The sequence below is a fragment of the Nicotiana tabacum genome, chromosome 11, assembly GCF_000715075.1.
Source record: "Nicotiana tabacum cultivar K326 chromosome 11, ASM71507v2, whole genome shotgun sequence".
NCBI lineage: Eukaryota > Viridiplantae > Streptophyta > Magnoliopsida > Solanales > Solanaceae > Nicotiana > Nicotiana tabacum.
In genome coordinates, this window is record NC_134090.1 from 150,509,923 (window position 1) to 150,582,011 (window position 72,089).

At 39.2% G+C, this 72,089-nt stretch overlaps 1 protein-coding gene and 1 long non-coding RNA gene across 2 annotated transcripts; both read left to right on the forward strand.

Annotated features, from left to right (window-relative positions):
- Positions 1-21,629: 21,629 nt before the first annotated feature.
- LOC107787290 (NAC domain containing protein 50) lies at positions 21,630-25,682 on the forward strand. Its single transcript, XM_016608837.2, has 4 exons — positions 21,630-22,095; positions 22,888-23,165; positions 23,259-23,441; positions 24,971-25,682. Exons 1-4 carry the CDS (start codon positions 21,870-21,872, stop codon positions 25,481-25,483), a joined length of 1,200 nt encoding a protein of 399 aa, XP_016464323.1. The 5' UTR covers positions 21,630-21,869; the 3' UTR covers positions 25,484-25,682.
- Positions 25,683-31,392: 5,710 nt separating this feature from the next.
- LOC107787288 (uncharacterized) lies at positions 31,393-33,908 on the forward strand. The gene is made up of 3 exons (XR_001648362.2): positions 31,393-31,626; positions 32,372-32,553; positions 33,382-33,908. It is a non-coding gene; the product is annotated as an uncharacterized LOC107787288 (long non-coding RNA).
- Positions 33,909-72,089: the final 38,181 nt, after the last annotated feature.

Below are 72,089 nucleotides of genomic sequence, written 5' to 3' on the forward strand. Positions count from 1 at the left end.
GTCATGCTGAAAAAGTTTGGGGAATCTCTGTTAAAGGGAGCTACGATATGGTATCACTACCTACCTCCTAATTCTATTGACTCATTTGCTATGCTTGCAAACTCTTTCTTGAAAGAACACGCCAGGGCTATCAAGGTCGAGACCAGGAAGTCAGACCTTTTCAAAGTAAAACAGAGGGACAATCAGATGCTCAGAGAATTCGTATCCCGGTTTCAAATGGAACGAATGGACCTGCCTCCTATCGCAGACGATTGGGCCATTAAGGCCTTCACCCAGGGACTCAATGTTCAAAGCTCGTTGGCTTCACAGTAGTTGAAACAAAATCTGGTAGAATATCCAGTTGTTACTTGTGTCGATGTACATAGCCAGTATCAATCAAAAACCAGGGTTGAAGATGATCAACTTAGGCCCCCTTTCGGGTTCGTCTATCCCATCCGAGCCGTCGATAGAGTCAAGAGAGACATCAATCTTGAACCAAGATCGAGGATGGATCATTATCAACCATACAACAGGGACAGAAGAGTTAACGAATCTGGGCGAAACCCTGTGAGGAATGAAAGGAGGAGTGATTGAGGTCAGAACAACCGGGGACTCATGAGCAAAAACAGTTTTGACATGCCAATCAGGCCTAAGGAAGTACCAAGGATTTCAGAATACAACTTTAACTTTAACATCGACGTCGCCGCCATCATATCTGCCATCGGACGCATCAAAGACACCAAATGGCCTCGACCTCTACAGTTCAATCCAGCCCAAAGGGATCCTAACCTAATATGCAAATATCATGGCACTCACGGCCACAGAATAGAGGATTGCCGCCAATTAAGAGAGGAAGTAGCTCGGCTATTCAATGACGGGCATCTCTGAGAGTTCCTGAGTGAACGAGCCAAGAAGCATTTCCGGAATAGAGATGCTAATAAACAGGTTGAGCAGGAAGAACCTCAGCACGTCATTAACATGATTATTGGTGGGGTCGATATTCCCCAAGGGTCGATGTTAAAATGAACCAAAGTATCCATCACAATGGAAAAATAGACTCGAGATTATATGCCCGAAGGAACCTTATCTTTCTATGACGAAGACACAAAAGGGATTGTGAAACCCCACAATGATGCACTGGTAATAGTTGTACTCATAAATAAATCACGAGTTAAGCGTGTGGTAATTGATCCAGGTAGCTCGGCCAACATCATCATATCGAGGGTCGTGGAATAGCTCGTTCTAGAAGATCGAATCGTGCCTGCAGTTCGAGTTCTAAACGGATTCCACATGGCATGTGAAACTACCAAAGGGGAGATAAAATTATCGGTAAATGCCGCCGAGACCATCCAGGAAGCAAAGTTCTATGTAATTGAAGGCGATATGAGGTACAACGCTCTGTTCGGGAGGCCATGGATTCACAACATAAGGGCAGTACCCTCGACTCTGCACCAAGTGCCAAAATTCCCAACGCCATGAGGGATTAAAACAATCTACGGAGAACAACTAGCTGCAAAGGAAATATTTGCAATCGAAGAGGTGATCCCAATATCCACACTTACAACGACAACAAGTCTAGGTTCGGTCGCCAAGGAAGAAACCAAATAGTAATTACCGACACCGGTCCTCGACCCAACTAGAGAAGCAGGGGACCGATGAAGACGACGACTACAGGGTCCTAGGCCATTCGTAATCCCCAATGATACCGACGCCACCAAGTCAACGGTCGAGGAAATGGAGCAAGTCATACTAACGTAGATTTTCCCGATCATAAGGTATACCTGGGCATGGGGCTAAGTCCCGAGCTCAGGAAAAACTCATTCAATTCCTTATAGCTAACGTGGATTGTTCCGCTTAGTCCCACCTTGATATGACAAGGATCCCTCCAGGAATAACCACTCACAAGCTGAGCCTAGACCCAAAGTTTAATCCAATCAAATAGAAAAGGAGACCTCAGTCTAATATCAAACATGCAATCATCAAAGACAAGGTATCTAAACTCCTTAAAATAGGGTCGATTCTGGAGGTTAAATACCCGGATTAGTTAGCTAACGTAGTGGTAGTCCCTAAAAAAAGAATAAACTAAGAATGTGCATAGACTACAAAGATTTGAATAAGGCATACCCTAAGGACTTTTTCCCTTTGCCCAACATCGATCGCATGATCGATGTAACGGTTGCCCATGAGATCCTCAATTTTCTCGATGTCTATTCCAACCAAATTCGTATGGACCCGGGGGACTAGGAAAAAACGTCCTTCATCACTAAGTACGGTACCTATTGCTATAACATAATGCCATTCGGACTAAAACATATCAGCGCAACTTACCAACGCCTAGCAAATCGGATATTTGAAGAACAAATAGAAAAATCAATGGAGGTTTATATTGACAAAATGTTAGTTAAGTCCCTAGGAGCATAGGACCATTTAAAACATTTGTAGAAAACCATCAACATATTGAAAAAGTACAACATAATGCTGAATCCGGAGAAATGTGCGTTCGAAGTTGGGACCGGGAAATTTATCGGATTCATGGTATCCAACCGGGGGATCGATATTAACCTTGATAAGATTAAGGCCATTGAAGACATCATTGTTGTGGACAACGTCAAAGCCGTTCAAAGATTAACAGGTCGCATAGCTGCCTTGGGTCAATTCATCTCGAGATCCTCCGACAAGAGCCATTGGTTCTTCTCATTATTGAAGAAAAAGACTAACTTCTCATGGAATACGGAATGCCAACAAGCCTTGGAAGAACTCAAATAGTATCTCTCAAGCCCACGTTTTCTTCACACTCCGAAGGCAGACGAACAGTTGTACCTATACTTAGCGGTATCCGAGGTGGCGGTAAGTAGAGTCCTGGTCCGGGAAGAAGAAGGTATGCAGTTTCATATCTATTATGTTAGCAGAACTCTAGGCGAGGCCGAGACTAGGTATCCTAACCTAGAAAAATTAGCGCTCGCTTTGCTAAGCGCCTCTAGAAAGCTAAAACCATACTTTCAATGTCACCCTATATGTGTTGTAACTACTTACCCATTAAGGAACATAATGTGTAAACCCGAGCTCTCAGGACTACTGGCCAAATGGGTCGTGGAAATCAGCGGTAACAATATTGAATATCATCCCCGGACCACCATCAAATCTCAAATTTTGGAAGATTTCGTGGTAGACTTTGCACCGGCCCTAATACCCGAGGTCAAAAGAGAATTTTTGTTGAACTCGGGGACTTCCTCGAGAATCTAGACCTTTTTTACGGACGGTGCCTTGAACGCAAAGGGGTCCGGACTTGGCATCGTATTGAAACCATCATCGGGAAATATAGTTAGACAATTTATTAGGACTATAAAATTGACTGACAACGAGGCTGAGTATGAGGCCATGATTGCAAGTCTCGAACTAGCTAAAAGTTTGGGGGCGGAGGTGATCGAAGCTAAGTGCGATTCACTACTCGTGGTAAACCAAGTTAATAGGACTTTCGAGGTAAGAAAAGAACGAATGCAGAGATACCTGGATAAATTACAGGCAACACTACACCGGTTCAAGGAATGGACTCTACAACACGTTCCTCGAGATAAAAATAACGAGGCCGATGCCCTCGCTAATTTGGGGTCGTCGGTGGAAGACAATGAGCTCAATTCAGGGGAAGTCGTACAACTAATGAAATCGGTAGGTGGAAGAAGGTCACACCGAGATAAACTCAACAAACCTAACTAGGGACTAGAGAAACAAGTATGTAGAGTATTTGAAGACCGGAAAATCGCCCTCGAATCCTAAGGAGTCGAGGGCTCTGCGTACGAAGGCGTCCCGGTTCAGCTTGTCCAAAAACGGTACCTCGGATCTCGACACGTATCGATAAGGAGCTAACAATCAGTTAATCAGAAGATTTTTTACCTTTTATAGAGTTGTACCTAAGGTAAGACTCTCCTACTATATAAAGGGGGTGTGATAATTCATGAAGTACATTATAACACGTGTTCCAAGGCAATATATTATCATTTTCTCTATTATATAGCTTTTTTTACCTGTTCATCAGTGTTGATGATAGCGAGCCCGGATCGAGGGTGAACAATTTCACTAAGGCTGAACTGTCTTTTTCGTGTGGTTTGAATTCATTTTGTCTCTACTTGTTCATTCTAATCCAATTTATAACTTTGTGTCAAATTAATCCGTGTAACTTTAAATCACTTACAAATTTATTTATTTTTTGATTTTGAGGGTAAACATAGAGCAATGCAGGAATCAAACTATTTAAAGATAAAATTGCTCTTTTTAATTAGAATAGGTAATTCTTGTCTAAAATCTTTTAATTATAAATTGTTTCCATATAATAATCTCTTCATTATTAATTTTCGCATAGATAAGTGTTACAATCCCCGCATAACTAACATGTTGACCAAATGACCCTAAACTGCTTCACGTATAACAAAAATATTTAGATGAAGTAGGAGTTCATGGACCTTAACTCCTCATAAGGTATTGGAGCATGGACATAAACATTCTTGTATGAAGATATTAAAATACCTAATTAATTGGCCCGTAGATCTCTTCTAGTCCTTAGGTCATCCAAATTTATATAGCAACTAAAAAATGTAATAATTTTACGGGATTTTATTTGGTCGTCCTTATTTAACTTGTACCTATTTTTTTTAAAAAAAAAATTAGCTAGTACCCGAAGTACAGAAAACTTCAGGTTTTTTCTTCCTCCTCTTTTTTTTTTTCTTCTTCTTCTTCTTCTTCTTCTTAGTTGCTGTGAAAATAAAGGTGACAATAAATTTATATGGTCTTTGTGAACATGTTTTAAGGAGGTTCATGGTGTTTTACAGTAGTAAGCTATTGTGACGCTCCTTTCTTTGCTACTGCTTAGGTTTTTTTCTTTTTTCTTCTTATTAATTGCAAAATGGATTTGCTAAATTTGTCATTGTTTTGACAAATTGATGATTGGGGTTTATCTTTATGATACTTGGAGGTTATGTTTCAAATTTGAGCTCATTTGGAATAGATTCAGGTGTTGAATCATGTGTTTGAGAGTTGAAATTCGAAAAACAAGTCTCTATTTCTGGGCAATTTGCACTTCAGGCCTATTTGGCCCTAAGTGCATGAAAATATTGGTTGCACTGCAGACCTATTTGGCTTTAAGTACAATTTTTACTTCAGGCCTATTTGGCCTTAGGTATATGAAAACATTTGTTGCACTTCAGACCTATCTGATTTTAAGTGCATCTTAAGTGCAATTTTTGCAATATAGACATAATTAGCCTTAAGCGCATTGTACTTTCGATAAAAAAATTTCTTCAACTTCAGACCCGATAAATTTGAGTTGGTTTGCAATTTTTTGTACAAATTGCATATAAGTTTAATGGTGACCTCAAAACTAAGTATAGATGCAAAAGCCCTCGAAAAAATCATTTCATGTAACTTATTAATAGTCATTTTGTGATGATATAGCCATATATGAAAGATTTGGATAGATTTTGGACCCGTTTTGGCCATAGATTATGCCAAAATTTATTTGATTTTTTTTTTTTTTTTGCAAATACATGATTGTTCATAAATTTTATTCCTATTTTGGTAAATTCCCAAAACCCAAATCCTACAACCAGCGCCCAAAACATTACTATTACATTTTTTAAAAATGGCCACAAACTTTTATATTTTATAAAAGAGCCCATCATTTATATGATGTTTCGTCTTCTCGGTCATCTGATAGTGTATTATATTGTTCAGTATAAAAATGATAATTTTGTACTTAACTTATTTATGTTCAGGACTATGGTTTGCGATAATATAATGAATGTTATTGATGAACGTACTTTAGTTATTTGTGATAGTTTTTAGAACTTGTGGGTATAAGTCATATTTTATGATTTTAAAAAAAAAAGTGAAATATGTTTTGAAAACTGATGTCCAAACGCATTTTCATCTTTAAACCAAACTTCATCCAAATCAAATTTTTCAAAACAAATTTAGAAATCTATGGCCAAATGCTAGCTTAATATTGTGAGTTACATGGCTAAATAATTATGGAATTTTTACCTCCTATAGCAAAGGTTGATATCTTATTTATTTTAAATAAATACTCTTCTAAAAATTATATTCCATAGCTACTTTTTGATTTTTATAGCCAAATATCTATTTATGGTCACCTCCTACCCTTAAGCCATAAATACTCTTTCTATTATTTTTCTCTCTCATTCTTTCAGATTTTTCTCCACCCTCTCTCTCTCAACGCCAGTCTTTCTCCATGAATACAACCACGATTCTCCACTGATTAATCTCCATTGTCTCACAAAATTGTCAACAGAAATAACTTCAGGTCAAATCCCATCGACGGGGAGAAGAGTGATGTTGTAGCTTTTGGTGGGTGAGGCCGCAGAACAACGAATAATACCCCATTTAGCGGTGTGTTTGGGCAGCATTTTTGAATGAAATTGGAGTTGGTTGAGAGGTGTTGCAGTGAATGTTAAGACTCTGAAGCAGAAAGCTTTCGAAATGAGGATTTTGGGTGGAAGTCGAATCGGTCCAGATATTTAGAGAAATTTTATCGCGGCCCTCTTGACGAGACGACATTAGGGTTGTTCTTGAACAAAGGCGGCGGAGTTTGGGGCTGAGCAACTTGAAGATTCTGTTACTATATCTTCAATGTATTTCAATGTATCTCGTTATATTCTATATATTTCATTGTATTCATTGCCTTCTTTTTTCATTGTATTTCAATATATCTCGATGTATTCCATGTATTTCATTGTATTCACTGTTTCGCTATATTCCATCAATGTATTCATATATTTTTTTAATTAATATAATTTATGTATTTTATGTATTTAGATTTATAATTATGTTTGTTGAGTTATATTAGGAGTTTTGTGTTCATTGATTCACTTTCCATTTAAAAACAGCTGAATAGACCATAAATTACGCTATTTATGTTACTGTATTCACAAATACATATCGTGAATACAGTCAAATACAATAATCTGTCTAGCTGTAATTTCCTGTTTCATGTCATGAATACAGTCAAATACAATAATCTGTCTAGCTGTAATTTTTTGTTTCACGTCGTGAATACAGTCGAATACAATAATTTGTCTAGCTGTACTCCCCTGTTTCACGCTGAGAAATGCTACGGTATTCATGAAAATAATATCTTAAATACATCGGATACACTCTAAAAAACCTGAAAACATAACTATAAGAAGTAATATAATAAATGGTTGCTACAACTAGCTAATAACCACTAAAATATAGTGATTTCTGAAAGTTTCTCATTAATTATCTACCGTGAGCAGAGGTGTGGCCCTTGTTCCAACTATATTAATAGTAGTATCCTTTTGTCTTCTGTAATATACCCTGAAGTTTGTAGCACCAACCCCCCAGGTCCGGAACCTTTTTGTTGTCTTTTTGGACAAAAGATACACAAATAGGTGTTAAAAAAAGTTACATTTATATATATATAACGCCAAGTTACACCACGCTATACCTTAACGGTAACTTTTGTCGTTAAGGTATAGCGTGGTATAATTTGGCGTTATATATATTGACATTTACTGACATAGGTATAGCGTGTTGTATTTTCACGCTATATATAACGTACAAATACAACACACTATACCCCTAATTATGGGCCCACCAATAATTGATATATGTATAGCGTATATTCAAAGAACGCTATACATCAAAAATTTCAACCCCCGGGCTCGCACATTTCCTATATAAAGGGCGTTAGGATTTTAGGAAAATCCATTCACAAAAGATTCATCCCATTCAATCTTTTCTTGTTGTTAAATTCTCAAGCATTTTTTCGTAATGTCTGAAGAGCGTAGAATAAGAGTTTCATTATATTGGGGGAGGGGGGGTGATGTTGTGATGGAGAATAACTCAGTGAGGTATAGTTTAGCTCCACGGGGTCATGTTAAATTACCACTTACAATGGAGTACGATAAATTAATATCATTGTTATGCAAAATATGAGTGTGAGGAAACACTGAGTGATACTTAAAGTAACCGGAAGATACCCGTATTCTGTCACTCCGCAAGGGTATGCTTTTTACTCGGAGTTAAACATCTACGATGATGAAACTTTGAGGGATTTTCTGAGGACTCCGGATGAATACCAGAAATTTCTTGTAATCAAAATGTTGGATATATACGTCAAGGTCGAAGATGTTCTCAATAATAAGGTTGTCGGACAGGTTCCGAATAACCCCCAATCATCGGGTGGTTATTCTGGAGCAGTTTTTGCCAGACAGGTTCAGGATGAAAGAATTTTCCTTGATTTAAACTTATCACCCCCTGCTTTTCCTAATTCACAAGACGAGTGGTAAACTTTAATTTTCCTTTGTGTTACGATTCTACAATTTTGTTGTATTGAATTTGTATTAACGTTCATACATTGAACAAGGGATACCGACCGGATATGAATTTTACAAATTATGAACCCAAGCATAGTTTTGGTGTGTTGGATCATGGTGGTCCATCCGGTAGTCATCACCTAAATGAAAATGTCCATCATGGAATTTTATCACATTACGACTTGTAAGTGAAGTGATACAACTATATGGAAAGTATTTATTAATTTTAGTAGCTTATTATTTTGTTGATTGTGCAGTGAAAACGAGCAAGCTGAACCACATGTACTCACTCAATTGCCCGAAGACGACGTATTAAATTGGGATCTGGTAGATGCATAGAGTGACGAAGAGAACAGTGATTACGACAACAATACTGATGAATCTGGAGATGATACACCCTTACCTCGTGAGGATGGTGATAAGGAGGATGAGAAGGAAGGATCTGATTCGACCAGAGAGTATGCTCCACCCCCCTAGACGAAGTGTGTACGAGTCCCAAGTGCCTTTTCATTCAAGGGAGATTCCTTACCTTGATAACTTGCCAAGCATGCCGAATGTGGAAGCTCTCACAAGGGATTTTGATGAAATTCGGACAACAATGTGGGATGAGTCTAGACCAACGGTGCTAGCAAAAGGCATGCTTTTTCCTGATAAAGCGTACGTAAGTAGGGCTTGTAAAATGCACAATGTAAAAAAGTGTCGTGAGATGACGGTATGGGAGTCAAGTCCGGTTGTATACAAGGTTATTTATCGCAGGTGATTTTGGCCATGTCATTGGATGTTGCGTTCCAGCAAGAAGAAGACATGTCTGTGGAAAGTGGGTAAATACATTCCTACCCACACATGTGAAATGGACACATTCAACGGGAATCACTTCAACTTGGATATTGACTTGATTTCTCTTTTCCTTATTCCACACATCGAAGCGTCCATAAGGTATAAAATCAAAGAGTGCATTACATCAGTCCACCAGAAATATGGCCATACCATTACCAAAAGAAAGGCATATCTCGGGCGCAAACGAGCATTTGAAATAGTCTATGGCAACTGGGATAAGTCATTTGCACCTCTGCCCAGGTACATGGCCGCACTGCAGCACTTTAACCCCGGGACGGTTGTTGAATGGAAGCTTGAGCGGAGTCCGGGTAAACCAGAATATATATTCAATTACGTGTTCTGGGCGTTTAAACTAGCAATTGATGGTTTTTTGCATTGTTAGCCCATAATATCCATAGACGGCACTCATGTCTATGGAAAGTACAATATCAAGCTATTGATAGCCATGGCAGTAGATGCTAATGGATAGATATTTCCTCTAGCTTTTGCTATTTCTGCCAATGAAAGCCAAGAGATGTGGACGCTATTTTTGAACCACTTGAAAGAGCACGTTGTCAAACAGCATTCCGGTATTTGTCTAATATCTTATCGGCACGGTGGTATCTTAAATTTTGTGGAAAACTTCTCTGCATGGCAAGAACCTTATGCCTACCACCGTTACTGTGTGAGGAACTTTAAAGCCAATGTCCAGAAGGCATATCCCAACAAGGATCTGAATGATTTGATGTGCATGGCAGCAACAGACCACCAACAGCATAAATTCCGGAGGCACATGGAATCTATCAGGCAAGAAGACGAGGCAGCCTATCGTTGGTTAATGCGACATGACCCTGAAAAGTGGACTTTGCATGCAGATGGTGGGAGACGTTGGGAAATCTGACTACAAATGTGTCAGAGTCGTTCAATGGGTTATTGAAGTCGGCAAGAGGATTGCATGTCACGGCCATGGTGCGGATGTCGTTCAAGAAGATGGCAGAGAGGTTTGTTGGGAGGTCTGCAGCTGCAACGTCATTGATGGAAAGGGGTATTGATTTTATGCCAGTGTCGATGAAGAGATTTGAGAGATACAGACGGCGAGCACATTGGCATTCCTTTTTGCAGTATGATAACAAAAGAAATATTTTTGAAGTTTACACCACTATCCATCGAAATCGGGGGAATAATGTACATACTGTAAATGAATCTACAAGGTTATGCTCTTGTGGGAAATGGTCCATCTACCACATGCCTTGCTCAAATGTCATTAAGTGCTTTCAAAAAATTGGTTTAGGTAAAACCAACTATGTTAATCAACAACATAGTATTGCGAAGTACCTAAACACATATAGTGGCAGTTGCAGCCAGTGGGGGCTGAGCATTATTAGCCGCCTGATCCATTTAAAATGGTATATAACAAGTCCTATTTGCTTCGAATACAGGTGCAGAAGAGAACACGTATATAGAACTAAATGGATGTTAGTGATACCGTTTATGCGCGCAGATGTGGTATATGCTCGCAAACAGGACACGACCATCGAAAATGTCCTTTGGGTGGCAATAGTAATCAAGCTCGTGGTGGGTATTCTTCTATTATGCCTAACTATCATTGAGTTTATGTTGTAATATTTAGTTATTTTGTTTATGTTACAAGATTTATAAAATAAAATTATGTTTGTTAATTAATTTAATGTTAATTATGTTTGTTATTTTCTTTATATGTGTTGTCTTGTCGAACTGAAAAAGCTGCCCAACTGACATAAAGTTGATTCGTACCTGTCAGAACCTTTAACACGCAAAGCATAACGTCAAATACTACGTTATGTGTATATATATAGAACGGTGAAATAATACATTATATGTGTTGTCTTGTCAAACTGAAAAAGCCGCCCAACTAACATAAAGTTGATTCGTACCCGTCAGAACCTTTAACAAGCAAAGCATAGTGCGGTCAAACACTACGTTATGTTTATATATAGAGCGGTGAAATACTACGTTATGTGTGTTGTCTTGCCTATAAATAACGGGCTCATTCTAGTTATTTTCTGCGCTCAACAATAACTTAAAGCAAGTTTTTTTTAACGCACAAATGTCTCAACCTCTTTATGTACCAATGTGCAAGTGTGGAAAAAAAATGCATAATGCAAAGTTGTTGGGATAATGGTGAAGCTGAACGCTGCTACTGGGAATGTTTGAACAAGTTTTATAAGGTTGTCGGTGAGCCTATTTGCAATTTTGAGGTATGGATTGATGAACCATGTTATCAGGAATACTACAAAGAATTATTGAACGATCTTAATGATTTGTGTTTAAAACAGTGGGAATGTGAAAAAAAACATAAAAGAGAGGTTGTGGAGTTGAAAGCGAAACTTAAAGAGGTAGAAGAAGAAACAAAGAAGCTGGAAGAACAATTTAAGTGGTTGGAACAGAAAATAATGGGCGACAGTGACTAAACTTTGACATGTGTGTGTTTAGTGTATCGCTTTATCTTTATGTTTCCTGTATCGTGTATTTTTATTAGTTGTATTGACTTTTAATTATGTTAAGTTGTTATGTTTGTGTTTGTGTTTGTGTTGTAGTATTAAACTAAATTAGTTGTAATGAACTTTATTTTTATTAATTGGAGTGGAATTTAAGTGTTTGTGTTGTAGTATGAAACTAACTAATGAACGGAGAATTTAAAAAGTAATGCGCATATTATATAAAAATTGTTGTTAATGTATATACAAAGATATTATTTACATCAAAAAGATAAAACAAGAAAATCAATGTGTCCTGCATCCAGTGTGCTTCAACGCAGCCGCTGGCCTGAGGTGCATCCCATCCCGCTTGGGTACACTATCGGGATCGTCATCCTCAAGTCGCCTCCTAATAGCCGGATGCGCCGCATCATGAACATCAGTGGTGCTGACAGGATCAGTAAAAAGGGCCGCTTGTCTAGTAGAAACCTACATAAGAATAGATAGCTCAATATAGCAAAGTATATAATAAGTCAGAACAATTTATATTGTCTTACTATGACATCGTCGGGCTCCTGAATGTAATCATCTGTCGCAGCCATGTCAGCATCGCATTCAACCTTAAAAAGGAAATTAATAAAGGAAACTAATAAAGTTATGGAAAATAAAGACAAATTGTAATTCAATACCAATAAAACCATACATGCGCCTGTGATGATGAACCATAACTCAACCGCTGCCCACTATGTAAATCTTGGGTCGGCCAGTCCTCAACAACAGTACACGGGCCTGGAAAGTATGTATCCCAATCGACTCTAGAAAGGTCTGTGCCCGTGATGAATAATTGACCTGATGGGGTCACCTACGAAGTCCCTAGAGTGAGATCCATCCCAAGGCTGTATGACAGCATGTCCATCTCATGTAGGCTGCCGGGAAAATCAGTAGCAACATCATCAGCAGGGGCCTCAACGCCCCCTTGCTAGGGACCACCTCCTCTTCGCCCACCGCTACGTCGTCCGGCACTCCCAGCTCGTCGGGCACCACCACCTCGTGCCACACCAAGGCCTCACTCGTACTCCTCTGGCTCCACATAATCAGGCATATGTGCCAAACGCTGATCCTCCCGGGATCGCTGCAGTGTCCGGGCAGCCAACTCTACAAATCCACGGTTGTAATCGTGCAAGGCGGCGTCAGGATTGCCGACATAATCCTGCATCTGCAGTCCCATTTGACAGACTATATGTAGTCCAATAGCCTGCACAACGTATAAAATATAAACTACATGCATTGCACTAAGTTACAGTTATATAATTAATAATAACAGAAAACATACTAGGGCTTCGTGTCGCTCGGCGTATGGAATATACCGACCGTCAGCCTGACGAATAGGGTTCCCGATAAAAAGTCGGGTAACGTGGCGATACCAGGACAGATACCCCTCAATAGCCACCTCCTGGGTCTGTGTAGGTGGGGGCGAATCATCTGATCTCACTGGTCCCAAATATGGATCTGCCCCGCTAACCGTGCCATAAATGTGTCGTCCGCCCTACAATGATTATTCCTCTGATAATGTCTTGGGTCCCATATAGGCCCCCTCGGTATATAATGTGGGTGGCCAAACTGGCAAAGTACCCGCTCTGAGGCATGATGCTCCACAATATCGAAGCATATGAGCGGGGCAGAAGTGCTCCAAATCCATCGGTCGACCCAACAATAAGTTGGCAGGCAAGCTATCAAATCATCGTTGTACGGCGTCCAGATGAACTATCAAATAAGAACACAAAATGTGAGTATGCGCAACACTAAGTTAATCTATACCAGGTAAGTTTAGGTACATATTTACCTGTGCACCCTCCAACAGATCCAACACATCCCTGCAGAGGGGGAGATTATGATGAGAATCATACTCTCGTGAAAGTGTACGGTGGATAACCCACCTCCTGGCTAGAGGGAGATCCGGAAGTGCTACATTATGAGGTAATTGTGGTAGAGGTGGCTGAAACTGCAAGAACCGATCCCAGGCCCAAACCTAACATAGAAAGTTGACGTCAGGTTTAAGATAAATTCTAACTAGGTAGAGTTGGAACTGATGAACAGATTATTCGAATATGTTGTCACATGTAGAAGCGGTAGAAAACCACAAACATCTCTCTGAGTGCCCATGCTCGCCCGACACATACTCTTGTACATGTAGGCGAGAATAGCAGCACCCCAGCTGTAATAGTGTAACTCATCTAGCAGCTGAACATGATGAAGAAATCTCAGGCTGACTAGGTTCCCCGAAGTGTTCGGGAACAAGACACCTCCAAATAGAAGAAGCAACAACAACCTCGTATACCGGGTAATATGTACCTCCTCTGTATCGACGGTGATAATGGGGTGGAGTACCTCTAGGTACTATCTAATAGGGGTCAAAGACAATCGACTAGCACCCGATGAAAATGTCTCATCCTGTGGCCTGAAACCCGTGAGCTCCTGCAGCATGTCCCAATAACCATCGCGCGACATAGATCTCATAGCAATAGGCAGTGAAATGGGCATGCCATCAAAAGTCAGGCCATATAAAACCTCCACGTCCTATAGCGTGATAGTGGCCCCGCCAATGGGTAGGTGAAAGGTGTGCGTCTCCGATCGCCACCGCTCAATCAATTCTGTGATCAATGCCCAGTCGAGTTGCATCCTCCCGATCTCAATAATCCTATAAAATCTCATATCCTGTAGGCTCTGGACTACACGCTCGTGGAGATCTCTGGGCCTCAAAAAATCCCACAGGTCGTCCACTCTCCAAGCGCGAAGAATCTGGGATAGTAACTCCCTTTCCCATAGATGGGCGGACCTATGATCACCCTGTAGCACTAATATCTCACGAGAGTAAGGGCCGGGATGTATATATACCTATTGGGTTCCATGATCGGTATTTGAGGCCCAGTAGAACAAACTATCATTAATAATTATTTGTGTCAAATTCAATATTTTGATAATTTTGTGTGTGTTTGTTTTAAAAATTTAAATTATTAATTTTTAATTATTTAATTGTACAAAGTATATATACCTATTGGGTTCCAGGCTTGATATTTGAGGCTCAATAGCACCAAACTATAATTAATAATTATGTGTGTCAAATTCAATATTTTGATAATTTTGTGTGTGTTTGTTTTAAAAATTTAAATTCTTATTTTTTAATTATTTATTGTACAAAGTATATATACCTATTGGGTTCCAGGCACAATATTTGAGGCCCAGTAGCACCAAACTATCATTAATAATTATGTGTGTTAAATTCAATATTTTGATAATTTTGTGTGTGTTTGTTTTAAAAATTTAAATTCTTATTTTTTAATTATTTATTGTACAAAGTATATATTTTCATCTACCAATATAAGTGTCACACCTTCTTTTTTCATTACACCCTCGAGAGAGGTATAAATACAAGGGAGTTTTTCCAATTAAAGGACAATCGAAACGGGATTATTTCATTTAAAGATTCAGAGTCGCCACTTGGGAGATTTATGGTGTCCCAAGTCACCGGTTCGAATCCCGAGTCGAGGAAAAGATTGACTCTGCAATACAGTCTGCGAACCAGAAATCCGGGTAATGAATTCTGTTAACCCGGGATAAGGTGTTAGGCATTCCCGAGTTCCGTGGTTCTAGCACGATCGCTCAACTGTTATATTCAGCTTAATTATCTGATTTTAATACATGTTCAAACATATGTGCATTTTAATACTTTAACCGCTTTGTTTATTTAGGAATATTGCAACACTGTTAAACATGTCTCGAACCACGTCACATAAATGCACCCGCGGTCTTCGACATATTTTGACATTGTTAAGATTTAGATTTGGGTCGGATAAATGCGCACCCGAATTTAGGAAGATAATTTTATTAAAATGACGCGCCTAAAGTAATTACGCGTTAGAAACTTCGCGAGGGCCATGAAAATTCACTAAATGGCACGCCTCGAATTCTAAAGATTAAATCAAAATTAATTAAATGATGGCCGTACATTTAAGATTTTTGTTTGGCACGGTACGCATCGAATTATTTTAACCAAGAGGTTGCTAAACTAAAATAGGAGGGCCATAATTATATATTACTTAGCATGGCTCACCTCGAGTTTACCTTTTAAGAGCCCGATTGACTAAAACAAGACTTGATATGATTTGGATATTTGTCAAGGTTCGATCCTGCCCAACAACAAATGGGCCTTGGTTAACTCGTACTCTTAGCCAGAGAACGCGCCAATGGAGGCAAGAACGATCCAAGTCCAATTCACAAGTATTTGGGCCCAAGGTGTACCCAATTTTAGAACCCCAGAGTTACCTTAACAGGGCTCAGCGTTGAGCTTTCACAACGTATAAGCAGTGATCGAAACAGTAGAAGATTGTGATAACTACAAATGGCTAAACAAAGAATTACCATACACACGATAGTTTTAAGATCATCCTTTAATTTGACCAATGGATAACTACATGAAAGTTTTAACGATGCCATGATTTTGAAAACAATTAGAAGTCCAACTCTTGGGCCACGACACAGCAGATGACTCTGAAATTTTGAAACCTTAGATTAACTAGAAGTGCTGACATGGAATAGATCTCTAGTTGATATGACCTATAGGATTAAATAGCCAATTCCTACAATAAACGAACATGCTCAATTGAATACTGATAGCATCCAACCCAGCAATTAAAATCCCACTTTACTTGAATTTCATCAATCAGACTGAAGATCTCAGCATGGCTCAGGCATTTCACAGTGAGTAAACAACAAATGCGAAACACAAAGCATGCCTGCGATCGTAGCTAACACTTTAATCAGCAGAACAATAACTGTGAAATATCATATACATTTGATCCCAAGTAGGAACCTCAGCCTATATGCATATTCAAATATCTATACAAAACTTGTTCACACCACTTCTGAACATGCTATTCACCCTGAGACTGAACATTTAACTGTAACCCCAAACCAGATTTATAATGTGCAAATGTTGGCTTATATAACACTTATCATTACAGTTTTACTACATAATTCTAAAGTAGTAAGGACAAGGAAACATTAAATTAGGCACATCTTGTATTCCATCAAATTTCTACTCGATTTACACAGTCAATCATGAGCCAAAGAGATACCTGGAAAGCAAAACAACAGAAAGATGAGAAGGTCAGCAACAGGCAATAGCAGTCAGCCCCAGATTCGACCACTCAGCAGATGAAATCAACTCAGGAATGCCAATGGAACAGTAGAAACTTTCAAACCGAATTTTAACCAATTCAACTACTCAAGCCATTTCCTAATTTCAGCAGTAAGATCATAAAATTTCCAAGAAAAGTACACCACCAAAGAATCAAAACTCTGAACCAGAAGTAGAAATTTTAATCTTCAACCAAAATGTAGAAGTTCCGGATTTTCTAAGAAAACTCAGCTGTTTTTATTTTCAGTATTTTTTCCTCTCTATCTCTTGGGTCTGTATTTTTAAATTCTTCCAATCCTTGCCTTGAAAGGCAAGATAGAGATGCCTTTATAGGCAAGGCATTAGGGCAGGCCTTAAGAGTTCATTTTTGCCCTTTGGTCCCTTTTAAATTTTTATTTTAGCTGAAACACCCCTAATTTAAATTCTGTTTTTGCAAAACAGTCCCCTCCCCAGCTTCCTAGAAGCCTCCTCAATCAGTTATAGAGAAATTCTCTACTTACAATTCCCAGATCACCCTTAAACCCCCCTGTTATTTACCCCTCAATTATTAACTAGGGTTAAGCTAAACCACAGTCCAAATAAATTAGCCTCTTAACTGGGTCAGTGGTGACCATAGTTACTATGTGAGGCTTGAGTACTCGGAAATGATTAAACGAAACCATAGAAAAAGAACAAATCCAAAACTGGAGGGCAAACTCAAACGCTTCTGATTTTAGGTATGCATTAAATTTAACTAATCACACTCAGAATTGCACTTGACTACTAAAGATCATCAAAAAAGAAACAAATAAAAACTAAGCACATGAAAGCAGGAAATACTACAACGTATAAAATTAGTGAGAAAAAGGAGGGGGAAAATCAGAAACTTAAACCTAAAACTAAACAAAAATGGGACAAACAAAATCAGGCACAATTATTAGAAATTTAGAAGAAAGAAAACTAAAAATGAAGGGAAATAAATACAAACAAACAGATTAACCCAAAGGGGAGAAACTAGGTTCGAAACTAATTTCAGTTAGAAGAACGCCCAAATACACGGAGAAGAAAAAGAAGAAGAAGAATAAAAGGTGAAATAACAAGAACGAACAAAAGACTAAGAAAACTCACCGATTATATTCAAAATCCATTGGAGACAAAAGCCCTAACAAAGCTAAGATCGATCGTTTGAACTTCAAAACTCGAAGAACGGTGCCTTCTGACCATGCATGTACCAGGATTGACGAAAAAGTGGTTTTGAACTCTTGGGGTTGACCTCAGATTCAAGATTCGCGGAGCTCCGGGCAGATTCGAAGGAGAGTAGTTATGGATTTGGTATGAGGGGATCCTGGGGCTTATGGGGTGTAATTTTGGGGCCAATCGGATGAGTTAGGTTTTCAGTCATTCCTTTCGACTCAAGATTCGAGAGGCTGGGTTAGGATTCGAGAGTGGGGATTTGTAGATTCGGAAAGAGGAGAAGGGGGGGGGGAGTGTTTGGTGTAAGTTTGATGGCGATTGGACGTCGGCGCCGCCATCAATGGTGGTGGGAAATCCCGGCGGATTCTAGGGTTTCTCGGAGGGGATTTGAGAGAGACGAAAGCTGGGGGGAGGGTAATGTTTGGACATTAATATATTAAATGACCCAGGCTTCTCGTTCGTTCGATCAAGAGACCTCGACGGTCCTGATCTACTGCCCCTGAAACGACGTCATTTCGTTTTTTTTTTGGGGGGGGGGGAACCGGACCGGGTTAAGGTGGTTTGGCCCGGGTATTGGGGCGATTTGTTTTGGGCTGGGGACAATTAATCGGGTTTTAGCCCAGATTTTCCTTTTCATTATTTCCTTCTTTTTTTTTTCTTTTTTTTTAATTCATTTTTCTCTTAAAAATTCTTTTTTTCCAAAATTAAAATTAAAACCTAAATTAAATCCTAAACCAAATTATCCTACCAAATTAAATTAATTAACCCCAATAATTATTACTGCAAATAATTAAAAACCAAATTAAAGGAAAAACTACCAAAATTCAAAAATAAAAATTAAAAGTGCAAAATAAACTATTTTTATGATTTTTCCCATTTTTATAAAATAACTAACTTGTCAATTAATCCTAAAATGTAAAATTAAATCCTAAATGCAAATGCAACATAATTTTTGCAATTTTCATTAATTAAATAAAATAAAAATGCATAGACAAATGCAAACAATTACCAGAAAATGCCACGAAAATCCCCAAAATTGCAAACACTGACAGAAATTATTTTGTTTTGAATTTGTTGGAGTAATACATATAGGGCAAAAATCACGTGCTCACAATAAGCAACACTTAAACTACAAGGATTCTACGCTAAAATATTCTACAGTTTACTACGCTAACAGGTTCTACAATTTACTATGCTAATAAATAATCTAAACTAAATATAAACAACAAATACATTTTAATCACATAAAATTCACAAAAATACATATAACATACTAGTTTCGCAAAAATAAAACAAAAACCGGCATGGAAACAGTAATATCTAAATCTTGATATTACTAGAAAAAATTATTTCTCAATTTTACATTTTTTTTAGAACACTAATATCTAAGTCCGGATAAATATAACATACTAGTTTCGCAAATAAAACACAAAACGACATGGAAACACATTCAATCAACTAATAAATATGCATTATTATATAAGTTTCGACATAAAATAAATCGAAATACCTCGATGTAGTATTTTGTGTGAAAAGTTGAATCCGAAAGAGTGAAACCACAATAATACAGTGCTCTACTACGATGTGGGACCTACGTTCTTAATGTTTTGTGTGACGGGTGGGGCCCACATTTTTTTTTACAGAAGACGCTGGGGGGACCAGAAATGGCTTGAAAGTAAAAAAATGGGGGAGGCTCGTTTCTGATCGCGGAAGAAGACGAAGGGCATTATTTAATTAGGGGTATAGTGTGTTGTATTTGTACGCTATATATAGAGTGAAAATACCGCATGCTATACTTGTGTCAGTAAATGTCAGTATATATAACGCCAAATTACACCACGCTATACCTTAACTGCAAAAGTTATCGTTAAGAATTTGAACACACAAAAATATCTTCCATTCGGTGGGGACTAGGCTGCAAACTTTCAAAAACAAGTTTGCATGAGCAAGAAGAGAATACGGAGAAAAACCTTGTCCTCACATAATAGTGTTTGGTAAAAACAAAAATTAAATTAGGCAACTTTCCTACAATAAAAATATTGTTAGGTGTGCGAGCAAAGTCCCGTATTAATAGCTGGAGAGATTGAGAGCCTACATATAAGTATAGAGATCTCTTAATAATGTGAGATTTTTTAAGAAAAATTATGCGAGCTTGACTCAAAACGGACAATATCACACCGTATAAAAGCATCATTGGTCGTTTTAGCCCTATACTATTATAATCTTTTGGCTTTTTTCAAGGTCAAGAAAATATTAAATATCTGTATGATAAAAGAAAAAAGAAAAACCACATTAATAAGTAAAGCCAAACTAATGAATCGAATAATAAGATTGCGAGATTACTTGTTACATGTCTTATTTTCATATCTTTTGTTCATGTAGTATTCTACCATGAACAGAAAAACATTCTATTTCGTCGAAAAAAGAATATTTCAAGTTTATTGGAAAATTGTATTTGTAATCATTTTCAATTGATTGTAAAAACTGAAAAATTCAAAAATAGATTTAGGTTTTTAGTTGAAGTGTAAAGATCTTACAATGCCAGAATAATTTAACATGTCATAGTTAATTATAAAAAATATATTTATAGTTACCCTTATAAATGATATGATTATATATATTTTATAAGGGGTGGCGAGCCAAAAAAGAAAAGAAAAAGTCATGAATAAAAGAGGATTAAAGGTTTCTTAAGGAACGGGCAATAAGAGATTGCTTTGCTTGTACTTCTTTACTTTGAATACCTCATTCACACTCACTTCTTTAACTACTCACATTAGGTTGCATTTATTTTATTCCTATCCTCAAAAAAATATGAAATATAAACTTGTATTTAACATTTTTTGCATTTTCGTCAACTTGTGATCCAAACCATGGACCAAATAAAGAAATATAAAGGAAAAAGACGACGTAAAAGAAAAGAAACTTGCAAATTAATGTCATTTTCAGTCACGATACAAAAATAAAAATAAAAATAAAAAATCTAGCTTTAAAGAGATTTTTATTGTTGTCCTATGACCAAAGATATCATGACGTTAGTTTCCATTAAATAATATATTTTCAAATTTGTATTAATTATTCATCTTACTTATTTCAGAAATTTTATTATTCTACTCCACCCTATACTCAAAGTAGTTTATGTTTCAAATTCTTTAATTGTTTTCAAGTTATCTCCACGAGATATTTATCTATTTTAAAAAAAATTACGACAAAATTGAAATTGGGTGAAACTAAACAAGATCCGACAAACGAAAACAATTTTGCAATCCATTATACAAAAATTACTTACCTTAGATGTAGTGTGGACTAAGATTTCTTTACAAAAAGGAAAAATATTTACACATATGTTAAAATTATGTCTAAATTCGTCGAACTTATATTATTATATAACATAATTTCTAGGATATTTTAGAATATTTTGTATTTGATTTTGTAGGAAATAACTTACTTCATTTGTATGCAGATTAAGATTTCTTTACAAAAATAAAAAAAAAATACGTCAACACGAATTTAAATTAGTCGGAATAATAGAATACCGAATAACTAAAATTTCAATTAATATCCTTAAAGTAAATTTTACAAAAATAAAAAAAATTAAGGTGGTCATTAGTTTTGACAGGAAACGCCACCTAAGTACATATCCACAAGTCACTTTTGTCCCCATGAATGGCTTATCTTTCTTAGATTTTCGATTTCCGTGTTAAACAAGTCTCTACTCTCTTCCCTTTCCTTCACCCACAGGCTATCTCTATTTTCACTTTACTTCACTTCCAATCTTCTCAATTCTAATATCTATCTATCTTTTTGTTTATGTATTTGGGTATTCTTAAAAAATCTCATTTTTACATTCTTGCCTTTCTGGGTGTGTCTAGTTTTTTTCCTTTTTAATTTTGAGGGCAAGAAATGGAGCAAGAAGGGTCACTGGTGGTGGTGGTGGCAGCGGCAGGGGCTGTAACGGTGGCGGCTCCGGCACGGGCGCCGACGTCTTTGGCGCCGGGGTTTAGGTTCCATCCGACCGACGAGGAATTAGTTAGGTACTATCTGAGGCGAAAGGCATGCGGGAAACCATTCAGGTTTCAGGCTGTTACTGAAATTGATGTTTACAAATCTGAACCTTGGGAGCTCGCAGGTTCAATTCAATTCCTTTTTCGTTGATTTCTGTCGTTATTTTGTGTCCAGTTTTCTTGTATGTTATGATTTCTTTGTTTATAACGCTTTTTTATCTGTTTGAATTTCGTGACTTCTTTTTAATATATACATATTTTTTTTTTTGGTTTGGTTTGATTGAGTTTTCAGGTTTAATTATTTCATTCGGAAAATTAGTGTGTTTCTGACATTTCCTCAGGTTTATTGGAAACTGCAATGCTCCTCTTCTATATGAATAACATCTCTTGTTATTAGCAGTGTTGGAGCCAGGATTTTGCACTAAGGGGATTAACTCTTTGGTTGTGTCAAGGGATTCAATATCTACTGTATATATATATATATATAAAGTTAAATTGACCTTGTATATAATGTGTTATTTTCCGACGAAGGGAGTTCAGATCGCCCCCTAGCTTCGCCCCTGGTTGTTGGGCTGTTGTATTAGTCATTTTTCTGTATTTCTTTGGCCTACTAATAGTGGCGGAGCCAGGAATTCTAACGAGGGGGTTAAAAAATGCAAATTTTCATACTGAGTATTGAGTAAGCATTTAAATGTCAAGGGGATTCAATAATTTTTATCCATATGCAAGAAAATTGTTTACCTTATTTATACTGTGTAATTTCCAGACGAAGGAATTCAATTTTGAACCTCCTTTTAACACACTTAGCCACGTCACATGCTAGTAATTAGTTTGTAGTGTTATGAATCTACATCCCCTTTTTTCCTGAATTTGGTAGCCATTATTTTAATGAATGGCCTTGTATTGATGACGTGCAGAATATTCATCGCTCAAGAGCAGAGATCTAGAATGGTACTTTTTCAGCCCTGTGGATAAGAAGTATGGTAACGGTTCTCGACTTAACCGAGCCACTGGCCAAGGCTACTGGAAAGCTACTGGGAAGGATCGTTTTGTTCGCCATAAATCTCAGACCATTGGAATGAAGAAAACACTTGTTTTCCATAGTGGTCGGGCACCTGATGGCCAGAGAACAAATTGGGTAATGCATGAGTACAGGCTTGCGGATGAAGAATTGGAGAAGGCTGGAATTGTGCAGGTGTGAACTAGCTTTTTTTGTGAACTTAGCTACTTTCCATATTTGGTTTTGAATCTCAAAAGAATCTCTTTCTGTTGGTTTGCGAGGACATAGGATTCCTTTGTGCTTTGTAGAATCTTTCAAAAAAGTGGTTTAGGACCGCCAAATGGTGACAGATATGCACCATTCGTTGAGGAGGAATGGGATGATGATGTAGCCATGATTCCTGGAGGAGAGGCAGAGGATGATATGGCGAATGGTGATGAAGCACGAGTTGAGGGCAATGACCTTGACCAGGTTCTGTTTCCTTTTCAGTACGGCCCTTTTAGATTGCTGAAACTTTGCACTTAAATGAATGAATCTCTATTGCCACTTGTTTTACCGTTGCTATTGATAAGGATCAGAAGAACAAACACAGGTAAGTATGAATGCCAATGTTGTCGGTGTAGATATAATGCTATTAATTGCATACTTTGTTATTTTGTCGTTACTCTTCTTTCTTAATTGGAAACTCTTTTCTAATTTTGTCTTTGCTCTCTTTCTCCTTGTATTGCAAACTTTTTGCTATATTTTTTAGTTGTAGATAACGGTTGAGAATCTTGTTTTACCATTAATGTCGATAAGGAATCAAGAGAACAATACAGTACAGGAAAGTATAAATGTCTATTTCGTTACTTGTAGATATAATGCTCTGAATTGCAATGCTTTGGTATTTTGTCGTTGCTCTTCTTTCTCCTAATATTGATCTTTCTATGTATTATTATTGGAATTGTTATGGGAAAATTGGAAAAAGAAAATGAAAAATGATTTTTGTTAATGTGGTGGTTAGGTAGTGCACCTAACGGTTTAGCATCTTGTTCCACCTTCCTCCTTCTTAATCCATGTTCACGTTGACACGTCATTATATTCCTATCGATAAGCTACATCCTTTTAGCCTTTTAATTGAATTTGAATATCACAAGAAGTAATTTATGTTTTTGTCAATAACTGCTCCATACCCACAACCATCACTACTCCAAGACACAAAGTTCAAATCTTAACTCTAGTGTGTTTTATAAAGGTGGACCTCCAGCTGTCTTGGGCATCAGTTTATCGGGTGAGATTTTGGGAATTGTAGGTGCAATGTTGCTTGTAGTGTCGGTCGTGAAGCTACAGAAATAAGTTCTTGAAAGCTCTTGAAGACACTGCTGATTATTATCAGAGGGGAGGGGAAACTCCTTGGTGATAGTATTGTTCATGATTCTCGGAAGTAACTAGCAAGCTAACTTGAAATGGTGAAAGTTTTATGTGACGCTTGAAAGCTCTTGAAGACACTGCTGATTATTATCAGAGGGGAGGGGAAACTCCTTGGTGATAGTATTGTTCATGATTCTCGGAAGTAACTAGCAAGCTAACTTGAAATGGTGAAAGTTTTATGTGACGCTTGAAAGCTCTTGAAGACACTGCTGATTATTATTCTTTGGATTTCAATCTTGTTGAATGCTCGAATTCTCTCCTAGAATGTGAAACATATTATTCTTGAGCAATATAACTGATCATTTTCTAGTGCACTCACATAGCTTTCTCTTTATTGGGATTTCACCTCAACAGTCTTTTATAAGTAAAAAGAAGTTTATGTATTTAGATGCAAAACTTCAAGCCCTTTTCTTCCTTTTAGTTTTGGGGCCCTCTTCACATCCATTAGCATGTGTACATTTATAAACTTGAGTTTCATATGTCCCGTATAGTTTTGAGCATTTCTCATTCGATAAACCCTGGGGTATGCTTAACTTTTTCCAGTTTGAGATTTACTTTGCTCGCCGCTAACTGTTAACTTTTGACAACAGGATGCTCTACGCAAGGCTCCTCGCTATATTGAAAACCTGATTGAACCCCAAAGTCTTCCGTTTGTTTGCAAGAGGGAGAGCTCAGAAGATGCTGAACTTCTCTCTTTAAGCCAAAGTAAGAGATCCAAGCATGACGATCCAAGCTCTAGCCGTGTAAATGGTTCTGAAGATTCAACTATTACTAGCCAGGATCCACCAACTACGATGATGACGAAAACAAATTGCTCCCCTACTCTCTTAGGATTCCCCTTGTTAGAGTCTACTGAAACTAAGGAAGGCCAGCCGTCCAATCCCCCTACTTTCGATTCCTCCAATCTTGAAAAATCTGTGCCTCCGGGCTACTTGAAGTTTATTAGTAATTTAGAGAATGGGATCCTTAATGTCTCTATGGAGAGGGAGACACTGAAGATTGAAGTGATGAGAGCCCAAGCCATGATCAACCTTCTTCAATCGCGTGTTGATCTTTTGACGAAAGAGAACGAAGACATGAGAAGAATCGTCCGAGAGGGTTAGGCGACAGCATTTTTTCAATATATTTTAGTTTGTAGCTATCAGACCCTTATATCGCAATTCTGTAGTCTCCTACTATCTTCAGGAAGAGGAAGATGGTTAAGAGATGGTTGAGCTGTTTATGGAACCTATGTAACATATCTGTAGTCTTTGCTATAATCTTGACCAAATGTGCCATTTTGCAATATGCAGAATTTTTTTATCTGTTGCATTGGTTTTTATAAAACTTAATCAGGTCTCAATCTTTTGCTCAAAAGTCAAATCTATTTCACTAGCTTGTTTGTTGTGATATTTCTCTTTCCATAGTCCAATTTATGGCCCTTCTGCTTGCATACTTCTCAAATTTGTCAACAGACATCTGCACTGAAGAAAAAAGAAGGGTCTTGACTCTAATCTGAAATTTTTAAATTTATTTTTACAATGATGGTACCCGAACTAGTTTGTATCACCTCAACTATTTCATTAGGTATTGTAGGGGTGTTAATGCTTCGGTTTAACCAGTTGTTTTAAGAATATTATACCGTACTAAATTTTCGGTTACTAGTTGAACTTTTTGAAATTGTCTCAATTATCTTGGTTTCCCTTTCATATCGGTATAATTTGATTAATTTTAGGTAATTTCATTTAAACTATGGGAAAATGCATAAGTACCCCCTCACCTATACCCGGATTCCCAATTACACACTTTTTCTTTGCAGAAATCCTATTACCCCCCTAAACTTATTTTAAATGGAATTATTTGCACCCTTAACGCTGACGGGGCAGAGTGTGTGTATTTCACTCTCCCAAAGGAGAGTGAAAAGCAAGAAAAAACGATTTTTAGGTTATTTTTTATTCTTTTTTACCATTTTTTCTTACTTTTTTTTTCCTTTTCCTTTTCCTTTTTCTTTGTCTTTTTTTTTCGTTTCTTCTCTAATTCCGGCGGATATTCATTCACCGCCGACTTTGTCTAACCATTTTTCTTCCATTTTTTCTTTTCACACACAAATTAAACTCTCAAAAAGATCTATTCATAAGCAAAGTAAAATACACTCAGATTTGGGGGGGAAAATTCATCATCGGAAAACCTTCCCACGCCGGGAAAAAAATGAAGTATTGAAATTTTAACTGGAAAAAGTTTTCTCAGCTTATATTCATTTTTATTTCTTTTGCTCTTCCTCCCACTCATAAATTACACTTTCAAGAAAAATTTATATATATAAAATAAAACACACTTAGATCGGGATAAAAATCTGTCGCCGGAAAAAATGGTGTTTGTGAAATTCCGAAGACCACCAATTTATGCCACCAGTGACCAAAACAAAAAGAAAGAGAATGAAATAACCAAAAAAAATGAGAATAATAAGAAATAAGAAAAAAAGAATAAGAAAAAGAAGAAAGAATAAAAAAGTACTAAAAATACATGTGGGGGCGCGTGTAGCTCACCACTTGACAAGAGTTTGGTTGTCTAGTTTTAGGGTGCAAATAATTTCATTTAAAATAAGTTTAAGGGGGTAATAGAATTCCCGCAAAGAAAAAGTGTATAGTTGAGAATCCGGGTATAAGATCAAGCGTACTTATGCATTTTTCCTTAAACTATCACATAAGAACCTCGTTGTCATTAGGATATGCCATTTGTTGTGTTAAATAACAACATGCAATATAATACTGACAGCATAGATTAAGAGTACTATATATTCTTCGTCAAGTCCATCTTTTACTACAAGAGCTTGTATAGTGCAATGGTCAAGCAAGATTTTGATATACAAGATAGAGACAAGGGCAGATCTATGTATGTAATTGAGGGTGGCACGCGATCAGTTTATATACATACTAGTATTTTTCACAAAAATGCCTATATAACCAACAAATGGCATCCCATGTCACAAAATGACCGAAGGTGCCGTGGTCGAGCTGTTGAATTCCCATACGCAGCATCCAGGGTAGAGACTCCCTAGATGTCCGAGTTTGTTCCTCTTTCTCCTTTTTCCCTTTCCTTTCTATTTTTTATGCTCCTTTTGTTAATTTCTCTTATTTTCTTCATCTTTTGTTATTCACTTTTTTCGTACACTTACAGTTTTAGTATTTATTTATATTGCATATTTGCTTCCTTTATCATTTTCTGGATCTTTAAATTTTCGAAAAAAGGTCAAAAATACCCCTTTACTATGTGAAAAAGATCATTTATACTTTCTATTATACTATCAGTCCATCACAACTCTTGCCATTATAGAATAAGTATAAAAATATCCCTCTGCCGTTAGGGCCCTCCACCATGGCCAATATCAGCCCAAATGGCCTAACATTTTGTTGAGGTGGATGCCAGGTGGCATGCCACTTTACTCTCTCCCTTAATTTTTTTCTCCAACACCACCTGAATATCCTTGTTCTGAACATTACTATATAGTTCCTTACGTTTCCCGTAAATCTATTTATTTTACAAATTCATCAAAACTCAAAATTTTAAACAACTTTCTGGTCCATTTCCACAAACCAACATCCTCTGTATCGATATACTTAATTTTATGAGGTTTATTATATTTGTTTTTTAATAATAGCTATACATGTAAATTACTGTGTGGGTTTTCTATAATTTTCTTGTAAATTTATGTTAAATTCTCAAAAATACAAAATAATTAATCTTTAATTGAATTGAATAAGATCAAAATGCGTGTAAGGAAAATGCATACACTGTGCTATATAATACTGGAGAGTATTTCGGAGATCGAAAATCAATTGTTGGGCTGACGTTGGTCCAATTCAAATAAAATTCTCATCCAGAATAAAACCCCATCCAAAATTCTCATCCAGAAAAAAACACAGTGCTCATCCAAAAGAAAAGAAAGGAGTCACATCACATGTACTCTATTTGTCTTTAATGGGTTAGTTCAAAGATGAAATCTTTCTTATTTGTTCATCATTCATTGTACATTGGGCAATTATATAAAACAAAGCTTTTATTTACTTGTCCAGTTGCTTAAACGGCAACAATATTTACTTCACTCTAGCACTTATTTCCTTGCGTTGCATTTCCTGAAACTTGGTTTTACTCGGCCGTTGTCTTTGATTGACTTGTCAGTCTATTTTTGCCGGTGATTAGGTAAAGGGGAGGTGGTGTTGGAGGAAAAAGAGGGGAAATGGTGAAATGGGATCGGAATGGTGAGATGGCATGTCAAATGGCATCTACCTCAAGCAACATATCACACCATGTGGAATGCTATTGGCCATGGTGGAGGACCCTGACGGCAGAAGGGTATTTTTGTGCTAATTCTATAACGTTAAGGATTGTAATGGACTGATAGTATAACGGAGGGTATAAATAATCCTTTTCACATAGTAAAGGGGTATTTTTTTACCCTTCTCCGTTAAATTTTATTTAGATGTAATTTAATCATTTTCTTTTTCTTATCCATCTAATATTATTTTATTAATTACATAAAAAATTATAGTGATGCATCAGACATAATAAAATATTAATTAGCTACATATAGATTAAAGGGACATATCACATATTCATTTATGCATAAATATTCTTTTAAATTGGATTGAAGAAATTCAAAACGGATCAAACCGAACCGAATTAATCCAAAACGGATCGAATCTACTGAATGTACACCTTAATTCAATTTTCTTCACTAGTGGTCGATTTGCATTAAAATAGTGGCACCCGCAGCCATCAAATCTTGGATTTGCCTTTGGGTAAAGGTTGTAATGGCGTGGGCTATACACTCCCAATACACTCTTTAGCAAAATCAGATATTGTTCTAGTAAAACGATAATGGAATGCTAATAAAAAATTGCAATCAAAAGATGACGACGACGACATACCCAATGTAATCCTATAAATGGAATTTGAGAAGGGTAGTGTACGCAAACCTTACCCCAACCTTGTGTAGGTAAAGATTGGTCGTTTCTAATAGATCCCCAGATCAAGAAAAGTATGTAAATAGAAGAAGTCACGTAAAGAAAAGCAGTAACTAAATCCAGGAAATAAGATAACCGAATCAAAAAGAAATAGCACATAGTATTAGAAATCTAAGAATGGGAAATACAAGAAAATACTAGTACTACAGGTGTAGAAAGGTAATATAGGTACGAAAAAGAACCGCACTCGACTATCAGTAACCCACTACCCTAATCCTTGACTTACACACCCTCTTATCAAGGATCATGTCCTTGATAAGCTGAAGATGCACCATGTCCTATCTAATCATTTCTCCCCAATACTTTTTCGGCCTACCCCTACTTTCCATTTGCCCCAGTCTCACATCTCCTCACCGGGGTATCTACGCATGTCTCTTTCATATATTCGAACCATCTCAGCCTCGCTTCCTGCATCTTATCCACCAAGGGGTCACAACCACCTAATCCAAAATATCTTCATTCCTAATCATATCTCTCCTAGTATGCCTACACATCCATCCCATCATCCTCATTTCCGCCATCTTCTGAACATGAGAATACTTCGCCGCATACACCATAGTTGGTATGACAATCACTCTATAAAATATGTCTTTAAGTCTCAGTGGCACTTTCGTATCACATAATATGCTGGATGCAAGCCTCCACTTCATCCATTATGTTCTAATACGATGTGTGACATCCTCGCCAATCTCCCCATTACTTTGAATTATAGACCCAAGATATTTGAAACTTCCTTTCTTGGGGATGATTTGTGTGTCCGACCTCACTTTCACGTCATCCTTCTCAGTTCCGCTGCTGAACTTACTCTTTAAGTATTCGCTCTTAGTCCTGCTCAACTTGAAATCTTTAAACTCAAAGGTTTTCCTCCAAACCTCCAACCTAGTGTTAACACCGGCTTGCGTTTCATCAATTAGAACTATATCATCAGCAACTAACATATACCATGGTACCTCCCCTTGAATGTGTCGTGTCAACTTATTTATCACCAAGGCAAATAAGAACGGGCTGAGAGTTGATCCCTAGTGCAACCCCATCATGACTAGGAAGTGATTAGAGTCTTCTCCCACTGTCTTCGCCCAGGTCTTGAATCCATCGTACATGTCCTTAATCGCCTTAATGTAGACGACATGCGTCTTTAGCCTCGAAACATCTCCATATATAAAACTTTCCTGGGACTTTGTCGTAAGCTTTTTATAGGTCAATGAACATTATATATAAGTCTCTATTCCTCTCCCTGTACTGCTCCACCAATCTGCTAACAAAATAAATGGCTTTTGTGATTGATCGCCCCGCATAAATCCAAAATGGTTCTCAGAAATGGTTAGTAGTCAATCACATAACTTTGAAATGATAACCTATAGCATCATGAGATTTTTTTGGATAAAATTTAGACTGATATTTGATTCAAATATCACAATGATATAAAGGAGTAGGAAGAAGAAGAAACATACCTTGGTGCCTTGTTGTTCGAAATTGTTGAAATCAATTTACTTTCAATAGTAGTAGAATAGTAGAATAGGTATAGGTGTTACTTGTAGTTGTTTCCTCGTAAAATTTCATGGGGTAGCTTATTCCCAATTTAATCTAAACTCATTTGAGCGAACTTCAAATGTTGCCTGCAGCTCCCCCTCCTCCTCCTCCTCCGTCTTCTCCTGCTTCTTTATCTCCTCATTCATGTGTTTCTTCTGTTGCTTCTTATTTCCACCTGAACAACCTCCATATGTGAAATTATTTTACCTTTTTTGTGTGTTTTCCATTATTCCCCAAATCTGACCTTACTCCTAGGTTTGTTAAATTTGGAATTACAGTAATGGTGGAGGAGTCGCATCTCCACCGACATCAATCTATGTAAGTTTTTGGGATCGTGGGTTGCCCATGTGAACCGACCGATCCAATCTTAACTGACCCATAAATAAAGGATTATCTGATTTTTTAAATAAAGGATGAACATTTGTATTATAACTGTTCAACCTTATCCTTAAAAGGAGGGGAAACAGTTATAACTGTTCAAATCCTTTTTGAAAAGGAGGGGAACAATTATAACGGTTCAAATCTTTTTTAAAGGAAAAGCAAAAGGAAAAAATCAAAAAGAAGGAAAAGCAATCCTGACTTTCTAGATTACATCATCACGCTAAAAGATATTCAGTTTGTGAAATTTAACCTTGATTTCCTAGTGAAATCAAAGGAGACTTGGGGCAGATTTTTTTGGTAGCAACAACAACAATATCCGTTGCGAATTTAAGGTACACAATCCGTTATTTTTGCTCCAAATTATATTACATTGGTATCAGAGCATGGTTGAATGATCCAGATATTCATGTAAGTTATTTTGAAATCGTTGTTTTATAAGTTTAGGTTGAGATTTTTTTGTTGGCTAATTTTTGACAAGTTTCAGAGAAAACTATTTCTATTTTTTTGCGCTTGGGTTATCGCTTGTTAAATATTTTGGTCTAAGACTTATATAATCATGATCTACTCATTTTGGGATTTCCGAAAATATATCATATATGAAAAACGGATTAAAAACGAGTGAGATATGATTCTTTGAAGATTGACAGATTTTGATTATTTTTCTGACGAAAAACTGCTTTTGTTTTCAGCGTTTTAGAAATAACTTATTAAATTTTTTTCCTAAAACTTATTTAATCATGTTATTATCGTTTTGAACTTTTCGAAAATATATTATATGTGAAAAACGGATTAAAAACGAGTGAGATATGATTTTTTGAAGATTGACAGTTTTTGACTATTTTTCTGATGAAAAACTGCTTCTGTTTTCAGCATTTTAAAAATAACTTGTTAAATATTTTTGCCTATTCATGATATACTCGTTTTGAGCTTTCCGAAAATATTTTTTTATATGAAAAACAGAATCTTCCAACTTTAAAAATCCTTTTATTATCCTTTTTATCTTCTACCAGAAATTTGTAACATACGTTGTCGCATTAAATGGTAACAACCATATTTGATTTATTGTTCCTATTTCAGATATGGCTGAATGGGAACATGCTCAAATTGCTCTAAATGGGAGTGATATAGATAGAGGAGCAAAAAGAAATAGCAGAAGAATGTGTCGCAAGAGGATCAAAACTCTAGTTGATTCAGATTCAGAGCCTGAAGTCATTAGAAATGATTCAAGGATGAAGCAGAATCTGAACAAAGAAATAAGGGTACGTAAAAGGGAAGGAATAAGACTTCTTGAGGATTTTAAGAAAAAAAAATGGCTCTTTTTGACTCTTTGCTTGATTTTCTCAGATTTTTTAGGATAAAATTAGGTGAAATTCATGTTGAGGATAGGGATGCCTTCGTCATTCTGTATTATTCTTTATCAGATCTCTAGAAGAATGAACTTATTGAAATCTATGGAGAAATTGGTCATAATGAATCATTATTGAGGTTCTTGGTGGCTCTAGGAGTGAGATGGATAAAAAATTTCCATGATAACTTAATTTAGTTAAGTATTTTTTTATGAACTCCTTTGTTTTATTTTTGATATATTAATGAATATATATCTTTGTGTTTATCCTATTTTGGATAGGCTGTTATTCTATGTTGCTCTAGAATATGGTGTTAATAATAAGACTCAAAATCCTAGTGATTATAGTCTTCATCATATTACTGCACATTAAGAAATTAATTTCTAGTTTTGGTTAAATATTTAGATTGTAGATGATAATTGGATACTTACATATCCTTTTGATTTTATACTATATGTGAAACCTTCATTAGAATTAATTTGCTTGAATGTGTATGACACATGCATAATTGATAAATAAACTTGCGTAATTGTCTCTTAATTACATACATGGCATCAAAAAGTATTATTGTTGACTTAAACAAAGGTGAGAAACTAAATGGTGACAATTACGACATCTGGAGTTGTAAGATATGGTATGTCCTAGAGCCGAAAAAGGTAGCATTCCTAAACGCATCTTTGAGTGTTGTGTATATTTCAAGCACTTCTTTACTAACTGAATCTTATCCTATGTGGATTGTAGACTCAGGATCCACCAACCACGTGAGTCGAGATCGAGAAACGTTTGTGGAGTTTCGTCGAGTTTCACCTGGATCAAGGTGGATTTATGTAGGAAATAATGCTAGACTTGAAGTCAAAGGAATAAGCACTTGCAAAGTACACTTGCGTGGTGGCCGATCTTTGATGTTGCATGACATCCTATATGCTCCAAAGATTCGACAAAATTTAGTATTTGTTTCTATTCTATTGGATGTTGGTTTTGATTTGTTTTTTAGTTGCAATGGTTTAAGAATATCTCTAGCTAATGTTTTATATGGTTTTGGACTTCGTTATGATCATTTTTTCGTTTTAGATTGTAATCTTTCAACTTATGACTATTAAGTTGATCGTTGTGTAATGGCATGTTATTACATGGCATGCAAGATTAGGTCACATAGGGCAAGATCGAATGAATAGGTTGGCAAAGGAAGGGCATTTAGGTTCTTTCTCCAAAATTGACATGCCAACTTGTGAAAATTGTCTTGTTGGAAAGATTACGCGTAAACCATTTGGGAAGGCTAAAAGAGCTTAATTCCCACTTCAATTAATCCATTCTGATATTTGTGGTCCAATGAATATAAGGGCAAGGTCTGGTGCTGCGTACTTCATTACATTTATTGATGATTTCACGCACTTTGGTTATGTCTATTTGATTTCTCATAAATCTGAAGCACTTGAGTGCTTTAAAAGTTATATAAATGAAGTTGAAAATCAATTAGATAAAAGTATAAAGGTTTTAAGAACCGATCGTGGACGTGAATATTTGTCAAAACAATTTGAAGAATTATGTACTGTAAAGGGCATTATCAGACAGTCAACTACTCCTTATACACCTCAATAAAATGGTGTAGCTGAAAGAAGGAATAGAACATTATTGGACATGACAAGATTAATGATGGCGCAGACAAATTTGTCGATCTCTTTCTGGGGAGATGCATTATTGACTGCGGCCTACATATGGAATAAAGTGCCTTCTAATTAGTATCTTCCACTCCTTATGAACTTTGGATTGGTCATAAAACAAACCTGAATGATCTACGACCTTGGGGCTGTGCTGCATATATTAAAGATTGTTTTGGTGAGTCTTGTAAATTAAGTCCAAAAGGAAAGAAATGTATCTTTATTGGATACTCAAAATGCTCCAAAGGGTATGTGTTCATTGATGAATTGGAGGATGGAAGTATTACTGAAATTGTATCACGAGATGTCAGATTTTTGGAAAATGATTTTGCAAAAAAGGGTGAAATAAATGAAGGTGAGCCTCTCTACGAATTGTTGAATTTAGAAGATCAGGCTTAATCGAGCCCTAAGAAGGATAGAATGGTTAAAAGCGATGAAAGAAGAATTAGAGTCCATAAAAACCAAGAAAGTCTGGTATCTAGTTGACCTTCCTCAGAGACGTAGAGCTATTGGGAATAAATGGATTCTCAAAGTTAAATGCAAATCGGATGGATCAATAGAAATACACAAAGCATAATTGGTGGCAAAAGGTTTTATTCAAGAAGCTGGAATAGATTATGAGGAAACTTTTTCACCAGTTGTGAAGTTTACCTCTATACGATTATTTTTGGCTATTGTTGCACGTTTAAATCTAGAACTACACCAAATGGATGTGAAGACCGCTTTTCTCAATGGAGAACTAAACGAGGAAATTTACATGGAACAACCTGTAGGTTTCGTTGTTAAAGGCCAAGAAAAGAAAAGTTTGTAAATTGAAAAGATCAATTTATGGCCTAAAACAATCTTCAAGGCAGTGGTACCTGAGATTTCATAAGGAGGTGATTTCATTTGATTTCACCATGATCGATAAAGACCATTGCATCTATGTGAAAAAGTCCAATAGAAAGTTTATAATTCTTTCTCTTTACGTGGATGATATTTTATTAGCTGAAAATAATTTGGAGTATGTAAAAACTGTTAAGTCATGGCTTTCAAAGTCATTTGACATGAAAGATATGGGTAAATCAGACTATATATAGGGTGTTAAAATTCAAAGTGATCGTTCCAAAAAATGTTTTTGAGTCTATCTCAAGAAACATACATAAAGAAAATTTTGGAACACTTTCGAATGAATAGTTGCAAGACTATGGATACTCCAATAGTAAGAGGCGAAACTTTAAGCCTTGAAATGTGTTCAAAGGCTGAAAAAGAAAAAGAAGACATGTCTCAAGTTTCATATTCTAGTGCTATCGGGAGTCTGATGTACGCTATGATGTGTACTCGTCCAGACATTTGTTATGTCGTAGGTCTAGTAAGCAGGTATCAATCTAATCCCGGAACAGATCATTGGAAGTCAGTGAAGAGAATATTCCGATATCTGAAGGGAATTGTAGATTATTCACTATGCTATTGTGGATCTGATTTACTCTTGAGAGGTTACACATATATTGATTGGGCTTGTGATCAGAATGATAGAAACTTAACCTCTGATTATGTTTTCTTACTTAATGGTGGTGCTATTTCATGAAAAAGTAAGAAATAAACTTGCACAACTCTTTCAACCATAAAAGTTGAATTCGTAGCTTGTCCATTTACAGTACAAGAAGCTGTTTTGTTAAAGAGATTCTTTGAGCATTTGAATGTTGCAAAGAATTCTAAGGACCCCGTGACTTTATATTGCGACAGTCAGGCGGCCATCGCATATACAAAGGATCCTAAGTATCACAGTAAAACCAAACACATTTATATTAAATATAACTTTTTGAGAGATATTGTAGCAAGTGGAGAAGTGAATTTACGATACATTCCTACTCGTGAAATGATAGCTGATCCTTTTACAAAGGCCATATCTAGAGGCCTGTTTAAAAAACATGTTAAGTCTCTAGGTTTGCGTAGGAAATGATGATATTTATGTATTGTAAAACAACTTTGTTGTAATGATATTCTCATCAAAGTAAGACTATTGAATTTGTGTCTCATATGAATGTGATAATGTTTTAAAAATAAAATATGCCGGACAAGTTGCGAGATTGGCTCTCTCACACGAGCAATTGCCTCTTACGTTAGAGAACGTAAAGAGCTAATTTTCACTGTCATGCTATGACTTGTTTTATAAACCAGACAAGAGTCTCTCTAAGAAAATGTGTGATGACCCTTTGGGTCACTTATTTTTAAATTGAATTCTATGTTTCGAGACCTTAAAAACCTCTCTTAGCATCACTTCAATTTGCGTGCACAGTCCGGGCGCGTAGCCGGAAAGCTTATATGTGAAAATCTGTGAAAAATAATAAATTTTGACTATTAAATGAATTAATTTGATTTGGGTCAAATTTTTAGGTAAACAGACCCGGACCCGTGATTTGACGATCTCGGAGGGTCCGTAGGAAAATATGGGACTTGGGCGTATGCCCGGAATCGAATTCCAAGGTCCCAAGCCCGAGAAATGAATTTTTTAAAAGAAAATTGTTTAAAGGATTTGGAAATGAATTTTGATTAGAACATGTTGGTATCGGGCCCGTATTTTGGTTACGGTGCCCGATATAGGTCTTATATGTGATTTAAGATAATTTTGTGAAGTTTCGTAAGAAACGGAATCCGTTTGACGTGATTCGGGCCTTAAATGCAAAATTTGATGTTTTAAGAAGTTTTGAAATATTTCATTGATTTTGAGGTTTAATTCGTTGTTTAAGGGGTTAGTTTGGCGATTTGATCGCACAGATAAGTTCATATGATGTTTTTGAGTTAGTACGTATGTTTGGTTTGGAGCCCCGAGGGCCCGGGTTTGTTTCGGAAGGTTTTTGAACTAATAAAAGTTGCAGGTTTTTGCTATTCAGTGCCCAGGAATTTTTCTCTTCGCGTTCACGCGGGCACACTCGCGAACGCGTAAGGCAAATCTCCAGGTGCCAAATTTCTTCTTCGCGAATGTGAAGCTGGTGACGCTAACGCGAGGCTAAGGGGGGATACCCTTCGCGAACGCGACCCAGCACACGCGAACGCGATGGCTTATGAGCCTGGGCAGGGGGAAAGGTATTATACCTACACGAACGCGACCGCCTGGACGCGAACACGAGGGCTCGAGGAGTTAGTGCTCCGTGATCGCGATCCCACTTACGCGAACGTGAAGGTCTCTCAGGCCTAACTCATCGCGAACGCGATGAGCCTGTCGCGAATGCAAAGACCAAATTCGTCCAGTTATTTTAAGTTTCAAAAACAGAATGCATTACAGGAATTCCACCATTTTTCATAATCTTCATCTTCTCCACACCTCTTGGGCGATGTTTGAAGAGGAACTTCACCTTAGCTTCATAGGTATGTAATCTTAAGCTCGTTTTCTTCCATTTTTATCAACACCCACTAGGGTTCTAGGCCTAAAACATGAGATTAAGGGTAGAAAATTGGGGTTTGGGTAGAGTTAGAGCTTTTTAATTATTTGGGAATTTGACCTTGTTTTGGGATCGGATTTCAAAACAAAATATATATTCGGGCTCCTGGGTGAATGGGTAATCGGATTTTGGTCCGAACCTCGTGTTTTCACCAAGCGGGCCCAGGGTGAATTTTTGACTTTTTGGGATGAATGATGGAAAAGCTATAATTAAGCATTGGAATTGGATTGTTTAGCATTTATTGATGTTATTAAGTCGATTATGTCTAGATACAATTGATTTGGAGTCAAATTCAAAAGGAAAGGCGGTGTTTGAGGCTTGAGTTGGCCGTGGAAGTTCGAGGTAAGTGTTCGGTCTAACCTTAGCTTGAGGGATTATGAGTTGTGTCCTATTTGCTATTTGCTTCTTGTTGAGTACGACGTATAGGCATGGTGACGAGTATCTATTCGTTGGTATCGAGCATGACCGTGAGTCTTAAATTGCAATTTACTTTGTGTTCTTAAATAGTACTACGGATGCTTTAATTGATGATTCTCGATATTGAGCAAGGATTAAGTTTGTTTTCGTGGAAATTGCTTATGATTGAGTATTGGTGTTAGCTGAGATGAGTAGAAGTTGGGTTAAGGTTGGTTATAGTTGTTTCTCCCTTGCCAGGATGTATTTACTTTTACTGTCGAATCCTATGCCGGGATAGCACAGTTTATTGTTGATCCCTTGCCGGGACTCTTGGTATGGTTGTTGCTAAAGGTATATAAATATATGGAACGGGTTGCACGCCGCAACAATACAATATATTGAATGGGCTGCACGCCGCAACAATACTATACATGGAACGGTTTGCACGCCGCAACAATGTTATGTTGGATCAGGTTGCACGCCACAATAATGTTATATTGGATTGGGTTGCACGCCGCAACAGTGATACAGTTGGATCGGGTTGCACGCCGCAACAGTGCTAAATGATAGGGATCGGGTTGTGCGCCGCAACAATGTTATTATTGTTTTGTTGTAGATCTTGAATTGTTCCTTCATATTTCTCTTAAGTTTCTACTGGATTTGATATTTCCCCCATAGCATGTACCCCCTCCCATGTTAATTGTTTATTCATGTTTATTTTCTGTTGTATATTATATAACTGCACAGGTTTATCTAAAGTCTGGTCCTAGCCTCGTCACTACCTCGCCGGGGTTAGGCCAGGCACTTACCACCACATGGGGTCGGTTGTACTGATGCTATACTCTGCACTATGTGCAAATTCCGGAGCATCTTTTGGACAGTAGCACTTGGGGAGCCCGCCTTCAGTCCAGCCAGAGATCCCGAGGTAGTCCTGCAGGCGTCCGCAGGCCCGATGTTCTCTTCTACTTTATTATGTACTCTGTTTTTATTAGATTTCGAGACAGATTGTATTTCTTTCAGACATTTGTATGTAGTACTCATAGACCGTCCGTGAATATTGTGACACCAGATTCTGGGTAGAGGAGTATATTGGCATTGTAGTATTGGCTTGATTATCTATAGTTGTTTAAGTCTTCCGCTTGTTCTGTTTATCGTTAATATTTATATGTTAATTACTTGTTAATTCAGATTGTTAAAAAGGGTTAAAAATGAAAGAGTTAGAAATTTCTATGTTTAGTGGCTTGCCTAGCTTCTACGAGTAGGCGCCATCACGACTCCCGAGGGTGGAAAATCGGGTCGTGACAAAATGAGTTTGAGGATCACCGAAGAGAGAAACTTGGGTTAGACATCAGAGGTGTCTAGACCAAGGTCTGTACGATGTTGGATAATTAAAATAAATGAGACACATGCACCAGGATAAGGTGAGAACATCGTAGCACGTGTTTCATACCACGTGTGTTAAGCGACCAATGGGTTAATGAAAGAATGGTTCCCTGCTTCTTCATTGTGTGAGACCCTGAAAAGTTAAAATTAACTTTTCATTGAAATACCCTTTCACCTTTTAATGTATCTTGAAATTTCAATCAATGTTGCTACTTTAGCATATCACTAATAGCCATGAATGATTCGGCAGTGCAGTGCATGTCTAGAAAAGCAGTTGATTTGGAACATATAGATTCGAGCAGAAAGGAAAGACGATTAAATTAAAATAATCTGACTTGTGTAAACAAGCCATCTATTACACTGACCATATAGATATCGAGTGTAATTGTGTATATAAAGTTAAGCTTAAACTCGAGTTCACCTCTTAAAGAGGATGAGGGATCGAATGAGTAACTACTGAAGTAGTGAAGTCTGGGGTATTGTGAGTACTAATATCCTCATATTAAAAGTGAATTCTTTCCATACGTGATTGAATTCCTATATAGGGCTTATAAAACCTTGAGGGCAAGCCTTGATGCTCACAAGCCGCACGAACTATTTGTCGTATGAATTGTGTGTCTAGTTGATGTAATATTGGCTTGGGTCTTGTCCACCATGTGCGAAGTGGGAGATGTAAGATTTTGGGTCGCCCATGTAAACCGACCCGATCCAATCTTACCCGACCCGTAAATAAAAGATTATCTGGTTTTTTAAATAAAGGATGAATAGTTGTATTTTAACTATTCAACCTTATCCTTAAAAGGAGGGGGAACAGTTATAACTGTTCAAATCCTTTTTGAAAAGGAGAGGGAACAATTATCTGGTAACTGCTCAACCTCGCCTAATAAAAAAGGGAAGTCTTCTGCTTCAAATGAGAGAGAGCACGAGAGACATTATGTAGAAAATAAAAGAAAAAAACAAGAAAGAAGGAAAAACAATCATGACTTTCTAGATTACAACATCACACTAAAAGACATTTAGTTTGTGAACTTTAACCTTGATTTCCTAGTGAAATCAAAGAAGACTTGGGGCATATTCTTTTGGTAGCAACAACAACAATATCCGCTGCGAATTTAAGGTACACAATCCGTTGTTTTTGCTCCAAATTATATTACAGTCCAAGTGAAGGACCATATTGATTTGGCGCAAAAGGAAGAACATATGTTGAAGCATCTTCTTAGTTGTCGCACAACTTCGGTTTGTTGGTGGTTGGGTTTGTGATAAGGTTTTTGTTCTAAATCATAATCTTCCTTTCTTTGTTTTGCTCCTGTAATAACTTCAGACATATATGCTTCACAAGCTTAACTTCATGCATAAAACATTTGAAGTAAAAAAAAGTTGTTTCTGGTCAATATTAACTGAACTTCAGACATTTTTTTCACAAGCCAAAACTACAGAAAAATAATATGCGAACTTCAGATTTTGTCTCAAGTTAGGATTTGGATAAGGTAATCTTAGACCTGTTTTCATGGTTGAAGTATGCAACTTCAGACGCAGATTTTTCAACTCAGACCTGTTAGTAGAAAGGTGATCTTACTGCGCGTAAACTTATAAATTTGTATACATGGCGGGTATGACTTCAATGATAGCACAATATTCAGATATATTTGCACTTACTTCCATTTCCTCTTGAATCCACCCGAAGCCCAAGGTCAAAAATGTCAGCGTTTTGCTATTTTAAACTTTAAATGTATAGAATCTACCATAATTATTCGATAAGGTTATAAATTTATATCAAAACCTAATTATATTACAAAAATCTAGTGTCGATTAAGAGCCATTAGCACTCTTAAGTGTCTGTTACTTCTCACCAACGTAACAACATAAGTACCATGTAAATTTACCTACCATGACATAGAGAGGCTATTGGTCTCATAAAAATTTTCGGTAATTGAGTTCCTTGCAGTATACACAGAATATATGCACCCTTGGTTTTCGTTTAAATAATAAATAAATCTTCACTGTTATAAATAGTATTATATTTAAGGTGAATGTATATCTTTTAGAGAGTTTTCAGAGTTTGTTATTTTGTGGCTAAGCCACTTTTCCCCTATAAATAAAAAGGTTCATTCCATTGTAATTCATCTCAAAATCAATATAATTCTTTCTCACTTTTATTTGCAATATTCTTCTTCTGTTTTATTGTTTTATTTCACGTTATCAGTATGAGACTTTACCGTCTCAAGAAGCTCTTTGAGAAGACTAAGGTGTAATTTTCGCCTCTTTTAACTATGATTGATATTATGAAACGAAAGTTTGTTGCCTTTGAAATTTCGAGCAAGAACTATATGTCATGGATTAGATACAATGGATCTTGGAAACGCCATTAAAGATAAAAATAAAGCATTTACCCAAAATTGTGCTAAGGCCTTGATTTTCTTGCGCCATCACCTTGATGAAGGGTTGAAAATAAAATATCGCACAATCACAAATCCACTTATTTTGTGGAGTGGTTTAAAGAAAAGATATGACAACCTAAAGTTAATCACACTTCCACGAGCACGATATGATTGGCCTCATATGAGGCTCCAAGACTTTATGTCTATTTCTTAATATAATTCGGCAATGTTCATAATTACTTTTCAAATGAAGCTTTGTGAAAATAATATCACTAACTATGATATGCTTGAAAAAACGTTTACAACGTTTCATGCCTCTACTATGGTCATACAACAACACTATCGAGAGAAAGGTTTCAAGAAGTATTCTGAGTTGATTTTTCTTTTCCTTGTGGCTAAACGGAATAATGAGTTGCTCGTGAGAAATCACGATAATCGACCCACTAGATCTACACCATTGCCCGAAGTGAATGAGGTGTATTCACATTATGCGAAGCATGGAAAAGGTCGTGGCTCTGTTCGTGGTTGTGGTTGTGGTCGTGGCCAAGGAAGAAATTTTTCTGGTGTTAATCATCCTCCAAAGAAAAATAACTACCAAAAGTAGAAAGGGAAAGATGAGAAGCCAAAAGCAAAGGATTTAGAAACTAGATACTATCGTTGTAGTGGAAAAGGGCATTGGGCAAATATTTATCGTACACCAAAATATTTGGTTGAGCTTTATCAAGATCTCTAAAGAATAAAGGCCGTGAAGCGAATTTTGTCTCTAACAATGAATTTGACATCACTCACTTGGATGTGGCAGACTTTTTGGAGCACCCTGATAGAAAAATAGACCACTTGATCAGTGATGGACTCGTGATTAAAGATGAGTGAGTAGTTTAATTTTATTTTTGTCTATTCGTAGTAGATAGTAAATAAACATCATGTAATTATAATTCTTTACATTAGTAGTAGTCATTAGTATCAATTAGTATTATTTATTTTATGAAATAATGTTAGTTCGTTAAGATTAAATATAGTTCTAGTATTCGTTTTAAACAATATTTTAGCTTGCTTACTCTTCTCAATGTTTTAGTTTTTTTAAAAATGATGCTTGCTACTTGAGAAGAGAAACGAAAGGAGAAACTTAAAGAAAATTAACTTCCTGCTATTTGCTTTCCGTTCCTCTTATTCGTCAAACCAAACACGGAGAAGAAAATTGAAGAAACTTTGTTACATTCTTTCAAGTGCACAAAGTAATTCTTTCAAATGCATAAAGTATTTCTAAAATTTGTGCATAGTTCGGCAAAGTTGTTTGGTCACATTGTACGAGAATTTTTTTTTAGAAAAGAAAAATATTGCTTGAATCACAGCTATTGTTGAAGGAATTAATATTTTTTAGATTACGGTATAAATTCATATACCCAATTACTAATACTGTAACGATCTGACCGGTCGTTTTGCTTTCTAGAACCCTCTTCTCCTAAATAAGACTTCCCATACTTGCTTTCACTGATTTATGACTTGCGGGGATGGTTGGTTCAGGATTTGGAAGAGTTTGAGTTAAAATCGGAACACTTGGTTCCTTAAGATTGGCTTAAAAGGACAAGTTGGACTTCGGTCAACATTTTGAGTAAACGACCTTGGAATCGGGAATTGACTGTTCCAATAGGTTCGTATGATGATTTTGGACTTGGGTGTATGTTCAGATCGGGTTTTGGATGACCCGGGAGCGTTTTGGCGCATAATAGTGAAAGTTGATTCTTGAAGAATTTTGAAGTTCTTTAAATTTGGTTTGGAGAGGGTTTTGGTGATATCGAGGTCCGAATGGGATTCCAAGACCGAGAATAGTTTCGCAATGTTATTTAAGACTTGCACGCAAAATTTGGTATCATTCTGACTAGTATAAGTACGTTTCGACGCAATGGAAGTAAATTGAAGAACTTGAAGTTCTTATGTTTGATTCAATTGGTTTTAAGGTATGATTCTTAGTTTTAATGTTGTTACGGGCGTTAGCGACTCCGTTTTATGATTCCAAACTTGTTGGTATATTTGGACGGGGTCTGAGGGTCCCCGAGTGCCATTCAGACGATGCGCGAGTTGAGTTTGAAACTCAATAGGGCTGCTGGTGCACCAGTTCTGGTGTGCCCGCACCTGCGAGCCTATTTCCGCAGGTGCGAGCCAAACCCCCGCGGATGCGATCCAAGGAAGGCCAGTCAGGTTCCGCAGATGCGGTTACCTCTACGCAGAAGCGAGAGCCGTCCGCAGGTGCGGCCCCAGCTGGCCCAGTCAATCCGCAGAAGCGGATCCGTAGGTGCAGCCAATGCACCGCAGGTGCGAAAATCGCTGGGGCAGTGAGGTTCAATTAATACGGGACTTAAGCCATTTTTCACTCATTTTCTCTCACTCTTTGGGCGATTATTGGAGCTTCTTGAGAGTGATTTTCACCTAGCTTTTGGAGGTAAGTAATTTCTACCTATTGTGAGTTTAATACATAGATTGTGGGTAGATTTCAACATGAAAATTAGTAGAAATCATGGGTTAGATGAAAAACCTAGGGTATGACAAGAATGAGATTTTTCCACGAAATTGACCATAAAGCTTAGTGATAATCATATATTTATGTTCCTTAGGTCATGGGTAACAACTTCCTTCGAAAATTTCCGAAATCTAGGTATGTGGGCCCCAAGGTGAATTTTAGGAATCTTGCCTTTGGGGTTGGGTAATCACTTTAATAGTTAGAATATGAACTTTTGAACTTATAATGATTAGTTTTTACACTATTTGAATAGTTTTGGATTGTTCGGATCGGGTTTGAGGGTTTGAGCGTATTCTTGAGTTTGGAAGTAGGCTTTGAGACGAGGTAAGTCTCTTTTCTAACCTTGTAAAAGGAAAATTTCCCCATAGGTGAATTTAATTAATATGTGGTTATCTATGGGGTCTACGTACGCACGAAGTGACGAGAGTCCCTACGTAGCTACTATTCCTGATGTGTCCGGGTAGTTTAGGCTTACACCATGATTTGTAACACGTTAACTGATCATAATTGTTGATTGAATGGGATAAGAACTAAGTTGAATATTTTATGAATTTCAAAGGTTTCAAGTAAATTATTATTTTGAAAATAATAGAGGAAAGTTATGTTATATTTATATTTAACCGCATCGCAAGTATATTTCGCGAGCGGGGTGACCATTTCCACTACTCTCATGGGAGCGGGCCATTCACCTCGGCAGGTTAATATATGCATCTATGGTTCGCCCCCTTCGACCCTCAGCAATGCTCAGTTACATTTTTATGTTGAATCGGGCCAAACGTCCTCGGTGGAATTTGTGTATGATAATAGAACTGGAAGCCCTTTTTATAATTGGTAAAATTTACTGTTTTAGAGATCATTTGTTTTAAACGAAGGAAGTGTTTTGGGTTCTTAAATATGATGGAAGAACTGTTCAGTTATTTCTTTTTTCGAGTTTATTGTTAGTTCTGTATATCATGCTTATTTAGAATCACACATTATTATATTGTTAGCCCTAGTAAGTATCGAAGTCAACCACTCGTCACTACTTCTTCAAGGTTAGACTAGATACTTACTGGGTACATATTTTTATGTACTCACGCTACACTTCTGTACTTGATTGTACAGGATTTGAGGCAGGTGCATCTGGCCACCAGTCCGACGCATAGATTATTTCCCTAGCTCGAGACTCCCTAGTGAGCTACCCTTTTTGAGCCGTTTTGCAGCAGTTGGAGTCTCTCTTATGCTATATTTTCTGTCTATTTCCTTTCAGACAGTAGGCTAGCATTTGTTTTGTATATTCTACTAGATTGCCCACATACTTATGACACAAGGTCTTGGCACACAGACTAGTAGATTTATGACCTTGGTTTTGCTTACATGACTTCAATTTGTATACGTTGCTTCCACTTATTTATGTTAGAATTGCAACTTTCTAGATTTTCTTAACAAACAGGAAAAAAAGTTACTACTTACCAATTTATTTAAAACGGGAATTCACTAGTTGATCAATGTTGGCTTGCATAATAACTGGGTTGGGCGCCATCACAGCCTATAATGGAATTTGAGTCGTGACAATATGGTATCAAAGCACTAGGTTCACGTAGGTCTCACAAGTTATGGGCAGACCTATTAGAGTCTTGCGGATAGGCACGGAGACGTTTGTACTTATCTTCGAGAGGCTATAGGGTGTTAGGAAATTACTCTTTATTCATCTCCTATTGTGCAGCTGATGGTATACTAAATTTCCTTCTTCTATTCTCTCACAGATGGTAAGGACACGTACGGTGGATGTTCCAGTCCCGGGAGGAGCTGCTCCCCCTATTGCTAGAGGCCGAGGCAGAGGCCGGGGGAGGACACCCGCCTGAGGTAGGGGACGAGGGAATCCCAGAGCTGCCCTAGTTGCACCACCAGCGGAACCTGTAGATGATCCCATTATTGAGGAGCAGGGCGAGGTGCCCGCAGCAGAGCCTGCCCTGGTAGATTTCATGACAACACTGGGCTTTCAAGAGGTCATGGGCCTATACTGCGGTACATGGATTCTATGACTCAGGCTAGTTTATTTCAGCAAACCCAGCCACATCCCAGGCGGGAGAGGGAGCACAAACCTCTACCGCTTAGGCTCCTAGGCATGAAGTTACAGTATATCAGACTCCAGGTACACTACCCAGGGACGGGGCCCGACCAGTTGCAGCGGTTGTACCTGAGCCTAGACCAGCTGCGACCGGTGAGCCACAAAAGCTCTTGGACAAATAGACTAGGCTATACCCTTCTATCTTCGGAGGTGAGCGACATGAGGACCCCCAGGACTTCATTGATAGGTGCAGGGACATACTGCACAACATGAGGCTATTAGAGTCGCATGGGGTGGATTTCACTACTTTCCAGTTGGAGGGCAGGGCCCGTAGATGATGACAGTCTTATCTTCTCGGTAGGCCAGTGGGTTCTCCTCCCATGACTTGGGACCAGTTTATACGACTTTTCTTGGATAGGTATATTACACCCTCCCAGAGGGAATAGTTGCGATGTTAGTTTGAGCAGTGATAACTGTGATTTCTACATGTTTTATACCCATTCTTACCTGAGCTTTGTGCATTAATTGCCATATATTAGTCCCAAAATGCTTACAAATTACACTTGATTGCAGGTTTGAGCGATAAGATGATAAATATCAAAGATCGGCTCAAAAAGGAGTGAAATCTGCCAAGTATCAAAAGACAACTGAAGTGGGGAACAAGATGACCTGCGCGGACCGCACTGATTTGGTGCGCGGCCGCACAGGAGAGTTCAGAGGCTGGAACAGAACAAGATGACCTGCGCGGACCGCACTGATTTGGTGTGCAGCCGCGCAGGAGAGTTCAGAGACTTTTCAAGTTTGAAGTCAAGCCACGCGGTCCGCAATCAATTCCGCGCGGACCGCATAGAAATGGGATGCGGCCATGTAGTAGATTTTGCCCAAAACTCAACTCTCTGAACTTTTACCCACGCGGACCGCACTGATTTGATGTGCGGCCGCGTGGGCTTTTGCCTTGATTTTCTGGGTCTCTAAACTTCCATCAGTGCGGACTGCGTGGAATTGATTGCGGACCGCGTGGCTTGACTTCAAACTTGCAAAGTCTCTGAACTCTCCTACGCAACCGCACACCAAATCAGTGCGGTCCGCGCAGGTCATCTTGTTATGTTCCAGCCTCTGAACTCTCCTGCACGGCCGGGCACAAAATCAGTGTTGTCCGCGTAGGTCACAGTTCAGAGAGTTGAGTTTTGGGTAAAATCTACTACGTGGCCGCATCCCATTTCTACGCGGTCCGCGCGTCTTAGTCTATGTGGCCGCGTGACATATCTGTGCGGTCCGCATCCCTCATTTCCAGAAGCAAGACTTGAAGACTTATTGCCCTCCGTGGCCGCGTGACATTTGTACGCGGTCCGCGCCAGACCCTCAGGAGTATTTTTGTCCAGTTTTGCCTGTATAGTATAAATAGAACATTTTACTTTTTAGGAGGAGTTTTTTTAGTTCTGTTTTTGGGCAGATAGCAGCTGAGCTCGTGAGACTTATATTTTGGCCTATCTTGGGCATTTTTAGCTTAGTTTCATCATAGATTATTGTAGTTTAACATTAGCAATTAATTAATATGGTTGTTTCATCTTCTATTTCTTCAATTTCTGTTTCTATTATGGCTAGCTAAACCCATTAGCTAGGGTTGTGGCTCAACCCTAGTGTGGCTAATTAATGGGTGTGATTGTTTAGTGCATGAATGATGTTGGGTATTTATTATTTGGATTAATCTTATGTTTTCATTTAGATTTGGTGGTTTCAAACACTAAGTCTAGCTTAGTGAGTCTTGACTCCTATTGAGAAAGATAGTTTATGACCCCAAGATTAATTCCAACAAGGAATTGGGATGGACCCATGAGAATGGTAGTCTCAATTAACGGATTAAACCCCGAGAGAGTAATTATCCAATTTGAACCATGATTTGCTTGGGCAAATTGGCCTACCCAATTGGTCTCGAGAGAGTCAATTGGGCAAAATCACTCTCTCTACCGAGAGGTGTGAGAGTGGGTGCAAAAGTGCAACGGTTATAGCATAAGTCCCATATTCATCATTCTTGCATTAGGAATCTCTACCCGTTAGTTGACCACCTAGGTACATGCCACGACCCTAGTGCCTTTCTCTATATTGCATACAACTTAGAATTAATATCTTAGCATAACTTAGCTTTAAATTTGTAGTTGATATATTGAGTTGATAATCAAAAGAAAACCAAAAATGATTAGAAGATCAATTAGGAGCTAAAACATAGTCCTAGACCATACAAACACTCAACTCCAAATTGAAGCTCCCTGTGGAAAATTGACCCCGATACCGCTATTGGGTAAAAGTATTAGCGCCCACTCTTCCTTAGGTTGAGTCCGCTGCGATCACTTTTTGGCGCCGTTGTCGGGGAGCTTTACGGTGTTGACTATTTGTGTAGCTAGTATTGTGTTTTGCTTCTCTTTCCTTCTTATTTACTGACTTTGTTGTGTCGATCAATCAGGTACAATGGCTCTTAATGCAAATGACCTTCTCGGCAATGTGATAGCGGGGGAGGAGGTAGATGATCTAGAACAAGATGAGGTCTTACCTCAACTCCCACGGAGAGGCCGGCATGTCAATATAAATGCTAATAAGAACAACAACATTCCAGACCCTCCCCCGGCACCGTCGATAGTGGTTCCCAGAGTTCTACCAAATCAAGGATACGCCAGTGTTATTATTCCTCCCCGAATCCGGGCGGGGAACTTTCAAATCACAAATGTTATGCTGACCTTGCTCGAGCAAAGAGGTTATTTCATGGGTGCCTCCAATCAAAATGCCTACAAGCACTTGAAGGGGTTTGTGGATACATGTTGGGGTAGCAAGCATACAAACATGTCCGAGGATGCATTGAGATTGAGGCTTTTCCCGTTTTCTCTTCGGGGTAAAGCATTGGATTGGTTAGAAAGGCTCCCCAATCATTCTATTACAACATGGGATGAGTTGGCGGACAAATTTATTGCCAAGTTCTTCTCTCCAAGTCATATGGCAGCTCTTCGGGATGAAATTCTAGCTTTCAAACAAGAGCCAACGGAAGCTTTGCATGAGATATGGGAAAGATATAGAACAATGGTGAAAGAGTGCCCTAATAATGACATGACCGAGGCTATGATTCAACAGACCTTTTATCGGGGCATCAACACCACAAATCAATGCATTGTGAACCAATTGGCCGGAGGGAATTTTATGAAACTTTCTTACCAAGAGGCATGTGATGTACTTGATGAAATGGCCGACACCTCTTCGGCATGGCAAAGCCGAGCAAACATGCTCCAAGGTGACCCCACGGTCATCCATTTGCACAAGGAATTGCATGATCATGGCCAAGCTATAGCCGAGCTTACAACAACTATAAATCAATTGGCAAAGACGCAATTGCAACAAGTCCAAAACACGCGCCAAGTCAACGCAATGGAAGGTGTTTCTATGTTGAAAAGGAGGCAAAGAGGACAACAACCTCAAGGTAATTATGAACAATATGACAACAACAATGATAGTAACGGACATTCGAATGAAGGTTTTGATGACCAAAGTGAGGAAGTCCAATATGTCAACAACTATCAAGGGAATAGAGGTAATCAAGGGAATCAAAAATGGAGACCCCAAGGTAATTGGGGCAATCAACAAGGTGGCAATTGGAATTACAACAACAATCAAGGAGGCAATTGGGGGAACAATAATTCGGGGAATCAAGGTAATTGGAACAGGAACAACAATTGGAACAACAACAATGGTGGTCAAGGTGGTTGGAACAACAATGGTAGGCAAGGTAATAGGGGGAAAGGCTTTCAAAGGCCCCCTATGTATCAAAAACCCAATAACCCGCCTCCTTTTCCTTATCAAGGTCCGAGTTCGTCTGGAAGCAATATGGGGAGAATTGAAAGCATGTTCAAGCAAATGATGAAAAAGAACCAAGATTCCGAGGCCCAATTTGCTTCGCATAACACATCTATCCGGAACTTGGAAGTGAAATTAGGCCAAATCTCTCAGTCGTTAAATACTCGCCCAAAGGGTGCTCTACCAAGTGATACGGTAGTAAACCCCAAGGGTGGGCACAATAATCATGTGATGGCAGTGACAACGCGAAGTAGAAAAGGCAGTGGTGTGCATACCTCAAGAGGAAACCAAGTTCCAGTAGATGAAGATGAGTTGCAAAATGATGAGATCCCGTTGGTAGTTGAGGATGTTGTTGAACCAAGTGCAAATAATGATGTGAGAATTGAAATTGATGAGGGTGAGGAGGAGACTCAAGAGGCCGTGAACCCGTCTAGGGAACACGTCATTGATATGCCCAAACCGGTGGTGCCAAAAGCCAAGGCACCCTTGCCTAGACCTCCTCTGCCCTATCCTCAACGGTTGGCCAAGCAAAAGAGTGACAACCAATTTAAGAAATTCATTGAAATAATGAAGAGTTTGACTATCAACGTGCCTTTGGTGGAGGCACTCGAGCAAATGTCGGGATACGCAAAGTTCATGAAAGATTTAGTTACAAAAAAGAGATCAATGGAGTGTGAGACAATCAAGATGACCCATCAAGTGAGCGCAATTGTGCATTATATGGCTCCGAAACTTGAGGATCCCGGTGCATTCACTATCCAATGTACCATTGGAAGTGCCGACTTTGCAAAAGCCCTTTGTGACTTGGGAGCAAGTATCAATTTAATGCCATATTCGGTCTTCAAGACCTTGGGAATCGGACAAGCTCATCCAACTTCTATGAGGCTTCAAATGGCGGACCGGTCAATGAAGCGGCCTTTGGGAATTATTGATGATGTCCTTGTTCGTATTGATAAGTTCATATTGCCGGCCAATTTCGTGATCTTGGATTGCGAAGTGGATTTCGAGGTGCCTATCATTCTTGGAAGGCCCTTCCTAGCTACGGGGAAGGCCTTGGTTGATGTGGAAGCGGGAGAATTGACCTTCCGTATTGGTGATGAAAAGGTGGTGTTCCACGTATGCAAATCAATGAGGCAACCAAATAGCACCGAGGTGTGCTCGTTTATTGACATTGTCACGGCAGTGATAGTGGATGACACAAGCGCAATGGCAAATGTTGAGGACCCACTTGAGGCCGTGCTATTGAACATGGATGTTGATGATGATGCTAGAAGGGTGGAGTGTGTGAACGCATTACATGGCATGGGTTCGTATTCTTATGAACCCAGGAAGTTATCTCTTGATCTTGAAAACCGCAAAACTCCACCCACCAAGCCATCTATTGAGGAGTCACCGGTGTTGGAGTTGAAACCACTTCCTCCTCACCTCAGGTATGAATTTCTTGGTCCTAATTTCACTTTGCCGGTTATTCTTTCTTCTTGCTTGACTAACGTGCAGGTTGACGCCACTTTGGCGGTTCTTCAAAAGCGCAAGCGGGCGATTGGATGGACCTTGGCAGATATTCGGGGTATTAGCCCCGCGTTTTGCATGCACAAGATAATATTGGAGGAGGATGTTAGGCCATCTCTTGAACATCAAAGGAGACTCAATGAGGCCATGCAAGAGGTGGTCAAAAAGGAAGTCATCAAGTGGCTTGACGCCGGTGTGGTGTATCCAATTTTTGACAGTTCGTGGACTTCTCCGGTACAATGTGTGCCAAAGAAGGGAGGAATGATGGTGGTGACCAATGACAACAATGAACTTATTCCGACTCGTACTGTGACGGGTTGGAGGGTATGCATGGACTACCGGAAGTTGAACAAGGTGACTAGAAAGGATCATTTCCCATTGCCGTTCTTGGACCAAATGCTTGATCGTCTTGCGGGTCGGGCTTTCTATTATTTTTTGGATGGGTATTCAGGCTATAACCATTTCTCATTGCCCCGGAAGACCAAGAAAAGACAACTTTCACATGTCCTTATGGCACATTCGCCTTCTCTCGAATGCCATTTGGATTATGTAATGCACCGGCAACCTTCCAACGATATATGATGGCAATCTTCACCGATATGGTGGAAGACATATTGGAGGTCTTCATGGATGATTTTAGTGTGGTTGGGGACTCATTTGGTGATTGCTTGCAAAACTTGGATCGTGTGTTGGCCCGATGCGAAGATACAAACTTGGTTCTCAATTGGGAGAAATGCTATTTATGGTAGAATAAGGAATTGTGTTGGGTCACAAAATTTCAAAATGAGGGATTGAGGTTGATAAGCTGAAAATTGAGGTTATCTCAAGGCTCCCTCCCCCTACTTCTGTCAAAGGGGTGAGAAGCTTTCTGGGACACGCGGGTTTCTACCGAAGATTCATCAAAGACTTCTCTAAGGTAGTTAACCCGTTGTGTAAATTGCTAGAGAAAGATGCCAAATATGTGTTCGATGAGAAATGTATGGAGGCTTTCGAGCTTCTAAAGCAAAAGTTGACGACTACCCCCATCATTACCGCACCAAATTGGAGCTTGCCCTTTGAGCTCATGTGCGATGCTAGTGATGTTGCGGTGGGGGCGGTCTTGGGCCAAAGAATCAACAAAATGTTCCATCCGGTGTACTACGCAAGTAAGACAATGAATGAAGCTCAAAGGAACTACACGGTCACCGAGAAGGAATTGCTTGCCATTGTTTTTGCCATGGAGAAGTTTCGCCCATAACTTATGGGGGCCAAAGTGATTATTCATACCGATCACTCCGCCCTTAGGTATTTGATGACAAAGAAAGATTCTAAAGTGAGGTTAATGAGATGGGTGCTTCTTCTTCAAGAATTTGATTTGGCGATTGTTGATAGAAAGGGTAGTGAAAATCAAGTGGCGGACCACTTGTCTCGATTGGAGGAGGAAGGGAGGCCTTTGGACGGCCTTGAGATAAATGATGCTTTTCGGATGAACAACTCCTCTCGGTTGCAATGCTAGACATGCCATGGTTCACCGACATTGCCAATTATCTTGTTACCGGTGTGGTTCCGTATGAGCTCTCTTCTAACCAAAGGAAGAAGCTCAAGCGGGATTGTTTGGACTACTATTGGGATGAGCCATATCTTTTCAAAATTTGCACCGATGGTGTAATTCGCTGGTGTGTTCCCGAAGAAGAGCAATTGAGTATTGTGGAAGCTTGTCACTCTACGCCCTATGGTGGCCATCATGGCGGGGCGAGGACGGTGTCTAAAGTGTTGAGTTGCGGTTTCTATTGGCCTTCTTTATTCAAGGATACCGGTGACTTTGTGAAAAGATGTGATGAATGCCAACGTGCCAGAGGGATTTCGAAGAAAGATGAGATGCACCTTAACACGATTCTAGAGGTTGACATTTTTGATGTTTGGGGGATAGACTTTATGGGACCATTCGTAAGTTCTTGTGGCAACACTTACATCTTGGTAGCGGTTGATTATGTGTCTAAATAGGTTGAGGCCATAGCTTTGCCAAATAATGAAGCTCGAAGTGTGGTGACGTTCTTGAAAAAGAGTATCTTCACGAGGTTTGGCACTCCACGTGCTATCATCAGTGACGGGGGTTCTCATTTTTGCAACAAGGCTTTTGACACTTTGCTAGCCAAGTTTGGGGTAAATCACAAGGTGACCACTCCTTATCATCCTCAAGCGAGTGGCCAAGTTGAGGTGTCCAACCGTGAGATCAAGAGTATTTTGTCCAAGACTGTCAATGCAAATAGGACCGACTGGTCGAAGAAATTGGATGATGCCCTTTGGGCTTATCGTACAGCTTTCAAGACTCCAATTGGTATGTCGCCGTATCGGTTGGTGTTTGGGAAGGCTTGTCATCTTCCGGTAGAATTGGAACATAAGGCTATGTGGGCTCTGAAAAAGTTGAACTTAGAATGGGATGTAGCTGCAAATCACCGGGTTGAGCAATTGAATGAACTTGATGAGTTTAGGTTTCATGCTTACTCTAGCTCGTCCTTGTATAAGAACAAGATGAAGTACCTTCATAACAAGTATGCCTGAGGGAAGGAATTCAAAGTTGGTGACATGGTTCTTCCTTTCAATTCTCGGTTGAGGTTATTTCCGGGCAAGCTGAAGTCTAAGTGGAGCGGCCCATTTGAAGTGGTTAGTGTAACTCCCTATGGTGCCATTGATCTCAAAAATAAGAATGGTGAAGTTTTCCGAGTCAATGGGCATCGTGTTAAGCACTATTTGGGAAAGATTGATGACATCCACGTGGTGGCACTCATTCATTTGAAATGACTATGATGGTCACATGCGTCGTGCCACGACGTTAAATCAGGCGCTTCTTGGGAGGCAACCCATGTCTTTTTTTTCCTTTTCTTTATTTTTCTGTTGTAGAGTAGGATTTTTGAGCTGATAATTTGTGAAGTGTTGCGGGGGTGATGTTGAACCAGGGGTAATGAGCAGTCTCTGAATATTGCCCACGCGGCCGCATACCAAAACAGTGCGGACCGCGTGGGTTTGAGCAGCTGAGAGTTCATTCTCAGAAGATTCAACGCGGTCCGCGTCCCTTTCTATACGGTCCGCATGTGAAAACTTAAAATGACATTCTCTCTGATAAAAATCCTACGCGGCCACGGTCCAAAGTAGTGCGGTCCGCGTGGGCTGAGCAGTCAAATGTGAAGGAAGGAAAACCAGCACGGACCGCGGCCATTTTCGTGCGGCCACGCTGGTAGGTAAGTTGTGAGTCCCTAGGGCTTTTCTATAAATAGAAGCCTTGGGCCTCATTTGAACCTTTTCACAAATTTTCATCTGGATTTTTAATTTTCACTGTACATCTGCATCTTCTGCTCATTTAGTTGATTTCTCATTAATCCCTGGTAACACCTCTTGTTTATTTCATTCATAGCCTAATTTTTGTTTCTTTAAATCACTCTCTACTAGTATAACTTCTTACTTTCGTCCTTTTTTCTTCTTAGTTAACTGTTGGTTTAGATTTTTGTTGTTTTGGTTGAATCATGGGGCATAAATGCGTGTTAATTAATTGAGTAGGGACACTTAGGACTCAAATTGTGAACAAAAATGGGACTTAATGGAAAAATATCCCGGCTTAGTTATATCTGCCCTACGCGGCCGCGCAGCATTTTTGCGCGGTCCGCGTGGCCCCTTGGGTGCAATGGCGAACCTTCTCAGCGCGGTCCGCGTGCCATTTCTGTGCGGTCCGCGTGAGCCCAGCGTGGCCGCGGTCCAAAACATTGCGAATCGCGTGTGAAGAGTTTAGAGAGGTCAACATTTTGGTATTTCACCTGCGCAGACCGCGTACAATTTTTGTGCGGTCCGCGCTGAACCAACGCGATCGCTACCATTTCTGTGCGGACCGCGTCGGTTTATTCTGAGAGGTATGTGTTGGTGCCAGTATACTGTGCGGACCGCGTGCCTTTTGGTGCGGTCCGCGCCCCTCTGCCTGTGTAACTATGTCTGCACTCTTTTCATTTAACTGAACTGTCTACTTCACCTTTTGTGCTTCTACTAACAATGTTAGACATGTATTCCTTGCAGACAATGGTTCAAAAATGAATGGCTAAAAAACAAGCGGCCAAAGAAATACAACCCGAGAGAGGTGGTTCCTCCTGAGGAGGGAAAAGCATGCGGATTGTGAAACTCATTCCTCAAACTAGAGAACTGATCAAGAAAACCAGGAAGATAATCCGGGAAGCTGATAGAGCTGCATCTCATTCCACAGGGAGTGAGTATGCACCTTCACGGAGCATTACCTCGGAGTCTGCCCCCACCCACATGTCCACTTCACTTCAGCTCCGTGATTCTCCTTCCCCAGATCATGATAATGTAGCCTCCTCCAAGAAGCCGGTTAATGTCATCTCGGACTCATCTGATGAGTCCGTAGCAAGAGAAGAAAAGCAATACTCCACATCTCCCACAACTTCATTATCAGTGGAGAGTGGAGGATATGCTGAGGGAGGTGAGCCACAGGTCGGGGGGATTGAGCGTACTAGAAAACTGTAGGCATGGGCAGACAGGTTTGTTAGTGAGGTTGCTTTCCATAGATTCAGGGAATGGTGGCCCAAGAGAAAGTTGATTCCGGAAAGGCGGTTCATAGATGCCGATCTTGTCCCACTCAACCCTCATGTGCAAGCACAATTCCGCACTAGAGAGGGTTGGGGATTCTTCAAAGAGCGAGTTGAATTTGCAAACGAGCACATGGTGAAGGAGTTTTATTGCAATGTCCACCACATAGTTCGGGACTCCAAAGCAACAAAAGTGAGGGACAAGATTTTTCTATTTGATGGGAAGTCACTGAGTGACTTCTTAGGGTTCGAAGAAGGGGATGAGTCTCAGTATCTTGATAAGCTGGCAATAAAAGAGGAAGTTCGTCCGTGGTTGGCCGAGCATTTAGTAGCTCCAGGTACAGTCCCTGTGTGGTTGAAGGCACAGTAAAAGATCCTGAGGAACACCCTAAACTTTGAAGCCAAGGGGTGGTTAACCTTTGTGTGCAGTCGACTTGTCCCGTCTACACACGATCACTCCGTTCCCCTTCCTCAGGCTGTCTTGGTAGCATCTATCATGGCGGGTTTCCCTCTGAATGTGGGTAACATAATGTCGAGAGGGATTTCTCAAGTCGGGAATGAAACAAAAACAAATTACCCCTTTCCGAACACACTCTCCCTTTACTTCAGAGAGTTGAAAGTGAAGAAGAAAAGATATGATGTTACGGTACCTCCAGTGGCCCCCTGCTCGTGGTATGATCAGTTGGGTCTGAATAACCCAAAGAGAAGCAAAAAGACTCAAGCTTCTACCTCCTCCGCACTTGGCCAGTCTGAAGAGCCAGTTGCTACTGAGCAGCCCCCTAAGCCTACTACTGATGAGGCACTGCCCCCAGGTCCTTCCTCCACAGCTGGTCCATCTGTCGCAGTTGATCCGGTGATTCCTTCATCAAAGACTCACCGGTTCACTACCAACCAGCTCACACACTCCCTTGCCAGTTTGAACAACTGGATGTCCGTTGTGACATCCAAGTTGTCTACTTTGACCACTATTGTGCAGGCATAGAGAGCACCAGCTACTGTTGAGATTCCTTCCGCCATTGAGGATGCATTGAAGAAGATCCTGGCCAACCAGGAAAACATGATGGCGATGCAGGATGCCTTGACTAAGGCGGTTGGGGCCCATGCCAAAGCATTAGAGAAATTGGCTCGGGAGCACAAGAAGTTGAGGAAGCAGAAAGCTTCCAAGGAGTCAGTTGCACAGTTGAGAGTGGATGTGGACAAGCTGCTAGCAGATCAGATGCCACTCGACCTACTATTTGGAGATCCAACTGGAGAGCCAGCAGCAATGCAGCCATAGGCAGAGGAGGATAGGCTAAGGAAGAAGAGAAAACTCCCTAGCACAGAGGGAATAGTGATCGAGGTGGCTCCAGTTCAGGTGGGCCCTTCTAGTACTGCGATGTTGAGCCCTCTTCAGTTCCACCAGTTGATGAGTCGGATTAGGAGTAGACACCTGTCCCAGCCGCACAACAGCAGCAGGCTGGGGACCAGTTTGAGGTCCCTGCCGGTACAGAGGGCTCGGGAGCTATTGAGCAGCACAGGGTGACTGATGAGGCTTGAGGGGCCGCTCTATATCCTTTGCTGATTTTTGATGTTTTATTTTGATAGTTAGCATTGGAGACAATGCTAGCTTTTATTCGTGGGGGTGTGGCCCTACTATTTGGATTGACTATTGGATTATTGTATATATTCTTTTACTTTCTTTTACTTTCTGCACATTCGTAGTTATAGATGGCTTGTATATAACTGTTCATTTCAGATGCTCTATGTATATATTCATTCCCCCTGGTTGTATATTCTACTCCCCTTTTGTACATATTCATTCGGTTTTCATTTTGGTTTTCTATTTTTCGTAAAAAAAATTCATTTTAGTTGCAAAGTCAGGCTCGTAGCCTTTTTGTTTTGTTTTGGCATTTGCAATAAGCCCTTGGTTTTCTTAATGCCACAGTTCTTTCCAAGGGTAGAGTGTTGTGCGAACCGGGTGGCTCTTCCCAATGATAGATGGCGTGACAACCTTCTTAAGGGTTTGAGTCCGTTTTTTATTTTTCTTTTTTGATTTTCAAGTTTTTGTAGTTAAGGGTACCTCAGGCAAAGCTTCACTTGGGCCTAGCACATTTTCCTTTGATCCTATGGTAAAAGACATTATGTTGTGTTTAGGATGGTGAAAAGTTGTGGCCTTGAGACTCTTGTGTTGACCAAACAATCATCATGTGGTCATTTTGGGCCATTGTGAGCTTGAATCATACCTAAGGTCATTGTGGGCCCTCGACTCCGTCTTAGGCAATCCTTGAGTGTGTGTTGTGAGAATTCGAATCGTGAGCCCAAGTGCCGAGTCGATAGTTTAGAACTTGCTCTGAATATTTGTTGAGGCAAAATAATAGGTGGAACTTGACTTGAGACGTGATTATAGGCTCTCCTTGATCCAAAATGCAAAATTTGAACAATTTCCATGACCTACCAATGAAATAATCCCTAGTTCAACCCTTTTGAGCCTTAAACCTTTTTTGTTCATGAACCAAGCTACAAGCTATACCCGTTCTTAACGAAACCCTCTCTTGGCACCCAAATCTTCCCTTGAGTAAATGGCAAATGTCTAAGTTGGGGGGGGGAGAGACAAGAAAGGCATCAATGTGGTAAAAAGGCGCAAAAGCAAAAGAAAAGAAAGGCAATGAAAAAGAGAAAAAGACAAAAAGAAAGACAGAAATGAATAAGAACCAAAAAGGGAATCCAAGGACAACAAAAAAGTGAAAAAGGTGTGGAAAAGTGACAAAAAAGAGAAAGAGTTTGAATTGCAAAAGAAAGAGTGACAATGTGTCTCTCTAACCCCTTGAAAGAAGTGAATTACTCAATTGAGTCAAGAAAGTGTGTCAAAATAAATCAAAAGAAGTGTTTGAGGGAAGATTGAACCCATTTGAACAAAAACACGTCCTACCTTTACCCAAAGCCTTCACAATGACTCCTCAAAAGCCCTATATGATCTTGAGTTGAGGGAAGACTACATTAGTGGATACTTACATAAGGGGCAAGCATATGGTACTTAGAGCCGGACTTAGGGTCTTTTCTTTGTGAGAGATGAGAGAGAAGTCCATTCACCTCGATTTGTGTGCAAATACCCTAAAAGGTGAGGTTTACTCAGGGAAAGTCGAGGATGTGTGAGTTTGGGTTCCACAATGACCAAAGAAATTGAGAAAGGTTCTTTGATGAAATGTGTCAACTCTTGATGTTCTTGTGTCGCACTTGATCCACAAGTTTTCAAAGTTTAAATGTGTTAATGATGTATTCGCATTGAGGGCAATTGTTAGTCCCAATTGGTGCTTGTTGAGGTTACTTTAGGATAAACAGGAATTACTTGGGTGTTTTCCATTGAGGGATAGGTCTCATTTTATTTGCTTGAGGACAAGCAAAGGTTTAAGTTTGGGGGAGTTGATAACTGTGATTTCTACATGTTTTATACCCATTCTTACCTGAGCTTTGTGCATTAATTGCCATATATTAGTCCCAAAATGCTTACAAATTACACTTGATTGCAGGTTTGAGCGACAAGATGATAAATATAAAAGATCGGCTCAAAAAGGAGTGAAATCTGCCAAGTGTCAAAAGACAACTGAAGTGGGGAACAAGATGACCTGCGCGGACCGCACTGATTTGGTGCGCAGCCGGGCAGGAGAGTTTAGAGGCTGGAACAGAACAAGATGACCTGCGTGGACCGTACTGATTTGGTGTGCGGCCGCGTAGGAGAGTTTAGAGACTTTGCAAGTTTGAAGTCAAGCCACGTGGTCCGCAATCAATTCCACGCGGTACACATTAATGGAAGTTCAGAGACCCAGAAAATCAAGGCAAAAGCCCACGCGGCCGCACATCAAATCAGTGCGGTCCACGTGGGTAACAGTTCAGAGAGTTGAGTTTTGGGTAAAATCTACTACGTGGCCGCATCCCATTTCTACGTGGTCCGCGCGTCTTAGCCTGTGCGACCGCATGACATATCTGTGCGGTTTGCATCCCTCAGTTCCAGAAGCAAGACTTGAAGACTTATTGCCCTGTGCGGCCACGTGACATTTGTACGCGGTCCGCGCCAGACCCTCAGGGGTATTTTTGTCCAGTTTTGCCTGTGTAGTATAAATAGAACATTTTACTTTTTAGGAGGAGTTTTTTTTAGTTCTGTTTTTGGGCAGATAGCAGCTGAGCTCGTGAGACTTATATTTTGGCCTATCTTGGGCATTTTTAGCTTAGTTTCATCATAGATTATTGTAGTTTAACATTAGCAATTAATTAATATGGTTGTTTCATCTTCTATTTCTTCAATTTCTGTTTCTATTATGGCTAGCTAAACCCATTAGCAACCCTAGTGTGGGTAATTAATGGGTGTGATTGTTTAGTACATGAATGATGTTAGGTATTTGTTATTTGGATTAATCTTATGTTTTCATTTGGATTTGGTGGTTGCAAACACTAAGTCTAGCTTAGTGAGTCTTGACTCCTCTTGAGAAAGAGAGTCTTTGACCCCAAGATTAATTCCAACAAGGAATTGGGATGGACCCATGAGAATGGTAGTCTCAATTAACGGGTTAAACCTCGAGAGAGTAATTACCCAATTTGAACCATAAGTTGCTTGGCCAAATTGGCCTACACAATTGGTCTCGAGAGAGTCAATTGGGCAAAATCACTCTCTCTACCGAGAGGTGTGAGAGTGGGTGCAAAAGTGCAATGGTTATAGCATAAGTCCCATATTCATCATTCTTGCATTAGGAATCTCTACCCGTTAGTTGACCACCTAGGTAATGCCACGGCCCTAGTGCCTTTCTCTATATTGCATAAAACATAGAATTAATATCTTAGCATAACTTAGCTTTAAATTTGTAGTTGATATATTGAGTTGATAATCAAAAGAAAACCAAAAATGATTAGAAGATCAATTAGGAGCTAAAACATAGTCCTAGACCATACAAACACTCAACTCTAAATTTAAGCTCCCTATGGAAAATTGACCCCGATACCGCTATTGGGTAAAAGTATTAGTGCCCACTCTTCCTTAGGTTGAGTCTGTTGCGATCAAGCAGCTCGAGCAGGGTCAAATGTTTGTGACCAATTATGAGGCAAGATTTTCTGAGTTGTCTCGCCATGCACTTATGATACTTCCTACGGACACAGAGAGTGTGTGGAGATTTGTTACGGGATTGCACCCCAGTTTCGGGCTAGCATGGCCAGAGAGGTGGAGATGGGTACTGATTATCAGCTAGTGGTAGAGATTTCTTGGTGGATCGAGGGCTATCGCCAGAGGGTACAGAGCAGATGCAGCAGGATAAGAGGACCCGATTCTCTAGAGAGTTTAGAGGTGCCCCAGCTAGGGGCAGAGGTCAGTTTGGGAGGGGTTAGCCTAGCAGGCCCATATATCCAGCACCACCACTTCCTCGAGGTGCTCCAGCGTGACCATATTTCAGTACTATTCCAGAGAATTCTTATCGCCCACCAGTTTATCAGGGTTCTTCCGGTGCCTGTTTCAGTTCCATCCCAAAGAGTTCATACCACCCACCAGCCATCCAAAGTCCTCCCAGTGGGTATTGGGGCCATCAGGGTCAGACTTCGGGGCAGCAGTCTATGACACCGAGTGGTTGTTACAAGTGTGGGGATCCGAGTCACATGAAGAGATTTTATCCTAGGCTCCAGGGCAAGACAATACAGCAGGGTCATCAGCCCATGATTACAACACCGGCTGTTTGACTGCCCAGAGGAGGAGGGCAGGCGGGTAGGGGCTGTCCTAGAGATGGAGGCTAGGTAGGGAGAGGTCAGCCAGCTACTGTCCAGTCAGGCAGAGGCCAGCCAGCCGGCGCTCCAGCTAGATTCTATGGTTTTTGGCCAGACCAGATGTAGTGGCCTCAGATGTTGTGATCACAAGTATTATTTCTGTATGTGGTAGGGATGCTTCAGTATTATTTGATCTAGTGTCTACCTATTCATATGTGTCATCTCTGTTTTCTCATTTCCTGGATATTTCTCGTGAGTCTTTGGATACTCCTATTTACGTGTCCACTCTTGGGGGTGATTTTGTGGTCGTGGATTGGATCTACCGATCGTGTGTGGTCACATTCTGTGATTACGATACTAGGGCGGACCTTCTGCTACTTGATATCATCGACTTTGAGGTCATCTTGGGCATGGACTGGTTATCTCTGTATCACGCCATCCTTGATTGCCATGCCAAGACTGTTACTTTAGCGATGCCAGAGTTACCTAGATTGGAGTGGAGGGGTTCCTCTGTTAGTACATCTAGTCGGGCCATATCTTTTCTAAAGGCTCGACATATGGTCGAGAAGGGTTATTTGGCTTATCCAGCTTATGTTCGGGACACCACCGTAGAGTCTCCGAGGATTAATTCAGTGCCAGTAGTCTGGGAGTTCACAGATGTGTTTCCTTCTGACATTCCAGGCATGCTGCCAGATCGTGATATTGATTTCTGTATTGATTTGGCTCCAAGTACCCAGCCTATATCTATCCCACCGTACCGTATGGCTCCAAAAGAGTTGAAGGAACTGAAGGAACAACTTGAGGAGTTATTAGCAAAGCGGTTTGTCAAACCGAGTGTATCAACTTAGGGTGCACCAGTATTATTTGTGAAGAAGAAAGATGGAACTATGCAGATGTGCATTGATTACCGCTAGTTGAACAAAGTTACCATCAAGAACAAGTACCTACTATCGCGTATCGATGATTTGTTTGACCAGTTGCAGGGTGCTAGGGTGTTTTCTAAGATCGACTTAAGATCGGGGTACCATCAGTTGAAGATTTGGGACTCAGCTATTCCGAAGACTACCTTTCGTACTAGATATGGCTAGTATGAGTTTCTAGTGATATCCTTCGGCTTGACTAATTCCCCAACGACGTTTATGGATTTGATGAACCGGGTGTTTAGGCCTTATATTTATTCCTTTGTTATTGTCTTCATTGATGACATCTTGATTTACTCACGTATATTGGGGGAGCACCAGCATTTGAGAGTGGTGCTTCAGACATTGCAAGAACAGAAGCTATATGCTAAGTTCTCCAAGTGTGAGTTTTGGCTAGAGTCTGTGGCATTCTTGGGGCACGTGGTATCAGGAGAAGGTATTAAGGTGGATCCTATGAAGATTGAGGCGGTTCAGAGTTGGCCACGTCCCACTTCGGTGACTGAGATCAAGAGTTTCCTAGGGTTAGCAAGTTATTATCGTTGGTATGTACAGGGCTTTTCATCCATTGCAGAACCTTTGACTAGATTGACCTAGAAGGGTGCTTCATTCTATTGGTCTGATGATTGTGAGGCGAGCTTTTAGAAGCTCAAGACAGCTCTGACTATAGCACCGGTTCTAGTGTTGCCTTTCGGCTCGGGGATGTATACGGTATATTACGACATTTCATGCGTTGGCTTGGGTTGTGTATTGATGTAGAAGGGGCGAGTTATGGCATATGCTTCGCGTCAGCTAAAGATTCATGAGAAGAATTACCTTATGCACGACTTAGAGTTAGCCGCGATTGTTCATGCTCTTAAGATCTAGAGGCATTATCTTTATGGGGTGTCATGTGAGGTTTACACTGATCATCGCAGCTTACAGCATTTGCTCAAGCAAAGGGATCTCACTTTGAGGCATCGCATATGGCTTGAGTTACTGAAAGACTATAACATTACCATTCTTTATCATCCGGGCAAGGCAAATATGGTCGCGGATTCATTGAGTAGGAAGGTAGAGAGTATGGGTAGCTTGGCATTCATTTCAACAGAGGAGAGGCTACTAGATTTGGACATTCAGTCCTTGGCTAATAGAAGTGTGAGATTGGATATTTCAGAGCCCAGTCGGGTTCTTGCATGTGTTGTTGCCTAGTCTTCACTATTGGGGTAGATTAAGGCTCGGCAGTTTGATGATCTGCATTAGGCAGTTCTCAGAGAGACGGTACTACAGGGTAGTGCCAAAGAGGTTTCTATTGGCGAGGATGGTGTTCTGCGACTCCAGGGTCGTCTATGTGTTCCTAATGTCGATGGCTTGAGGGAGAGGATTCTAGAGGAGGCGCACAGTTCTCGGTATTCTATTCATCCAGGTGTTACGAAGATGTATCGTGACCTGAGATAGCATTATTGGTGGTGGTGGATGAAGAAAGACATAGTGGAGTATGTAGCTAGGTGTATAAATTGCTAGCAGGTCAAGTATGAGCATCATAGGCCATGTGGCCTGCTTTAGCAGATGACTATACCTGAGTGGAAATGAGAGTGCATTACTATGGACTTCGTAGTTGGGTTATCGCGGACCTTGCAAATGTTTGATGCAGTTTGGGTCATTTTTGATAGGTTGACCAAGTCGGCACACTTCATTCCAGTTGTGACTACCTATACTTCAGAGAAGTTGGCCTAGATTTATATTCGAGAGATAGTTTAGTTGCATGGTGTGCCTGTTTCCATCATATCAAATAGAGGTCCTCAGTTCACTTCACATTTCTGGAGAGTCGTACAGAGTGAGTTGGGGACCCGTATAGAGCTCAGCACAACATTTTATCCACAAATCGATGGGTAGTTAGAACGGACAGTTCAGATACTAGAGGACATGCTTAGGGCATGTGTGATTGACTTTGGGGGACAGTGGGATCAGTTCTTGCCTTTTGGCCAAGTTTGCTTACAACAACAACTATTAGTTCAACATCGAGATGGCTCCATTTGAGGCTTTATATGGTCGGTGATGTCGTTCTCCCATCGTGCGGTTTGAGCCCGAAGAGGCTAAGTTACATGGTACTGATTTGGTAAAAGATGCCTTGGAAAAGGTAAAATTGATCCAGAAGAGACTTCGCATAGCACAGGCCAGACAGAAGAGTTACGCGGATCAGAAGGCATGTGATGTATCATTTATGGTCGGCGAGAAGGTTCTCTTGAAAGTCTTGCCGATGAAGGGTATTATGAGATTCGGGAAAAAGGGCAAGTCAAGCCCCAGGTTTATAGGCCCATTTGAGGTGTTGAGGCAAGTTAGGGATGATGCATATGAGCTTGCTTTACCTCCCAGCCTATCAGGGGTTCATCTAGTTTTTCACGTGTCTATGCTCCGGAGATATCACGCCAACTTATCTCATGTGTTAGACTTCACTACTATTCAGCTAGATGAGAGCTTGGGTTGTGAGAAGGAGCCAGTTGCTATTGTTTCTAGACAAGATCGCCAGTTGAGATCCAAGAGGATTTCCTCGGTAAAGGTTCAATAGAGGGGCCAACTAGTCGAGGAAGCAACCTGGGAGTCCGAGGAGGACATGCGGAGCAGATATCCACACTTATTCAGCACTTCATGTATGAATCCAAACCCGTTCGAGGACGAACGTTTTTTTAAGAGGTGGAGAATGTAACGACCAGACCGGTTGTTTTGCTTTTTAAAACCATGTTCCCCTAAATAAGACTTCATGTACTTTCTTTCACTAATTTATGACTTGCGGAGATGGTTGGATCAGGATTTGGAAGAGTTTGGGTTAAAATCGGAACACTTGGTTCTTTAAGGTTGGCTTAAAAGGTCAAGTTTGACTTCGGTCAACATTTTGAGTAAACAACCTCGGAATCGGGATTTGACGATTCCAATAGGTTTGTATGATGATTTTGGACTTAGGCGTATGTTCGGATCAGGTTTTGGATGACCCGGGAGCGTATTGGCGCCTAATAGTGAAAGTTGGTTCTTGAAGAACTTTGAAGTTTTTTAAATTTGGTTTGGAGCGGTTTTAGGTGATATCGAGGCCGGAATAGGATTCCGAGACCGGAAAAAGTTTCGTAATGTCATTTAAGACTTGCACGTAAAATTTGGTGTCATTCCGAGTAGTATAAGTATGTTTTGGTGCATTGGAAGTAAATTGAAGAACTTGAAGTTCTTAAGTTTGATTCAATTGGTTTTAAGGTGTGATTCTTAGTTTTAATAATGTTTCGGCATTCCGTGAGTTCGAGTGAGTCCGTTTTATGATTCTAAACTTGTTGGTATGTTTGGACGGGTCCCCGGGTACCAATCGGGCGATGCACAAGTTGAGTTTGAAACTCAACAGGGCTGCTTGTGCACCAGTTCTAGTGTGCCCGCACCTGCGAGCCTATTTCTGCAGGTGCGAGCCAAGCCCCCGCAGATGCGATCCAAGGAAGGCCAGCCAGGTTCCGCAGATGCGGCTCCCTGTACGCAGAAGCGGGACTGCAGAAGTGGGAGCCCGTCCACAGGTACGGCCCAAGCCGGCCCAGCCAATTCCGCAGAAGTGGACACCTGGTCCGCATAAGCGGATCCAGAGGTGCGGCCAATGCACCGCAGGTGCGAAAATCGCTGGGGCAGTGAGGTTCAATTAATACGGGACTTAAGCCATTTTTCACTCATTTTCTCTCACTCTTTGGGCGATTATTGGAGCTTCTTGAGAGTGATTTTCACCTAGCTTTTGGAGGTAAGTAATTTCTACCTATTGTGAGTTTAATACATAGATTGTGGGTAGATTTCAACATGAAAATTGGTAGAAATCATGGGTTAGATGAAAAACCTAGGGTATGACAAGAATGAGATTTTTCCACGAAATTGACCATGAAGCTTAGTGATAATCATATATTTATGTTCCTTAGGTCATGGGTAATAACTTCCTTCGAAAATTTCCGAAATCTGGGTACGTGGGCCCCGGGGTGAATTTTAGGAATCTTGCCTTTGGGGTTGGGCAATCACTTTAATAGTTAGAATATGAACTTTTGAACCTATAATGATTAATTTTTACACTATTTGAATAATTTTAGATTGTTCGACTCTGATTTGAGGTTTTGAGCGCATTCTTGAGTTTGGAAGTAGGCTTTGAGACAAGGTAAGTCTCTTTTCTAACCTTGTAAGAGGGAAAATTTCTCATAGGTGGACTTAATTAATATGTGGTTATTTGTGGGGGCTACGTACGCACGAAGTGACGAGAGTCCCTACGTAGCTACTATTCCTGATATGTCCGGGTAGTTTAGGCTTACATCATGCTTTGTGATACCGTTAACTGATCATATTTTGTTGATTGTATTGGATAAGAACTAAGTTGAAGATTTTATGAATTTCAAAGGCTTCAAGTAAATTATTATTTTGAAAAGAATTTAGGAAAGTTATGTTATATTTATATTTAATCGCGTCGCACGTATATTATGCGAGTGGGGTGACTATTTCCACTACTCTCATGGGAGCAGGTCGTTCGCCTAGGCAGGTCAATAGATGCATCTATGGTTTGCACTTTTCAACCCTCGGCGGTGCGCAGTTACATTTTTATGAACGTCCTCGGTGAAATTTGTGTGTGACAATAGAACTAGCATCCCTTTTTATAATTGGTATAAATTTACTATTTTAGAGATCATTTTTTTTAAATGAAGGAAGTGTTTTGGGTTCTTAAATATAATGGAAGAACTGTTCAATTATTTCTTGTTTTGAGTTTATTTGTTAGTTATGTATATCATGCTTATTTAGAATCACACATTATTATATTGTTGGCCCTAGTAAGTGTCGAAGTCGACCCCTCGTCACTACTTCTTTGAGGTTAGACTAGATACTTACTGGGTACATATTTTTATGTACTCGCACTATACTTCTGTACTTGATTGTATAGGATTTGAGGTAGGTGCATCTGCCACCAGTCCGGCACGTAGATTGATTCCCCAACTCGAGACTCCCCGATGAGCTGCCCTTTTTGAGTCGTTCTGCAGCAGCTGGAGTCTCTCTTATGCTTTATTTTTTGTCTATTTCCTTTCAAACAGCAGGCTACCATTTGTTTTGCATATTCTACTAGATTGCCCACATAATTGTGATACCAGGTTTTGGCACACACAGTAGTAGACTTATTACTTTGGTTTTGCTTACATGACTTCGATTTATATTCGTTGCTTTCACTTATTTATGTTAGAATTGCAACCTTCTAGATTTTCTTAACAAACGGGAAAAAAGTCACTACTTACTAATTTATTTAAAACGGGAATTCACTAGTCGATCAGTATTGGCTTGCCTAACAACGGGATTGGACGTCATTACGGCCTATAATAGAATTTGGTCGTGGCAAATATATTCTTGTTATTACGACAGTATATGTTTCATCAAACCTCCTATAGTTGTATTACAATATTATATATCAAAGTATTAATTTAATAATAAATTAATGTAAAATATATAAGTCATGTATTAATACAACATCATGTAAATAAATTTGATGGAGTTGTATTAATCATATGTGTAGTGTACTTATAATTGTATTATTTTTAGCTATGTAATTATTTGTATCATAATCAGAGTTTGCTTGAAATTGAATTAAAAGGTCATTATTGACTCATTAATTTAACTTGGTTTCTTTTGCTTTTCTCTGAAAACACTAATATTTATTCGTATATTTCTTTTTATATGTCAAACCATGGGAAGTAAATATGAATATCTTTCAAAGCGAACTTGGATCAAAATACAATTGTAAAAATATTTGTTTAATTGATTCATATACGACACATACAATATTCAAGGAGAAGAAATATTTCTCTCATTTAAGTATATGTAAGGCAGATGTTACTACAATTTCTGATATTAAGGCTCTGGAAGAGCTACTATAAGTTTATAACTCTGTCTAGGGGAACAATACTTATCGTAGATCATGCAATATTCTCCTCCAAGTCCAGATGAATTTGCTAAGTTTTAAAGATATCCGCCGAAATGGATATCATATTGAGACAATAGATGAGAATAATCTTGAATATCTCATCGTTACCAACAATATCTCTGGTGAGAAAAGGGTTATTGAGAAGTTTTCATCTTTTGTCTTGTGTCATGTATTGGACAAGAATTAGTACAATTTTGGTACATACTATCGTAAACCAAAAGGTTACTGATTTTAATACTTTTGTACTTTTGCATGATCGATTTGGACATCTGGATCAATTATGATGAGATGAATTATAGAAAAATCTAATGGGCATCCATTAAAGAATTTAAAGATTCTTTTAAATAATAAATTTTCTTGCACTTCTTGTTATCAAATCAAGTTAATTATTAGTCAATCACCAACAAAGGTTGGGATTGAGTCCCCTACATTTTTGGAACGTATACAAGGGGATATTTGTGGACCTATTCATCCACTTAATGGGTTGTTTAGCTATTTTATGTTCTTAATAGATGTAACTTTTAGATGGTCTCATGTGTACCTATTGTCATCTATCAACCTGCATTTGCAAAATTAATGGCACAAATAAGTTGATTACCAGCACAGTTCCCCGATAATCCAATAAGTCTATTCGACTTGATAATGCTAGTGAGTTTTGATCCCAATCATTTAATGATTATTGATTATCAATCGAGATAAAAGTGAAATATATTGTAGCTCATGTTCACACTCAAAATGGCCTTGTAGAATCTTTGATTAAACATCTGCAATTGATAGCAAGACTGTTACTCATGAAAATGAGGTTGCCCACTTCTGTATGGGTTAATTCCATTTTGCATGCAGTAATGCTAGTTCGTCTCAGACCGACAAATTATCTTAAATATTCTTAGTTGCAATTAACTTTAGGTCATGAACCTAATATATCTCATTTAAAAAATTTTGGATGCACAATATATATGCCTGTAGCATAGCCATATCGCACCAAGATGGGTCCCCAAAGAAGATTAGGCATATATGTTGGATTTGAATTGCCTTTCATTATTCTCTACCTCGAAACATTGACGGGGAATTTGTTCACTGCTCGATTTGCATTGTCGATTCGATGAGATTTTTTTTTCAAAATTAGGGGGAGAAAATGGTGAGACCAAACAGAAAAATTTATGAAAAACATCATCATTGTCTCATCTTGATCCACATGCTTTTATTTGTGAAAAAAATGTGTAAAAGATTATTCATTTGCAGAAAGCAACAAATCAAACGACAGGAGCATTTATGGATCTGAAAAGAATAACAAAATCACATATCTATGCAGATGATGTGCTCCAATCCATTTTGATGTTCCTATTGGATAATCTTCTAGTATCATAGCTAATGAGTCAAAATCACGCCAAAAGCATGCCAGGCCATTAGATTCTAAGAATCGAAATCCTAGAAAAGGAAAAATAAATGATCCAGATGACAATACAAAAGAATCTCATAAAAAATTCATAATTTAACCAATCCTGAGATTCATGAGGAAATTAATGTGTCTGAGACTCAAGAAAATAAGAAAATATCAACAAATTCAATCGATATTGAGATGAATTTGAATTAACTGGATATAGTGGTGGATTATATCTTTCCATAAAATGTTGCATCTAGCATTATGCAAGATAATGAGGATATTGAACCTAAGTCTGTTGAAGAATGTCGAAAAAGACGTGATCGGCCAAAATTGCAAGAAGCAATCCAATCAGAGTTGAATTCACTTGTGAAACATGAAGTTTTTAGGCCTTTAGTTCAAATATCTAATGGTGTTAAGACTGTTTGCTATAAATGGGTCTTTGTACGTAAGAGCAATAAGAAAAATGAGGTACAAAGATATAAGGCACACTTTATTGCACAAGGATTTTCACAAAGGCCTGGTGTTGATTATGAAGATACATATTCACATGTTATAGATGCAATTAGTGGTGGCAAGATTAGTTAAAAGAAAATAGTTATCCACCCATAGTATCCTTTAAAATTGTAACGATCCGATCGATCGTTTTGAGTTCTAGCGTGTTGTTCGGCAGTTTGAGGCCATGAGTAGCTTCACTTCAGGTATTATGACTTGTACGCGTGGTCGGAATTGGAATTTCGGAAGTTCAGAGTTGACTTGAAAAGAAAATTCTCATTTTGGAAGCTTTATGTTGGAAGAATTGACTAAGATTGGATTTTTGAGCAAACTACCTCAGAATCGGGATTTGAATGTTTCAGCAGGTTTGAATGATGATTTTGGACTTGGGCGTATGTTCGGATAGAGTTTTGGATTACCCGGGAGCGTTTCAGTGCCTATTGTGGAAGTTAGCATTTTGGAAAAATTTCATAAATTTGGGTTGAAGTGCATTTCAATGTTATCGATGTCTGTTTGGGATTTCGAGTCTGGAAATAACTCTGTATGGTTATTCTGGTATTGGGAGCACGTGCGGATGTGGATTTAGAGGTCCGTAGGTCATTTTGGAGTCATTTCGCGAAAGTTAGAAATTTAAAGGTTTTTGAGAAGTTTGATCGAGAAGGGACTTTTTTGATATCGGGGTGGATTTAAGGTGCTTACTTGCAGGTTTTGGTCAAAATGAGGCAAAGAAGCCAAAATGAACTCATAAAGGAGTCGAACTTGCACAAGCCCAAAGAATGGAAGTGGAGCGTTGTCAGCGTTACTATTACGCAGTCGCGTAAGACCCTCCGCTGAGGCGATTAAAAATATGTTGTAGGGAAAGTGATGTTCAGCGAAGCTGTAGCCAAGTGCTAACACTGCCGCTGACCGCGTTACAAAAGCGAAGTCGTGAAACTATTGGCGTGGCCACAGTGTAAATTTCGCTGAGGGCGTGAAAGAGGTTCATATACTTGGCTAGTGGAACCTAACTGAGGAATGCGATCCGCGAACATTTTATGCAGACGCGGTGGACTTCACGCTGTCCGCGAAACCTAGCCCAGTCGATGTCCAAAAATTGAATAAACACGGTTCGCACTTGTTTTTGCGCGGCCGCGAAAGTCCATGCGCTGAGGCACCCAGTATTTCGCTGACAGCGGAACCTCCGTAGGGGTATTTTGTCCAGTAATTTTAGCTGTATATAAATAGATCTTTTTCACATTTTTAGAGTAACTGACGTACTTTACCATTTATAGTAAT

Coding starts and splice junctions, on each gene's coding strand:
- LOC107787290 (XM_016608837.2), top strand. CDS start 21,870: ATGGAGCAAGAAGGGTCACTGGTGGTGGTGGTGGCAGCGGCAGGGGCT. Junction 22,096..22,887: donor TGAACCTTGGGAGCTCGCAG/GTTCAATTCAAT, acceptor GATGACGTGCAG/AATATTCATCGCTCAAGAGC. Junction 23,442..24,970: donor AGGGCAATGACCTTGACCAG/GTTCTGTTTCCT, acceptor TTTTGACAACAG/GATGCTCTACGCAAGGCTCC.